This window comes from Lepidothrix coronata, unplaced genomic scaffold, assembly GCF_001604755.1.
Source record: "Lepidothrix coronata isolate B3197 unplaced genomic scaffold, Lepidothrix_coronata-1.0 Scaffold37, whole genome shotgun sequence".
Lineage (NCBI taxonomy): Eukaryota > Metazoa > Chordata > Aves > Passeriformes > Pipridae > Lepidothrix > Lepidothrix coronata.
Genome location: NW_016690217.1, coordinates 8391184 through 8463272, shown reverse-complemented (window position 1 = coordinate 8463272; position 72089 = coordinate 8391184). Strand labels below are relative to the sequence as shown.

The 72089-nt window shown below is 38.3% G+C and overlaps 1 long non-coding RNA gene across 2 annotated transcripts; it reads left to right on the top strand.

Moving 5' to 3' along the window:
* Positions 1 to 19682: 19682 nt before the first annotated feature.
* LOC108496131 lies at positions 19683 to 47579 on the top strand. 2 transcript variants are annotated; one of them, XR_001874326.1, is made up of 4 exons: positions 19683 to 19810; positions 31193 to 31303; positions 42101 to 42225; positions 47329 to 47579. It is a non-coding gene; the product is annotated as an uncharacterized LOC108496131 (long non-coding RNA). The 2 variants fall into 2 exon arrangements; XR_001874327.1 differs by having other exon boundaries at positions 19683 to 19860.
* Positions 47580 to 72089: the final 24510 nt, after the last annotated feature.

Here is a 72089-nt window from a genome sequence, read left to right as displayed (position 1 = left end):
ACAATCTTGTGTCTGTAGTTTGACTCCTACAGTTAGTAAATCGATGTTAAATTTTTTGAAACTTACATTGATTTTATAAAGCTAAAACCTATCCAATAAAACTAGTGGAAACTCAAAATCACACAGAGGTATTATCTTCCTCAGTTACAGATGAGAGTTTAGGCCATGTTTAAAAGAACGTTGTTTTTCCTCTCATCACAAACACAAGTGGCAGCAGGAACATCCTGCAAGAGCTGAAGCCTTTTCACCCTGCATTCACATACATGAGTATGGGGGGCGAAACAGTTTTCCCCCTGAAGTTATAAAATAGTAAAACCCCAGGGGGTGATAACCCTTGAAGTTTTACCCAATGAGCACTTCTGCAAAATATAAACATATCACAAGCAGAACGGAAGAGAAGGTAGTTGCAGTTGTTATTGTTGAAGAGGTAGCCATGCTGTGAAAGCCACGAGGAAGGGGCTCGGAGCCCCTTGGGGCCTCTGGGCCCCGCTCCAGCCCCCAGCAGGGGGGCTACAGAGATTTGGAACAGTGTAAGACTGGGGTAAGTATCTGTAGCTAAGAGCTGGGGGATGTTTCTTCACTGTGAGCAGCAGCAGCAGCAGCAGTGGCAGAACTGCACTGACCGAAGAAACGGTGGCAGAGAGCCAGAAGGGATAAGACCAAACAACAACGACAGGCAGGCAGCAACACAGAGAGAACTCCTGGAAGGAGAGCCGAGAGAGAGCCAGCAGCAGAGAGAGAATTAGGCTCTACAGAGAGAGATAGGAAGTTGGGGTAAGAACTGAAATAAAACCCCATACCCCTCTGAGACCTCCGAGAGAGAGGAGGATGATGGACTCTTACTTGAAAGAGTCGTGGAGTGCTACAGCACTGCAGAAAGGAGCTGTAAAGCTCAGAAGGAATGTGGAGGGGATGACCTTGGCCCCCCACCCCGCTGCCTGAGACAGAGTACATAGATCTCTGCAAAGGGGACTTGAATCCCCTGAAGATAGGGACCATCATGAAGACCCCCGTGCTTCGTGGTATGACCATGGTGACGCGACCGTTGTCTGGGTGAACGCAGCCCACGGAAGAGAAGACCCTCGCTTGAAGACGAGTGGCCGAGGGGCTTGGATACCCCCTTGTGTGTACTGGCAGAGATCCAGCTACAGCTGCTGCATGAGAAGAGGATAGATGCCTGCTGCCTTAGAGACATTGCTGCTCTGAGAGTAGAAAGGGATCTTTTCCTTCTTCCCTCCTGGACTTTTATTTGGAGGGGAGAAGAGATTTGATCCATTGTAAATACTTATGTCATGGTAGAGATAATTAAAATTGTATATAATGTATTGTAGTATTTATTTGTACAATCATTGTAATATATTCCCTTTTCCCCATTTGAGTCTCATGTGGTGTCTGGAAAACCATCTCACACTGGGATGAGATGTGGGAGGGGGTTTGGACTAGGGAATTGGATTTTGAGGCTCTCAAACCATGACATTGAGAGACCTTTGAAACAAATAGTGCCTACCAGCAAAGGCCAACTAAAATAAGGCGTTTCCCAGGCATTGGACCAAAGAGAAGAAAAATATACAAAATCCTCTTTAAAAGTCTATCCGGAAATGAAATGAAACAAACTTTAATGTGGATAAATATCTACTGGACCCAAAGAAAGGTTCTGTGAATAGAAGAAAAACAGTAGATCAGTTAAAAATTGGTGAAAGAGAAAGAAAGAAAGAAAGAAAGAAAGAAAGAAGAAAGAAAGAAAAAGAGAGAAGGAAAGAAAGAAAGAAGGAAAGAAAGAAAGAAAGAAAGGAAGGAAGGAAGGAAGGAAGGAAGAAAATAATGCTAAAATGTCTTTCAAAACCCAGCTGAGTCCCTGACAAAGAGAACAAAATTAGTTAAAAGGGATAATATGATAAAAATACGATTATGGTACCCCAAGGTTATCTGTGTATCAGATTTCTGCTGAAAACTTCCCATGTGTTCTTCTCCTTATACCTTAACAGATCCTTCCCAATGTTTTAAATGATTTCTCGGAACTCAAAAGTGACTTTCTTGTTTTTTTCTATGGACCAGTATTTCCTCATAGTTCTGCCATAGCTTTTTAGTGCAACAGTCTGCAGTTAGAGAGAGATATAGAAGTTACTTTTCCTTTGGAAATGTATTGGTTCCTTTCTCATTTTTAGAACTTTTTTTAACACAAAATTTCTATGATTTCAGGTCAGCAACAGTGAGCTTTTGAATGGCAAATTCAACAGCCAGACCTGCAAAAATGATGCATTTGCAAGGAAATTTCTATATTGTTATTTGAAGTGTATATATATGTAATAATTGTATTAAGAGTAACAATATATAATAATAATATGAATTACTAAGTATTGTGACATGTATGTATCTGCATGTTTGTTAATTCCTAGATGCTATCATGCCATTTGCAGGCTGGCTTTATCCACACTGGAAAACCAGTCAGGAGTTATAAAGAGGTTGATGGTTCCAGCCCTGTCTGCCTGGTGGTTTGTACAGATGATGATGTGAACACACCCTGCCAGAGAATCAAATGTTTTGTTTTTCTTCTCCTTGGGGTGACCATTGCCTCCAGCTGGTTCTGTACAGAATGAGTCATTAATTAAACCCGGATTCTTTGCAGGTGGCCTGTTGCAGGGCTGTGGTTTATTCTTGCTTGTTCTGCTCCCACGAACAATATTTTGGGGGATTTCAGGCGATGTTATTTTTGTGATTTCACATTTTCTTCACTTTTCTTTCTGCTGCAAGTATTCCTCTAAGAGACAGAAAGTGAAAGGCTCAGTTAAGAAAAACACAGCCACCTCCAAAGTGCTAAAACTGCAATAAACCCATCATCTCTAACAACAGCAGAATGAAAAGATAAAAACCAGCCTGCCAAGAATGTAGTAACCACCCATTCACTTTTAAATGCTCTCCACACTTCAATGCACAGACCTAATTACTTTTCTGCATTCCCAAATCCACTTTGCAGTGCTGCAATCAGAAACCTGGTGTTAAAATATTTTACACTCTAAGGATCAAGACTAATTATGGGCCTAAGCCTCACCTTTTGGTTTCCTTACAAACTAGCCTCCCCCCTCCCCCATCCACTGCACCCCCTTCCCTTCTTTGGGGATGCTTTACAGCACACTCTGCTAGACGAAAGGCTGTCCAGTCTCAGCTGGGGGTGAAGTAAAGACAGAATAAAACAAAAAGCTACTCAGTCCAATTCAGTAAGCTTCAATGGACCTGGTATATTTAATGTGAGCCCAGGGTTTGCCTACAGAATTGTGATAGAATGCAATATTCTCAACAAAAAAAGATGTGTTTAAAGTCAGGCAAGGCCCCATAAGGCTGTTGTTGGTGTTTAAGCAGTACACTGAGGTATTTAGCTCTGAGGGTTTCTAAACATTCCAGCTGAGAATAAAACAACAGCTTTACAGTAGCTTCTTAAAGGTTTGGGGGGCTGGGAATGTTCCCTCCCCGTTGCATTGAAAAGTCAATAAACAGTAGGAAAGATCATGTCATAACAAAGATGAAGTCACCTATTACAGGGTATAGTGATGGCTAATGGTTCTATCAGGAGGACTAATCCCATACATTAAATGATGTAATTGTTATAATAATATTATGGTTATTATAACGCCCAGGCATAGGGCATTTTCCATTTTGTGTAGTGTGAAGCTGATGCTGACCATCTACCCTTTCTATGGCTGGTGCTTGATAAAATATGAAAATATTAGGTAATGACTATTTAGTTAAATCTTAGCAACATGGCAGGCGGCAGCCAGCAATCCAAGCACATTTTCTGTTACACTTATCTTATTTTTCATGGCATTTACCAAACTTCTTTAGACCATTTTGTCTGGAGTTACAGTCCTAAAAAGATTTCATTCATAAATGAATAACCATTATCTGCAAAAGCTGGCACAAGTGTTTTTCCTCTGTGAAACACTTTTAGTTCCACTTATTAATGTAGAGTATGAAATAAGAGTAATAACAACAACATCAATACCACCACTTTTTGCTTATTGCAACATAGGTGGTGAGACACTTTTAAGGACCTTAATGAGAAAAAAACTCAAAGAAAATATTTAGTTCTCTGATGTCTCACTCTCTTACCTTTACATGCTTTGGGATAGGCTCAGATTATTGCAAATCACACAGTTTTGCGCACATAAAGGTTTTAAATCCCGGTCCATTTTAGGACAATCAAAATTAAGTACTCACCCTCAGCTAGTGGTACAAGGGAACGGGTTAAAACAACAAGATGGTGTGAGAAGCGATAGTTCAGATGAAGGTTTAAGAAAAATAATATGGGAATTAGCAGAGAGCATGCACTTTGGCTTACAACTATCAATTAACTCTCCTTGTTAGATAGGTGATTTATTCCACTCAGTAGCATCAAATATAAGAGAAAAAGGTGACCAAACCAATAATTATCTTCATGGAATTCAAAGGTTTGAAAGCCACAATTCCTAAGAAATAAAAACAGAGTTCTTTTCATAGTATATGTTTCCTCTAAAGATTGCAATAAGAACCAGGCCCTAGCTCTGACCCTTTACACTTCAAGGTGAAAAAGTAGGTTAAAGAAAGTAATGGCAATAATCACAGGGCTTTTCTACATAAAACAGTCTCTGAGTTGAGGTCAAAGATCAAACACTCAGGGCACTACCTGCGTCACACAAAGACCTTTTCCACAATAGAAATGAAGAGCAAGGTTGGCAGAAAAGAGCAAGAAGACTAATCAATTCTAAAATTATTAGGAAAAGAAAGAGAAAAAAGGAAAAAAAAGTGGACTCTGAAAAGTCTGGATGAAAATAAAAAGAAGTGTGACCATTGTCTCCTGAATTTTTTGAAAAAATAAGTCTGAGGATTTCTTGCACTTTGCAGAGAGGTTCTAACAGGAATGAATGTTAAATATTTCCATTTCATTTTCATCCCCACCTACCAGCTCTATTCTTTTGCACCATCTGAAATGGTCTTTACATTCTTTTTTTGTACTAGTTTGGGCCCTTTTACAGAGAACTGAAGATGTCCATGCTCTGAGGATTGTATTCTTATTTTTTTGATTGTTGTTAAATCTTTGGATGATTTTTACACCGTAGCAAGTAAATCCCTATTCTGAGCTTGTGTGAATTATAGGAACAGATTTCATATTAAGAATCACTAAGCGAAAAACACTTCTCCTGCCCTCCATCGCTTCTACTGTTTGAGAGTTCAAAGACAGATCCCCACAATTGCATGCAAGAACTCTCTGGACTTGCTGCATATCTTGAGGGCATTTAGTCAAGAATTTAATAATAAAGATACTCCTTATTTTTCAATGGAGAAGTTTAAGGCATGCATTCGGTTGCCCAATTTAAAGAATTTTTTGTTTTAAAATGAGTTTAATGTCTTACAGGCTACATTTTAACATGTGGACACTGCTCTGTTGACTTTACCAGGTAAGGCTTTCTTCCCTTCTCAAGGCTGGGCAGACATAAAGATTTTGCTGAAATCAGAACAAACTACTCAGCAGTGAGCAGGATCCAGTGCCAGCAAAGCAGAGGGAACTGCTGCATGTACGCACACACAAAGAGGTTACTTGCGCAGTTCATTTTTTGCCTTTGGTCTTCCTCGAGTTACAGTTGTCTAGGTATCTACTCATTGCCCCTGACAAAACCTTTCTTATAGTTGAAACAAAATAGAGATGTTTATCTGCTCTACAAGTTGGTTGAGGGAACCCCACCCCATCTTGAAGTTTTGGTGTGAGATATAGAGCTGATATGTAAAGAAATCCAGAATAGCATGCTCAGATACAGAGAACTGGCCATGAGCATGACACTGGGTGTTCTTGCTGAAAAGGTTAAAAAGGTTAAAGTAAAAATTGGTCATTATGTTTCTGTCATCAGAGTGGGGAGCTATTTTATGGGGCACTTTAAAAGACATGTATAACTAATGCTTCCTATTCTTTAAAAGAAACAAAATAATAAGTGCATACTGTATGATTCCCCTTTTTTTTCTTTCTTTTTTTTTTTTTCTTTCAATGACAAAAGCCTTCGCTCATTCTTTCATTCTTTGCTGCTACCATGTAGTAGTCAAAAACTCCTTGGATGTCTGAACATTTTATGTCATATAATCTAATAATTCACTATAGCATCAGGTCACAGAAGGCTGATTCATCTATCTGACACATTCAGCTATATATTAGATACACGCTAACCCTTATGCCCATACTGTACAGAGCACATTCTGTATAAACTGAAGCAAAATATGACTTGACTTTATTTTTTCTAATGGATCAGAGAGGTCGCAGGGGTGGAAGGCAGAAACATAGGTGCGCTGTTCATCTCATGTTCATCTAAGTGCTGAACTGCCTCCCCAAGATTTTAAGATAGACTAAGAGGATCTGAGATATGAAAATGTGTTCATTTATTTTGTAGCCTTGGAAAATTGCTGTCTGAATTTTCTTCACATACAGGTCTTAGAGCATCCCCTAATGAATGTCATCACAGATATATTCCTGATTTTTAAATTGCCTTTAATGTGTTTAAGTCAAATATTTGCATTCGTTGTCAGATATCATAATTCACTTCCTTGTGATATAACTTCAATTAGCAATTATTGTCTGATGGCTCCTTAGAAAAAAAAAAGAGGCCTTAATAGTCACCGTGCTAGAAGGTATAATAATGGCTACGTTGGCCTATTGTTTGAGATCTTGCCCAACTAGCAGAAGGTCACTGAGCCTCATCCTACTGATGTGATCTGACTGAGCATGAAGTTAAAATTATAGTCACACAATGACTGTGATGTTTTAGGTTGCAATATTTGCAATTAGCCACAATGTGACCTTCATGTTTCATCCCTTAAAAGCGGAGTTACATTATTGATTATTATTCCTAGCATTGCTGTAGTTTATTAGTTTTGTCAGATTTATTTTATATTCAGTTATTTGTCACATGAGGATTATGTGGCAAGTCATGGAGTATGTGACACACATTTTTTATTACAGCAGATGTTCCTAAAATAGATGTAAGCATCTCTGCAAAAAGCAGCCCCTCTGTGCCAAATTCCAGCTTGTGCTAGTGTGAGAACCCAGTAGGATGAGAGAAAGAGTATAAAGAACCTTTATCCATTGCTACTGCAATGACAGTTTCTGGTTTTTGAAAATGCACTACAGATTGCTGTGAGTTGCAAAGAGAAGAAGGATGGTGGAGGGCAAATCTTGAGTTTGTTCCTCTCTCTGCGTTGGTATACTCCAGACCACAACTGGTGTCACTTATAAGTGCAATGTATTCTCTTCCTGACTATAACACAGGAATGGTTTGTTTAAAGTAAAAAACATATCCTATAAAATACTGTAGTCTAGTATACAAAAACTTCAACAACTGATCACATTTTTTCCCCAAACTTACAATTTTAGGATGTGTCAAAAGTAGCCAACACTGTGAGTTCATCTCCTCCTACCCTGTTATTTCACCCTGTTATTCTACTGCAACCTGCAAGGTTATGCAAATCTTTCAAACTTATTGTTTATTTTCCCATTGTATTGAAGATGTACCTGTAATCAGCACATACTATTTATTTTTTCTCTAAACTTAAATGAGAGATTAAAGTAAGTTTTTCCTAAAAAAGAACCTTGAGAAACTTCAGTAACCACTTTTCCCAAAATTAATAATTCACTTTAAACTGTTTTAGTATTTGAATTCAACAGACATCAGTTTTTCTAATATCAACCCCTGCCCCTCAAGCTTCACCAATGATTTTTTACATGTCACACTATCAGGTACTTTGTTGAAGCCTAGTTAGTTGTGATTTGTCTCATTTCTTTAGTCCAAATGAGTCAGTTATCTTTTCCAAAAGATCTGTCTGTTATGATCTTCCTTTGCTTAGGACTCAGGCCTGTTTTTCATGTGGTATATCATGAATCATGGTAACTGGCCTCTAAAATCTGTTCTGATGTTTATGTCAGAATAAAAACAGGTTATTATAAGGTTACTTGATGAAGTAGAACTTTAGGACTGAGCAGGGATAACCTAGTTTGCTAGTAGGACTGCTACAACTAGTAGAATTGATAGAACTAGTAGACTGGTAGGCTTTGCTATGATAGTTTCTGATTAGAGAGGTGGAAAATCTAATTTGAACTTCAAGGGAAGTTTTAGAGATAAAGCTAAACACATGACCCTGAGCATATAATTTATTTGTCCCCCATGTCCTGTACGTGTGAGCAGAAACACAAACTTTTCTAATTTTACATTCAGGTATGCTCCCCTGTTTTTCAAAGCATGTACTGGGTTTCTGGTTAGTTTTCAACATTTTCTGGGAACTGCCGCCTTTTCCCTCATTGATGTGAAAGTACTGTGAAAGATTTTTAGGATACTTTTAGCCACAGAACAGTTGGGAAATTCAGACCAACCCTGTAATTTCCAGACCCTGTCTAGAAATAAGGATCATCCCAAACCAAGCCACCCACTGTCACTAACTCAAGTGGGATACGGAAAAGTCAGAGAACTATGCACAGTATACCAAAAGCAGGTTTAAACTCCCAAGCATCACCCACATTTAAGCTTTTGTAAGAGTCAAGCTGATGATGGACAAGTTTTGATTTCATGGAGATCCAGTCAGGCATGGCAGGATGCAAAGGGAATGCAAGTGATTTTAAAATATGAAGTAAGAGGGGGAAACAGAGCAGGACACTATACTGGATAAGTGTGGAATGAGGTGTTTTACCAAGACCTGGGGAATGGGTCAGGAGAGTTTTGTGTAATCCATTACTTCAGTAGAGCATCTGTGAGTTTTAACAATTTTAAAATAGGCAAATTAGAGCTGGATAAGAAATGACAACCCATGTTTACGCACAGTAGACTCCCTGAGAGCCAACAATAAACATTCTTCAAAAAGAGACTATGTCTACAAGAGATCTCCCAAGTTGCATTTGCAGCATTACTAATCACAGCAACTGAGGAGGGTATCTTTAAGGTAGAAATTCTGCCAGTGAGGCCCATGAGGTAATGAGGTAATAGGCCATGTGTTGTGTGATAAACCAGCTCAGGTTGGAAGGCAGCAGTGATACAACCCTCTTTGGAAGCATGGGGAGGCAAGAGATTACATCTCAACTGCTATCACTTGAGCTTTTATATCACTTTACTTGTGTTTGCCAGGATATACACAAGCCCATGCCAGTTAAGATGTATATGTGTTTTCTTAACTGAATTGTAGCATTTTATAATGAATTTATTAAGGTTTAGTCCAAGTTCTTCAGTTACTTCTAAAGAGTACAGTCCATTTCATTATGCTAACAGCTGAATTATTCATGTTAAGCAGCATGTCCCCAATCATTCTCTGGCTCATGATATTTTTCTTTCACCTTTGCAGCAACAAGTTCCAGGCAGATGCTCCAGGTACATGTGCATATCATTCTGTCCTTTTGTTTCCCTTCATCTACCTCTAGGCTCCTTCTTCACTGTGTTTAGTCTGTAGATATGTGAATAAATAGCCTTCCAAGCAGGGATGTGGTTCTTGAACTCTTTTCTGGGGGTGTTTGGCCTTCTCACATTGATGACAACCTCTTCAGGATGCGCAGATTTGGTACTGACACACACAAACCATCCCCCTTTCAAATGCCTTTCCACAGCAATCTCTGTGAGAGACACTTTTAAACTACATTCAGACAAATAATGAAATTCACCTTTTTATATCACTTTGATACTTTTGTATGTTTGGATTCAATGTCAGTTGCAGTTACTTGGTAGATCTGGAAAAACAGGTAAATTATGAACATTGAATTATTTGAATTATAAAAGTGCCAAAAAGATGCTTGTAGATAGTTTGTAAAGCAGTTTATTATAAATGTAATATATGTTATAATGAAACCTTAAATAAAATGGGCTATTGTGTTAAACACAACAGAGAAAGCTTATGGTATGCAATGCTCTATGAAAGTTACAACATCTGGGCCTGATGGCTATTCACTTTGAGAGCTGAGAAGAACTTTCTGCAAAGTGCCATCACTGTGTCACTTAAATTGTTTACAAAAACAATGTTGTCACTTGTTCCAGTGATTTGCTGTAAGGAAAAATAAAACTCTTCCCAAGTCCGTGCCACCATTCTAACTCCTTTGGGAATACCATGTAGCCAGATCTTTCCAAATATTTCCTGAAGCAGGTCTGCCCATCTAGACAGAAGAAAAAAAATCCACCACCACAGACCACACTGTTTTCTAATTTCAAAACACATGGAGTCCTCTATTTTGCTATTATTTTGCTGCCTAAGTTAGGCTGCCATGTCAGGCTGCAGCACCAAACAGCCCCACAGAAATACAGGAATCCCATGCTATCATCAGGACATTCAAAGTCAGCCCTGCAATAAACAGGTCTCATGGGAGCTGACTTGGAAAGATGCCTGCCTTGATCTGCTGCTTGTCAACAGAATGGATCTCATGAATGGAGATGAGCGATGTCTCGGCACAATGACCATGAAGTTATTGCATTTAGAGTCTCTGTTGACAGGACAAAAAGTACCAGCAGAACTTCAAATCTGGACAAGAGGAGAACAGGCTTCAAGCTTCTCAGGGAATTAGTAAGCAAGGTCTCAAGGGAAAATGTTTTTGCAGGTGCTGGGGTCCATCAGTGATGGTCACTTTTCAAACACCTCCTCCCAGGCAGTTCCCAAATGTTGGAAGTCAAACACATGAGCCAGAAGGATGACTTAGCTGAACACCAATCTTCTCTTGGTGATAAAGCAAAAAAGGAAGGAGTATGCCCAGTGGAATCAAGGTCAAGTGACATGAGAAGACTTCAGAGATACTGCTGCCACTATAGGGAGAAAATCTGTGTGGCCAAAGCTCAATTGAAGCTGAAGCTGGCCAGAAATGTTATGACAATAAAAAGAGTAATTTCAAATATATTAATGGCAATAGGCAGTATAGAAATATCATCGGTCTGTTACAGGATGAGGCTGGTCACCTCTCAAACAGGGACAGAGATAAGGCAGAGGTGTTTAACAATTTCTTTTCCTCTGTCTTTAACATGGATGATGGACCAAGGGGATCCCAGTGCCCTGAGCTGGAGGACAATGGCTGTGAGAATGATCAACTCCCATTCAACCCTGAAATTTTATGGGATCTACTGCTCCAGCTGGATCCCTACAAATCTATGGAGCCTGATGGTATTCATTCCTGAATCCTCAAAGAGCTGGCTGAAGTCATAGCAAAACCTCTCTCAATGATTTTTGAGCAATCTCGAGAATCTGAAGAGGTCTCAGTTGATTGGAAGCTGGTGAGCCTTGTCCCAGTTTTCAAGAAGACCAAGAAGCAGGACCCTTGAAACTGCAGGCCTGTCAATCTCACTTCAGTGCCTGATAAAGTTATGGAGAAGATTATTTGAGGAAGTGTTGAAAGACACCTGAAAGACAACACTGTCATTGTTCACAGACAGCAGGGCTTCACGATCTGATTTCCTTCTATTTCCACCTAGTTATCAAGAGAAGTCAGTTGATGTAATCTTTTTGGATTTCAGTAAAGATTTTGATACTGTCTCTCACATGTTCCTTCTGGGCAAAATGTCCAGCACACAGCTGGATAAATACATCACAGTGTGGGTGAGCAATTGGCTAATGGGTGGGGCACAGAGGATTATAGTGAATGGGGTAACATCACTAGTGGGTTCCACAGGACTCCATCTTAGGCCCTGTACTCTTCAACATCTTCATAAATGACTTGAATGCAGGACTGGAAGAGATACTAAGCAAGATTGCAGACAATGCAAAACTGTGAGGAGCTGTTGACTCTCTCAAAGCAGGGAGGGCCTGCAGAGAGACTGTGACAAATTAAAGGACTGGACAATCACCAGCTATATGAAGTTCAACAAGGGAAAGCACCAGATTCTGCACCTGGAATGGAGCAACCCTCGATGTATGAACAGACTGGGGAATGAGATGCTGGAAGGCAGCTCTGCGGAAAAGGACCTGAGGGTCCTGGTCAGTGGCCATTTGAATATGAGTCAGCAGTGCCCTGGCAGTCAGGAGGGCCAACCCTGTCCTGAGGGGCATCAGGCACAGCATTGCCAGCCAAGTGAGGGAGGGAATTATCCTGCTCTGCTCTGCACTGGGGCGGCCTCACCTTGAATATTGTGGCAGTTTTGGGCACCACAATATAAGAAAGTTATTAAGCTGTTAGAGAGTGTCCAAAGATGGTGAAGGGCCTTGAGGGGAAGCCTTATGAAGAGTGGCTGAGATCACTTTGTGTGTTCAGTCTGGAGAAGGGGAAACTGAGGAGAGGCCTCATTGCAGTCCACAGCTTCCTTGTGAGGGGAAGAGAAGGGGCATGCACTGATGTCTTCTCTGTGGTGACCAGGGACAGAACTCGAGGAAAGGCCTGAAGTTGTGTCAGGGGAGGCTTAGGCTGGATCTTATAAGAAGGTTCTTCCCCCAGAAGGTGGTTGGGTGCTGGAACAGGCTCCCCAGGTAAGCAGTCACAGCACCAAGCCTGTCAGAGTTCAAGAAGCATTTGGATGATACTCTCAGGCACATGGTGTGACTGTTGGGAATGGTCGTGTGCAGGGCTAAGGGTGGGACTTGGTGATCCTTGTGGGTTTCTTTCAACTCAGTGTATTCTGTGAGTCTGTTCTCACATGGCTTCCACAAGCTCTGAATGTTGCAGTCCTAGAAGAGCTCTGCCAAAATCTAACCTCTCCTCTGCTGACACCAGAATGCTCAAGAGTCAATGTCTGCGATGAATATTTTTGTGTCATCTGTGTTGATATTGTGCACTCTAAAGACACACCTAGGTGGGCTGAAGACACCCTTTACTGACATGGAGTGGGAGCAGCAGCAGCACATCCATACTCTGCGAGTAACCTTCACCCATCCACAGTCACTCAAGAAAGATGAGCTGAATTCCTTGGAAGCTGCTGAAAGATCTGGGTGCTCATGCATGTGGTTGGAATGGGTGGTGGAGTTCTGTGTTCCACATCAATTTTTTTTTCTTCGTTTGTTTGTGTTTGTTGTTTTCCTGATTAATTATTCATGTCTCACAGGGACAGGAGAAAGAGCACTGGTCTTTAATGGTATTCAGTTTTTGTCTGATGGTTTGTAAAGAAAAGGATGGCACGAGAGGGGTACCCTTGCTTTGGGACAATGAGTTCCAGCATAAGAGGGCAGCCACATGCATGGAGACCTCGGCAGCCTTTTCAGTTGCAGGCAAGTGTTCGGCTGTTTTTTAAGAAGGGAAAATATCACACCCATTGTTTCATAGTCTCCTTTTTTGGGTATTTAAAATAAACCCACTTACCTGTACAGAGGGGCCATTTGCAGAACAAGCACCCGTCTCATATATTTCACGTGCAACCTCGAGGGCTTCTAGCAAGGTAATTCTCATGCTGGGATGAGCTAATGTAGCACAGAATGCTATGCCTACTTCATTTTGCTAACAAATCAGCCTCTGCCTGCTGAAGACTGCCTGATCAGACTTATAATATGTTCCCCATCAGCAGAAAGACTCATACCATCAGTGGGCCAAAGGTGAATTGTCTGGACACAAAGTTGGAATGAATTTTTTGCAGTCCCGTTTCACCAGGAGTTCAAACCACTTCATACTGAGGAGAGAACTCCTCTAACTGTCATCTGTATATATGCTTATAAGGACAGAGCAGATTCTCCTTGCAAATCTGCTCCAGATGAATGTATCAAAACTGGTAAGCAAGAGAAAAGTGTTTTGGTCAAACCTTTTGTTCTACAACATTATCACCCAGATGAAGAAGAGGTATGGAAGACCATTCTGCTGCTGATGCTCCCCATGTCTATTAGCATTTATGGAGTTAAATATATGTAGCACATGCTAAAGCACAGAGATATTCAAAGTCACACGCAGTCATGAGTTATTTGGGGAGAGCAAGGAGGGGAATTAGGAATTATATGCTTGTATGTGGCTTCTGGTCCAGAAAAACATCAAGATGTTTCCAGCTAATGTCAGTTTTCGTTTGAAGAGTTGCTTTGTATTTACAGTTTCCTTAATCCCTAAAGTTAAAGAGTCTAATATTAATTTAAAACCCAATAACAGTTAACATCCCCAATTATGATTAAAATCTACAATGAGCTAGTGTTCTAGCTTTGTTTATTGCACACATAAATAATCATACTTCAATTAACATATTAGTGTCTATGATCTCCTCCCAGATTAAGGTTGCCTTGAGACTGTTTGGTTTGGCTACTGTAAATGTGACATGAATTACACTCAGGAAAATGTGTCTTACGTGCTGGGTTTGAAGTAAATTATTTTCTTCTAATATACTTACACAAGTGTCACAAGGAATTGCACTGCAGATTTAGTAATATTAAGTGTCAATTATAATTCGGTGACAACCACTTTATTGGCTATGCATATTGCTCTGTGAGGACCTAATTCTCAGTATGGAGGCCACCGTATCATTAAAAACCACTGATCCTTCACTGATGACATAATTTGACTGGCAGAGAGAGGAATATTGAGGGGTTTCCTTCTACCTGCATGGAATCTGCTGTGTGTCAGAGATGAATTTGCCTTCAAATTAGAAACAGCATAGCAGACTGGTGGTTGTGATTTCGTGTGATTTCTCTTAAGGAGTTTTACTGGAATGGCTACTGAGCAGCTGATAGGAGTGTGCCTTAATGTGTCAAACATATATACTATGCAATCTGTAAACAATTAAAATATTTTTAGACAGTGTGTTATCAGTGAAATACTTTCAGCTGAACTGTGTCACGTGCTTTTTCTCTCCACCTCCTGCTTTATGCATACTCTTCCATCCATCCTTTGGTCTGCAAGTCTGCCTCTGCAATAGGCTCAGAGTATTAAATTTTTGTGTTAAAAAAGGAAAAAAAAGTGTTGACATAAATCCAGTGTTTCAACAGATAAAATAAGTCATACAAGTTGTGTAAAATTTAGAGTAAGAGGAGAATACATTCTGAAAATTTTATACACTGACAATTCAAGTTATGTGTTTTATGCTAATACACATAGCGGTAACTTATAACAACCTGTGATTCACACATAGGGAGTAAAATAGTTGAAGGTATTATATACATAATATATATTTTTCAGATGTATATACACATTATGTACTTATTCCGAGAAAGAGGAAATAGATTCCAAGACTTTCTTAGCAAATTTAAATCAACCTAGCTGCCTTTCCATTTCCAGTATGTAAATTAATTTTTCCCTTTTTTTATTTTTTTGCTGCAAGGCACTGCAATGAACAAAGCAAAGTACCTTAAAAGAGTTTCCCTAGTAATTTCACCTTATTTCACACCTATTTAGCAGCTTTTCTTAGCCAATTGGTTTCATTGAAAATGCTGACAATGTTCACCTATTAAAATTATCCATATGGCAAGGTGTGCTTTCCCCTTCAGATTCACTCTATTAACTTTAAACATTGAAAACAGATCTTTTTCCTTAAGACAATCAACATTCCTCAATATATATTTTTGTCTATCTCCCATTTTTTCCACACTTACTCTACTTTTTTTTTTTTAAATCTTTACTGAACAATAAACAGCACAAATTATTCAGTCAGTTTCAGTCCAGTGGCATAAATAATACTCTAGCAGACATGCTAGTTTTGACAAATGCTTTGTGTAAGAGAAACATACCACTGAAGGTTTAATCAGAAGCTCTAAACATTTCAGACTTGCTCAATTTTTTTCTTCAGAAGAAGTACCATTTTTTTTCATATCTTCAAAAGCTTTGCAGGAATGTTCATTTTACCCATGAGAATAGGAAGGCCATTTTTACCCACTCCAGGAAAGAGGAAGGCATTAATAAAGAACACTTTCTTCAAGAAAAATTCAAACAGGGTTGGCAAAACTTCTTGCTCTTGAAAGCTCATCTCAGAGGGAGCCTTAAATGTTTTAAATGCTTCCTATATGATGAGGTATCAGGACTTGTATACTGTCCATTTTGAAAGCATAAACAGCATGTATGAAAACATAGCCTTTTATGGGATAAAAGGTTTTTTAAGATTTTATTAACACAATTTAAAAAAAAAAAAACCCACCACGAAAGACACCCCCGACCATGAACCCACCCTTCTGTTTTGCTGTGCTGTTTAAATAAATCCATTAGATGCCTGGCCAAAATTGCCCTTCATCTGATTTAGAATCATGGTTTTTTATGGCTGGGAAAGTTGAATAAGTAGTTTATCCAGAACCAAACCATGCCTTTAAATATTAAATGAAAGATCCTATTGATTCTGAGGAATTTTTTGGCTTTGTTCCTAGCTATTCTGAAATTACTTTTTAAAGAATATCTGCTTTGCTGTTAGGATTGTCTTTTTCATATCACTGCTGTAGAAGCCTTGAGCCTTAAGGAATAGCTGGATTACACCCTCCATGTTCCCAAAATTAGTACCTATACTCTAATACAATGTTTTTCGTTGGGGATTTTATTTCAGTATCATCTAAAATATCATTTAAGGTCCTGAAATAAGGCACTGATTCTTGGATGCCCACCTCTTGCATAGCCAAGAAAAATACTATTGAGTCAAATTTATATGAAACAGCCACCTGAAAAAAATGATATCATAACAGAAAGGTGGGAAAAGAACTGGACATAAACTATGTTCATCAACACAGTGCAGAGCTTATGTGTAGTTGTGAGAACACAATACAAATTATGAATAGTTTTCAAGTAAAGAGCAGAACACTTAAAATATATAGACATCCACCAGATTAACACAATTTGAAAAGTAACTGTATATAGATAAAATTACTAACGTCCTTTTAAAGGAAAGTTGTTTTTGTTATTTTTATGTTCTGGCTGAGATGAAGACACCTGAATAGAGAAAGACCAAACGTAAAATGCCTATGCCAATTTTTGTTATTTTAGATCATTCTAGGCAGCACCAAATAAAAAGGGAACATGAGTATTGACATCCTAAATCAAAGCTGTGGTTCTCTATCTCATAGATACTTTAGCATAAGAAAAAGATGTGCCACTAGACACAGTGAACGAGTCCATTACCTATTAGTGATTCTTCGTGCTTTCTGAGAGTGGTTATTTGTACAAACATTTGAGTCAGAGACAGTATATTCATTCAACAAATATATTTGGATTATATGTATTTGGATTATAGAAGTCTTGTTTGCCTGTGCCCAGCTCGTTCTTCATTAGTCTTGCGAGATGCTTGGTCTGAGACGTATTATGCACTGAAGCTCCACAGTATCATCACAGGCTGAGCAAGTGTTTCTCTTTATTCATTCACCTTACTAACATTGCAAAAGAGAAATTAAAAATTAGTACAAAGCTCCCATTATTAACCTACTGTCAGACACAAAAGAAAAAACATGAGGTTCCCCATCTAAGTGAATCTTATTTAATTAAAAAATCCCCCACAAACAAGGAGCAAATGAAAAATCTAGGAGAGACGTAGGGACATTCTCTGATGCACTTTGGTTCTCAACAAACACTGCAGTAGGGTTAGAGCACACTCCTCTAACATTAAAGGTGTGTAAAGATTGTAAGGAAAACAGAGTGACATTCCCTCTCGCTTGCTTAGTTGATCATGCAAAGCTTTCCAGTCCACGACTTTCTCTGTGAACAGTTTTGACCAGATCCTTGTCCTTTCCTAGTCCTGCAAAATTCACTACTGGAGCAAAGTGCTGCATGAGTGTTTAAACATGGATGCAGCTGAGTGAAGAGTCAGAAGCCTGGATCATGCAGTCTCCACTTTGCAAAACATCCTTTGTACAAAACCATGTTTAAATTCCATGAATGCGAGCAACAGTGCACATCTCCAGCCGAGCGCTGCTCATTCTTATAAATGTAATTTCCCCTCAGCTAAAGGGCCAGTGCAGTGAGGGAAATACCAAGAGCTGGAAATAATAAGATTTGTAACCTGAACATTTTGGAACATTTTTTGCATTTGGACCTCATAGGAAGGCAGGGAGACATTTATCCTTCTCAGAGTGCTGCAACTTGGTCTTAAGTGTAAAGGATTAAGAGCGGGACTTTTTTTTTTTTCATGTTGGCGATGGATATAAGAATAACGTAGAAGATTATTGAAGTAGTTGATTGGTCTTATACAAAAAACTAAAAAGGGCCAAGTACTAAATGTAAAATAAGAACCAAAGATTTTGGACATGACCTTCAGACTTTTTAATAATGTTTAATTGCATTTTAATTAATGGCGATGTCAGAGGTCATGGGGATCTAAGTTCACAAACAACAGATGTAAAGAGGCTACAAATTGTGTGAAAGGGGTCAATCCTGATTTATTTACTATATTATGTGTAGAATTTTACACATATGTCCGGATTGGTAAACATGAGGTGTTTGAGATGAAGACAACACCACCCAAATCAGACTGAAAGCTTAATGAAGTGACATTTTCTTTTTTTTTTCCTTCCCCCCCTCCTTTGTCCTTTTCAAATTCTTTGGAAATCTCTTCCCAGTAAATGAGTTCATGAAAATCTAAATTGTCAACATTAGGGCAGGCCAGGACATAGAAAGACATGTAGTGTAGCTTCTGTGACACAGGTATCAAACTATCTACAAGGTTAAAGCAAGTTCAAGCAAGGTCACACCTTTCTCCTGAAAAGGCTTTAAAAAAAATCTGTCCCAAACCATGCTACCACAAACCACCATGAAATCCACATCAACCCATTGTGTGTAACAAAAACATCAGTTCACAGTCTAAGATTCTTTGTAGCTTTGATGAAACCTGAAACTAAACCCACAAAACCAACTGCTGAGTTGACAGACAGTGTGAGAAGAGCCAGAAGATCACTATCATGTTTTAGTTGTGCTTTTCAGAAATTTGTTCAAGATATAGAATTTCTTCTGATTGTTGAATTGCTACTTAAAGTCAGAAAATAGATTTTTTTTTTTTTTTTTGCTAGGGTCTAGTCTATGAAGTGAGAAATTCAGGAATTGTTCAGAGCAGTGCAATATGTGAAAAATATTATTTGAATATTTTTCTGCGGTAGCTCATTTTCTGGGATGGTTTAAATCTTAATTCTTTTTTTCTAGGCAGCCTTCACTTTTATTTTCTATGTTATAATTGAGGACAAAGTTCATCACAGTCACTAGAAGGGTGTTTTTGCATCCTAATATCGATTTTGTTCTTGCCTCACCTTCTGTTGATACATCAGCAGGCACAAACCATGACAGTCTCTTCACATTGGCAAGAAAATCATTTCTGTTTTCTATTTTCTTTGAAAATCCCACATTTGCTGCATTTTTCAGTGTCTTCTCAATTACAGCATCTCTCACCCCAGTAGGTCCTAAAACACTGATGTACAAATGACTGCATTTCTCATGATGGTAGCATGGGTTTTTAACTCACTCTCATAAAAACCTTGAAAAGGCAACTTTGTTCTTTAGCTAATGTTTTTAATTGGGCACACACTGGTTCCTAGGATAGGACTAATTGTGAACAACTGAGCTTCTATTTATTTGCTATTTTTTTTCCCTCAAAGAGAATCTGAACTCTGCTATGAGAAAATTCATATAAAGACTTCGCGCATACCTTGAGTTAGTAAAAGCCTAAGAATCCTTTGTGAGATCCTGGATCTGAATCTCACTGAATTATTGATATGGGTCGGAACCACCTCACCGTGAGTGTGTGTGTGTGCCTGTGGGAAAGGGCTGGGCCTGCAGGAACATGGCAAAACCTGCACACAGGGCCTGTGCTTGGGGCACAGGGCAGAGCTGGAGGGCAAGGCCTGCTGCCCACACAGAGCACAGGCAGAGCTGCAGGCCCTGCCGCCAGACTGTCGGTCAAGGCAAACCTGCCTGGCAGCCCGCCCACAGCACACCCCTGCAGCCTGTGACTGCTACAGCACAACTCCCTCTGACCTGGAAAGCACTGCCGAGGTATCCTGCCTGGGAGGGAAAACTGAGCTCCAAAATACGCGAGACTCCATGTGAGCTCCCTCTCTCTCCCTCTTCTCTCTCCTCTCTCCTGCGACTTGAACAGTGTGAACCATCAGACCTTGTACGGTAACCGTTTTTCTTTTCCTCTCTACTTCTTTCTTCTCTCCTTCTTTACTCTTTTAATCTGCTTTCTTCTTTTACTCTTTTCCTTCTCCTGAGGGTAACTTAAAAACAATGAATTGTGTTTTACTAAAGCTAGTATATTGATTTTTTTTTCCCACACTGGGAAGCTTATAAGCTTAAATCTGGAATGTAACATCCTTAAAGTGATGTTCAACAGTGTCTCTTTCAATTTGCGTGAGTTGTGTACATCAGAAAACAGCAGGTTTGTATGATAACTGGACAAATAAGAACTTTTATTCCATTCCAAGTGCATGTAAAAAGAAGGGTGAAAAAAAGGACAAATGTACTATAATAGTCAAGTTCTATGAAAGGGAAGGACAATCTCCTGAAAAGGTTGACTATCCCGAAATTAGCCTTTGCTTATTGAGGAGAGCTGTTTCTCAAAGCTTCTATACTCACTTAAGTGCCACAGGGAAGCTCTGTAGGACAGAAGTTCTCAACCAGCAAGAGGAGCCCACCATGAGACCCCAATGTTTAAGCTGTGATCAGCAAATAAGATACTCAAGTACCTCATTCAGTTCTATTTTGAATATGTATTCTCTGTAGACTCCTATTAGTAGACTAGAGTCGTCTGGGAGGAATCAGTGAACTACAAAGATGCTGGTATCAGTAATAGTGTTGGGTATGAAGAAGTGACCAAGGATAGGAAAATGAGGGAGTTTTTGGTAAGTTTGGTGATCAAGACAACTCATTATCATTAATCAACAGTGTACGCAGAGAAAATAACTGTGAGACAAGGAGGACCTCTGTGTTGCCTTTTGAAGATTGACAGTGATAATTTTAGCGTAAGCCATTTACAATGCAGTTGGAGATTCCCAATCTACAAGTTAGTAGTCCGTCACCGAAAGATGGCCTCCCCTAGAGTACAGATATGGGTGAATGCTGTTGATTTGCTTTAGAATGGAGTTAGTGTTGTCAGCTCAAACTCCTCGAAAAGGTGAGTTAACTTGGGGGCTGCTGTAGAGAATCAGGATCAATTCATCTATCCTAAACTTCTCGCTAACATAGAGGGAACTGCTTCCAGTTCCCAGCCAACAACAACCTAAGTGGGTTGATACCTGTAGCTACACAAATATTTGTCCATGCCTTGGCTCTCACTGCATATAAACCATGAAACATTTCACTCCATATATCCAGTAGCAATAGTCTTAACTACAATGTGTTTTGCAAAGAGTGCTTTAACTATGCTTAGAAGATCCAGTTATGAATAACAGCTAGTCATAACAAAATAACACCACTTTCTAAATAAAGCACTAAAGCATTAATATACATTTTGTAAACTTGCTCATATTAGGCACATCCTCTGGACCAGAGCAGATGATCCTGGGCCAGGAATATAGGCTGTAAAAGGGCAGAAGTCGTGGGATGGAAAACCCTTTAGGAAAAAGCTGTAGCTCCTTCCTTGAATTCCACCTCCAAAGAGAAAGTGGCATGGATTTGTGGGGCAAGCTTCAGAAGCCCTTACCAGCAGGCTAGAAATCCTACTAAATTTTTCAGAAACAAAACTAATTTATTTCAAGAATGAGCTTATTATTGAACATACCGGTGAATCAAGGCTGTTGTGAGTGTCCAGTGCATCTGTTTGCTAATTTTAGGTTGTAACTCAGGGCCAAAGAATGGAGTAACGTAAAGTTACAAGTAAACACCAAAAGGAATTATTTCTATCCGCATGCCATAGACATACATACCTTGGTCTGAAACAATGGGTAAAATTTCCCATTTTTCTCAAATACTGTTTCCCAGTGTATCCCATGTGTATCCATTCCTAAAAGTCAACATTCAACAATTACCTAAAATGGACATCTCCCTTTAAAATCCCTTCGTCCAAATAAAGACTATTTCATCAACTATATGCATTTATGTACATTTATTAAAGTAATTAAAATTGCTTGGGATTAACAGAACAAAATACTTAAGCTTTCAGGAGAACTAAGCTGGTAATTTATATATATTTTTCTAAACAAAATATTTATGTGAAGCTATTTCTCTAAAGGTATTTTTGGATATGTTCCCTGTATTTGAATAGTCATTCACTTTGCATTGGGTGTGATATGCTTTTTTCTGATGAAACTTGGAAGTTTTCTTTAGAAAAATGATGTGTCTTATAGATAGCATGAACTAAGCAATTTTAGCTATGGCAGAGCAATAAAAAACATTCTTACCATGGATTCATTGAAGGTGCAAGGACAAATACTAACCTTGGTGGGTTTATTACAGCACTTACTTAAAGGAAAAGAAAGGAAGAAAGGAAGGAAAGGGATTCATATTTGAATTGTCTCTCTGTCTTCATATGAGGAAGAAAATTTATAAACCTAAGTGGATACAGGTTTAGGAGTTAGATGCTGTCAATGTGTTTAAAAATGTTTTAGAAACAAAATATGAAACTAAATAACAGTTTGCACAAATTCCAGAATGTTCTTGCTCATTTTTACTAATAAAAAGATATATGGTATATGTGTATTTAGGCATAGATTCAGTCTGTTTTCATATGTACAGTGGGAACATAATTGTCTATATCAAATGTAATACAAAAAATCTTTGCCTGCCTATAGAAATAGCATAAATGCAAATCCTGTTGACTTTAAGCAAACAAGAAACCTGTTGAAACTGATGGGACTGCTCCCAGAAGAAATGCAAAAAGGATTTGGCCCAGGCACATAATTTAGAATGAGCTGAGTCCTGCGTATGCAGGTGCAAAAGGCAAATAGGAACACTCAAATATAGACACCCAGTCTATACTTCACACCTCCTCCATGCGATATGGGAATTATTGTTTACTATTTAGGGTTTTTTGGAGATGGGAGAGTGAGAAAAGGATTTAATAAATGTTTTCATGTTGAGCCAGGGAACCTGACCATCCTGTCAGTGAGAGGAAGCTGTAAAGCTCCCATGGGCCCTGCTCACTGGAATTTGTCAAGTGCTAAAAGCCTATGGGCTACGGTTTTAGATTTGTTTTCTTCAGCCCTGACTTCTAGTTGATCCCACTTTTAGAACTGATGCGCGGTATTTAGAACCTGGCACAGAGCCAGCGATATCATTAATCCTCTCTGCTAGCTCTAGCAGAGAGCAGTTCCAGGCTAGGAGCTGTCTTCCTGTCAGCACAACTTCTTAAATACCCACAAGATGGAAAAAAGGAAAATAAATGAATTATTCAGGAATAAGTTTGGTAATCAAAGGCTGAGAGATTTTATTAAAACAAGAACAAAGCTCTTGTCATCAATTAAAGCACTTTTGTCTTTATGTAAGTGCTTAACAAAAGAAATGAAGCTATTTCTAGTCCTTCCTGAAATGCATTGGGGATATCATGATGAGTATGCTGAGCATTCAGCCCCGAGTGTTGCTCTGTGCAGGTGGACACACCTGTCCCAAGTGGAACTGTCCATTCCCATCTCAACATCTGATTGCAGTACTCATTCATTATTTTAGACTCTGTTTTGGCACCAGAACAATCACCTACCCCCAAAATTTGGTCCTGCTTTTCCCTTCACCCAGGGCCAATGAACAGAAGCATCATTCTCGAAAAAGAAGCAGAACTATTTTATCATCAAGACACTAATTCTGATATCTTCTCCTGCTCAGAGCTTATTTTCTTAGTGTAAGTTAAGACCATTATGTAAAGTTGGATGTATTTTACATTTTTAGGGGAAAAATCACAATGTGCTGTTTATTTGCTGCATTTTCTATGTGTATGTGCTTGAGACTATAAGAAATAATGGGCTAGTTTATCACTATGTATATGAAATCCACAGAGTGCGCTGAGTTATTGGTTTCTGAAGGAAATAATATTATCAGGTCACCATAATGCTTAACAGTATTACATTTTAGTAGATAATTTCTGAAAAGTGCTTACTTTTGGGAAAAAAACCAACCAACCAAACAACCAATCCTGAAAGAAAAAAACCCTGGCAACAGCGCTGACTGAAAAAAATGTTTATGTTTATATCAACCCCCTCATCTAAATTATTAGACACATCACTGCTTAAAATGCAGTCACCTGACAAAACCAGTTCTAATTATTACCCCCTTGGGCTAACATTTTTCAGAGTGACTGGCTAAAGTGCACTCCAGCTCATAATTTTTATCTCTGACAGTGGAAGACATAACCTAGTTTCCTCTAATGCAAAAGTCTCTAATCTAGAGGGCAAGACCCTTTTCCATATAACACTGAAGGGAGAAAATGCAATTTGAGCACAAGGAAATTGCCCACATAGTTTGATAGTTCTACTGTTCTCATTTTTTTTTTTTACCCTGGATTAAATGTCTTGTTTTATTTTATGCTAAATTATGACCTAGCTTGGACTTGTATATATTGTTCATAATATTCTGGGAATTTTATACTGTAGAAACAAACAGATCTAGAAATGCCAACAAACAGATCTAGCTTTCTTTTAAGCCATTAAAATTTCCAAATTACCTCATAGAGGTAAGGATATTTTCTTCTTAATGGATAGTCTGTGCTTCAGCAAGTGGAAGTTGCAAACAATAAGCTTTATTCACCTCTGGGTTAATCCAGTTGTGTATCAGTACAATGTGATTGATTTCATATTGGTGTAATGCAGTAGTGAATCAGGCTCCAAGGTTTGAAAACAGAGCACTACATTAACATCTACATTTGTACCCTGACACACTGGGGAGCAGATATTGCAGATGGGCTTCATCCCAACGATGTTTCCTTGCAGCACATTTTTCACCACCGAAAATAAAATAAAAAAAAAGTCCATAACTTTGTGCTCATGAACACCACAGGGAACAAAAATTAGAAAGTCTCTTGGATAGCAAACTCCCTGAATTATACATGCACCTACCTGAATTATACATGCAATTGAGTAGTTAGATGCTTAACTACTAATATTTGCAATAGAGGGTACCTGTCAAAATCTGGGCCTCGATGTGCAAACTAACTGCTAACAGCTTCTCAGCTGAGATGAGCAGATTTACCGGTGTGCACAGAGGGGGCTGCCTCACTCCAATTAGCAGAACCCAAATGGTACAGGCTTCCCTCCCTCCTGACATCAGGGACATTGCTGCATCTGCCCCTGGCTGAGCCTGACCAGAATGATTCATGACAATGTTAGGAGAAATGAATTAACTTTTTTTTCTTTCTTTCTTTCTTTTAAATTTTGTTTTTGTTTTTGTGTTTGTTCAGTTCATATAGGCAGTGGCTGAATAATAAATTGCCCTCAATCTGATAAAGGCAAAAATGCTGAAGAGTTTCAAAGAAGTGAGTCAGGAATGCTGGAAGAGATGCTCTTTGTGCTGAGTTTTTATTAACAATTTTATTTCTCCTAGCCTGAGAACCACCTTTTCCTTTGTAGCTTGACAGCAGCTGCTTAACACCTTTTTTTCCAGCTGACAGGGCAGCAGGGTGAGCATGTTTATGGTTAGTATGCATTGCTTTTGTGAGCAGTGGGTGCGCCACTTCCCTCTTGAAAATGCATGTCACCCTCACGATGTGAACATCTTCCATCATTTTGAGGAGTACCTAGAAATACCAGTGGCAAAAGTGCAGTCCAAATCAAGGGGAACCAAACCTATCTTCTGTTAAAACCCCATTGCTGCAATGTTTATGTTTGTCCACATTCTTCAAGTTGGACTCTATTTTTTTTTTTTAATACCAATCATAGAATCAACCAGGTTGGAAAAGACCTCTGAGATCATCAAATCCAATGTTTGGCAGAGTTTTCAGTGAATTACTGTACTTTGTGCTAGTGAGTCAGTGCTGTATGAATGGTCTCCTTTGCCTTTTTTTTAAGGACAGAGAATGAATGAATGTAAGCAGGGCAAACAGGGGCCCAAGGCCATAATGACCAGAAAGCTTAAATTTGTGAAAATCAATTGGGTTCAGAGTCTTGGGCAGAGAGAATTTTTTTTTTACACTCTTGTCTGTGTACGCACATCTGTTTGCAGGATCTAGTCCTGCACTTCCACAGAACATAACAGTATTTTTTAGCATCCATGCTGCAGGCTGAAATTGCAAAAAGAACAACAGCTCTGGAGGGTGACTTTGGCTGCCTGGCTAGGGTTTCGCAGGACATGGTAAGAGCTCCTGCATGAGACAAAAAAATGTAGGATATTTGGTGGGTAGATTCTTGCCTAAATAAGTTTACCCTTTGCAATAAGAAGAGACAGATGAGATGTTGGATACTGAAGTACAAGCCTGGGTTTAGCTGAGCTGTGCAATCACAGTAAAATGGCATGTCCCCAGATATTACGCATTATTATAAGGTTTCCTTGTATTTGTGTAGTTAGTGAGGCAAGCAGGGAGATATAAAGCAAACTATTTATTTTCTACCATCAAGTATCACACCATTAGCAATTAATCTCTGAATTACCTTGGTTTTTCTTCCTGCCTGTAAGGACTTGAGCTCAAAAAACATCAGGAGAATCATTAATGGATTTCCAAGAAAACTTCTATTCTGAAACAAGCCTGTCAATAATAAACATATCTTATATTACTGCAGTCAGGCATATCAGTGATCCTTATTCCTGGCCATGGTGGACCCCTGCAAAGGTCAAAGAGTTGTTGATGTCACCCTGAACCATCAGTCCTCAGGCATCCTGCTCAGACATCTGCTTGTCAGCCTGCCCAGGGGCAGGAGAAGCTCAGCTCCTCTCAGAGGCTGTAGAAGACACATGATTAACAGCTTTTAGTCAGTCCTGGTGAGTGAAATTATAGTCAATGCGGAAAGCTTAACACCCATTCACTAAGACATCTGTCCTCCGGTTGCTGGGTTTCATAATGGTCCATTGTTTGATATAGACTAACTGATGGTTTGCCCTTCAATGTGGCAATAAATACTGAAAGATCCCTCATAGCACTGGTGTTTAAATTCAGACTGACAAATTAGCACCTGAGGGAATAATCCTACAACAGCTCTTATGCAGCCAATGAATTGGCAAGAGCTTCCAATGGGCAGGTCTCTCAAATAACCTTTGCTGAAACACAAGCTCTAAGTAGCGAAGGGCTGGAACATGCCCAAACTCCTGGGTAGAGCCACCCAACTAGGCTCATCAGGTTGACCACCAGCACTGACAGGTCTGAAGAAGAGCTGGAGGAAACCCCAGAGGCCAAGGAGTAATGCAAATTCTGTAATGCAGAACACCGTATGGGACATATCATGGAATGCACATAAAGAGGAAGAGATCCATAATCAGCAAACTTGATGCTTGGGGGGATTCCTGGTGGTGCTTGGAAAGGGCAGTGAACAGCATTTGAACCTTTTTGAGGCGAACACCACTCCTTTGCAAAGAGTGCCTACAGGCATGCAGTTGCATTGTTTTCGCCTTCCTATTCCCCTCACTTTGGGCACTGTCACACACTTCCATGGTGCCACAGACTCTCCTCACTCCCCAGTCCCACATGAGAGATGCTGCTGGTCTTCCTGCTATTTGAAGCCTAGTGCTTCTGCAGTGTGAGGTGGTCTCCTTCATGGGGGAGGACAGTTGAACAGTCCAGACCTAAAAGCTCCATGTAAATGGTTTGTTAGAAGCAAAAGATTTTGGCAAATATCCAGTATTTTATAAGACAAAAGCACACTTCTCAGGACAGTGAAAAAAACCTAGTCCTTTTTCCTTTTTGTTTTTGTGAGGGCTGTGTAGACCATAAAGGAAGAAATCTTTATAATCATTTGGGCTACAAGTGGTTTGGCAGAGTAGCTGGGAAGACGAAGTGTTTTTGAACTTAGCCTTAATGATATGCTGTTTAATGATTGCAGAAGGGAGAAGTGTGGAAAGGAGAATCTGCTGAAGTCAGTGGGAGATCTGCAGTTCACTGAAGCCAAGATTTAATCCCAAGTCTGCTGCTGACAACAATGTCATTGAACATCTAAAAAATATTATGGTATTATGTCATTGTTTAGTTGGGAACAGAGTATGTCTATGCCTCATTAGTAATTCACTATATCACCTAAACAACTTAATCGTCTGAGTTTTTCGTGTGTACTGGCAAAGAGCAGACTCAGATATTTGAAAAGGAGTAACAGTCTTATTATATTTGAACACTTACTGGAGGACACAAAATCTCTGTACTTTCCTAGGGAGTTTTTAATTTCAGCTGCACTGTTTCTGAACCATAACCCTGGCTTAGTAATTTTCAGCTTGCTACATAATGAATTTCACTGTTACAAATTTTCATACTTAAGAGTAGAAAACTGTAAGGAACTGAGAGAGGAAAGCAGTAACAGTTTATAGGCAAGTACTGTAGAATTATCATAATTCTGCAGTAGAGTTACTGTTTTGATAGCCCTTCTTTTAACCACTTACCTGCTTTCCTTAAATACAAATTACATGCATGTAAAAAGCAACCCCATGTATGTTTCATTTCCCTATTTGCTGTCCACATTCTCCTGAAAGAACTGGAAAGGTTCAGGAAGACAAGGCACAAACAGGTGCATTACATCTGACTCGCTCCAAAAGTAAGCAGAAAAAACAAAGGGAAGGCCTATGCCTTTATGATATAAACTTTTACTGACCTACATAATCCTTATTTAGGAGTGCAATGTAAATGGATTTATAACATCACACTTGCTCACTTGCATACAGACCACAGGAAACACTTCAGAGTGGTTTCTCAGTGCAATCTTGTGCACTGCAACTTTTTTTGAGCAGTCCGAACATGCCCATTAAACAAACCTGAACAGGATTCAGAAAGTGCAGGGTTCTAACACTTACCCCCGAGATCAGAGGACCACTGAGCATTCTTGTTCAATTTAAACAAAGTAAATGGCAGTTAGTATGCCCTCCCCTAATAGGCACCCCCACTGAGGACATTGTTTGAGCACCACTATGGACATGTCCCCAGTGCAGCTGGATATGTAAACAAAGACATAATCCGCCTGAAAGAATGCTCAGAGTTTGGCAGAGCTTGCTGTGTTGTTAATGTATTATGCCAAAGCAATAACAAATACATCATTTTAAAGTTTATTTGCAAGCCCTTATTAATCAAGAAATTTTCCAGAAATCACTTCTGAAGGAAGGATCTTCCAGAAAGTCACCATTTGGAGGGGAAGGTTTCCAGATTACTGTTTTTCCTAATCTGTGTCCTGTTCCTCAGAGTAAATCACAATTTAGTCCAAGTTCACTTGAGACAGAAAACACATTGCTGTTATTCAATGTAAGGGAGCCTTCTGGGTTTTTGTTTTGAATTCTCTCCATTTCCTGCAAGACCAATGAGGCTTTGGGGTGCAGTTCTTCACTAGGCTGGAGATAGTCAATGTGCTGTACCTTGGCTTACTAGCAATGAATTCAAAACATTAACAGTTATAAATTCAATATAATCATCCTGAGCATGCACAAGCCAGTATTTCCAAGCTAGGTGCTCCAAGAAAAGAAAGTAGCTTGGCAGTTTTTTCAGTTTTATTGGTTGATAGTCTAAATTTTTAAAGTTTTCCTAGAATTTTTGGTACAGTCATAAAAATGGCAGAACAAGTGACAGAAGGAGATGACATTTTGAAAATCAGATTTCCATGAGCCTTCAGTCTGACAGAATCAATGGTCTGAGGTAAAACTGTGCCCAGAGGTAGATACTGGCAAGATTTGTTATGGATGTGACTAATCAATAACAAATTCTAAATGTATTTGTTTTTTTTTTAAATAAAGCTCTCATAAATTAAGGAAGAAATTGTATTAGATGTATTTAATAAGAAAGAAGACCAAAACAGAACAGGGAAAATGATGGCTGGTTAACTTTATCATTTCATGTCTTCATTATAAACAATATTCACACTGAAGAAGATATATTTTTTTAATAGTCAATGTTAGAGGAATTATTTTTGTGGGCTTTTTTTTTTTCTTTTTTTTTTTATATTTTTATTTCTTTTTCTTTTACAGTTGGACCATATGTTCAGTATATTTTGGTGGCTCCAAATGGAATGATGTGTACATTGTGTATGCATGTGGAATTACGTATTCATTGTGCTGTGTTCAGCTCCACTTAAAAATCATTGTTAGACTTATTTTTGTGGGTAAATTTTGGCCCTTTGCAATGCTGCTACACTGGACACTGCTACAGCCATTTCACCAGGATATTGGATCCTTGGATATCCTGGATAAATTGTTACCATGCATGAACAGAATAGATGTATATACACTGAAAAACTCAAAATGCTCCTTGTTGCATGTAGGGCATTGGCTTGTCCCATCCTGTGATGAATTTACCACGTAGATTTGGTTCAGCTGACCATGTCTGGCAGGTTCCATGCCTCTGCGTGGCTACAAATCTGCACGTCAGCAGCTGCAACATTTCAGTTTATAATTTTGACACCCATTGAACTCAACAGGTCTGTGTTTAAGCAGTTTTTCAACTAAAGGGTAACGGAACCCCCATATCTACCCCTCTCAACCTAATCAGAACTATGAACTGATTAGAAAAAAAAAAAAAAGTGTAATTTCATCTAGCTTGACCCTGATTCCTTTGGTGGAGCAGTTGAGGTCCTGCTAATAGAGCTGCATATTTACTATTTCACTCTGTTTTCTACAGCTCTATGCTATGGAAAAGATTCCTGCACAAAGTGTCATTTACCTTAAAACCTTTAAGACATCAAACACTGCAGTTGCTGACTGTGCTGATATTTTCAGAGGAAAGTTCAAAATTCACTACAGTCCATGCTTTCAGACCCATTGAGGACGGACTCTCAACCTTACAGCTTGTGGTCAGGTGAAATAAAACCAGGGCAAAGCCTTTGATTTCTCAGATGTGATACCTCTGTGTGCAAAGGTGCACATGTGGTCGGGAATGGTGAGCCTCAAGTTGAGTATATAGACAGGCTTGATTTTTATAACTGTGATTTGACTGGCTGCCAGCTGACCTTGGTTCTGGATCACACCCAAAGAGCCAGGTACAAGAATTCTCTTTTGTCTATGGTGTTTTGTCTTAATTTTTGAAATCTATGGATAAAAGATACCGTTAACACTGACCACAAAATATAGATGTCCTTTTGTCACAGTCGTTCTGTGGTGACTATGAGAGGTTTATTATAGAATATTTGGTATGAGATCTCCATTATGTGATAATCAACCAAGGAGATGGCACTGGCTTAACACCAAATAGCAACATGTCTGTCATTTCAGATGCTACTGGTTTTGAGTCCAATGTTCAATTATAATAAGTTGTTATATTTAAACTTACTTATATTATAATTTTAAACTAAAGAGCTTATTATTTTTCATATCACTGACAGGTTTTTCTCTGGTTTTTTTCAGTGGTCATGGCTCCCCTTCCACCACATAAAGTCACCTTCATAACGTCACTGAGATACGAACTAGTCAAGCTGACTGAAATCTACTGATAGCTTGAAACACTGGGCTTTAATGGTATGAAATACCCCAAATATGTAAACAAACTCCTAATACAATGCTGTAAGTCCAATTTAATTATCTCAGTGCTGAAAATACTTCCATTTTGGTCAAAGAATTGAAAAAAATTGCTCAGCTGACTGTTAAATCTCGTTTTGGATCAACAACTTGAGAGAATTAGAACCACAAGTGAAGCATAAAGAACAAATATTCTTTCCTGCTTACTGCAGTTATCTGCAAGCATAGGCCTACATCTCTGCAAATTGACCCATCTCTATTTTAGAGTTGGCAAACATGATGTCTCAAAGTTAAATAGGGAAGAAAGAAAAAAGAAGTGAGAAAATGCATGTTTAAGATGTCTGTGTTTTAATGCCTTTGACCTGGAAAACCCAAAACTTAAAAAAAACCCCAAGAAGATTTAAAGTAAAAATCTGCCTTTTTTTTTTTTTACCTGAAAAAATACTCAGTGAAGTCTGAATTTATACTTTTCATCACTAAGTAATATAAAGTCAAAGAAAAATGTATATGAACCTGTTCTTTTTTGGTTTTCTTCCTTTTTCCGCCCCCCAAAATTGTATGCCAGAAACAAGGATATAAAATTTCTCTTTCTGTTTTCTGTAAAAAGCAGTGGAAGGGTCACACATGAGCCTTAGAACGATACCAAATTTCTGAAATAACAGATGCCTTTTATTGAAGTTTCCTTTATGTTAGTACCACAGAAGTGAAACAGTTAAATAATTTTGCCTTCTCTTGAAGCAATATATAACCTTTTCATTATTATACATAGCTTTCATGCATATTATTTGAAGATATAGTGATTTATCCATCTGGTTACGTATATAGTCTTGAGGTATAAACTTATATATTAGGAGTTTTAGTATATTTATGATGCATAGTCAAATGCATTTAAAAAGTAACTCATGCAATATATTAGACAGTCTTGCTCAACATATACACAGAAGCTTACGAACTGACCTAGATTTTCTGTTCTGAACTTCAAAAATAAGTGAAAACGTAAGACATTGCCAAAATCCCTAATTTCCTCTACACAGGACTTATGTTGTGAAACATTTTAGTTCTATATGAAGTAAAGACTTTTGGGGGGGGCACACTACACAAAATTAAAACGTCTATGCAATGATTACATGCAACAAAGGGAGTAGTACGGGAGAACAATGTAGTTTCTATGTATGAAAACCAAAGGACTGTTAATCAAGGTGCATATTTATTGCCTGAGTTGACCATTTCAGCAATTCAACTCTTTCTCTCAAATTCCCTGGAAAAGCCCTGTGTGTGTTTTGAAATCTTCTTGTGTAATGATGTCTGATTGCTAGATAACCTACATTTCCATAACACATATTTCCACTACTTTAGAAAATTTTATGGTTTTACAGCAGCTAATTAGTTTAAAAACTTTTTAATGTAGCTTGCATCATACTTTGTATGGTCCTAATCTGAAAAAATCTCTAGAGCACCATTTTACACATAAGTGACATTCCCCAAATCACTAAAGACTTCCAAGTGTATAAGCACTTACATTTGGACCATATGTAATGCTCAAGGATATCTAGCTTCACAGATGCTTGAAGGTTTAGGTCATGATGAAGCCTCAGGTGGGAGCTGTAACTGAGGTATTCCCTTGTTTGCCTTATGAATACAGAGAAAAAAGAAAGTAATATGGATTACCTAAGTGATAAACTAACTACATGCAATCCTGCCTGTAGAGATAATTTTGTCATGCTAATGATTTATTGATAACAGATCACTTAGATACTGCAGAAGCATTGAGACCTGTCATCCACAGGCTCTTGATGAGATGCATGGAATTTCCTAAAGCAGAAAGATTGAAGGTAAGAATTTGACATATTGCTTAGAAGCAGAGAGCCCATACCCTGCTTTTGCAGCACTGATGCTCTTTGAAACTAGCAAAACTTCATGATATAGTCTAGAACACAACATGGTCCACAAAAGAAAACAAAATTCAGCCTTAGATTGTACATGTTTTTTAACTGATGGCATATCTAACAAATTTTGGTAATGGATGTGAGAAAAGAGAAATGAGACATTCACATTTAAATTCAAGATATAAAAATACTGAGGCAGCAAAAATGCTGTTATTAAACTCCTGGCATGTCATACTTGCTGACGAAGAAAACTCGCTGAGAAATTCTTACTTACAGTGGATTAAGGGTTCTGTCACCTTTCACTGAAGCCCAGGTTAGGCATCTGTGACTTTCATCTCAACAGAAATATCTGTGAGGGCATGGAGTGGTACATTTTGCTATATGCTGAAGAGAAAGTGAAAGAGCAGAAGCAGCAGATCCTGAAAGATCTATATAATGGTCTGAAAATCCCATTTACAGTAGTCAGTGTGCAGCTCAAAAGCAGCCTCAGTGAAAGTGGTGGTTGGAGCAGTGCTTGGAAAAGTCTGTGACAAATCATAAATAATCATACTCTGAAGTAACTTGTGCAAACTACATTTGTTTCATTTTGGAAACGGTTAAAAGTAGTCAGTGATTAATGTAGTCAGGCTGGGACTTTGATGTGCCTTAATTTTGGGTGGAATGAGCAGTTGAAGAGACCTGGGCACATGGTTCAAGGTCTTTCCTTGAGTCTTTACAACAGGAACAGGAATAAAAAGTGGGTTGTTTTACATGATGTTTTAGCCTTCCTAGAGCCTCCAGCCCATGCCTTTATTCTGCTATCTCAAACATCAAAAGCTAGGACTCTTTCTGATTAATTACATAAAAAAATCACGGTTCAAAGATCACCCTGCCTAGTCTGAAAAAAACAGTGAGTAAAAGCAAATCCCTCATTTGGCACACAAAGGTCTTCGAAATCACACATATTCTTTATTCTATCTCTTTATAGGCTGTAGAACTATTTTATTTTAAGACTTGCTTGGGAATAATTGGATATACAGAGTCATTGTCTGTTCCAAGGTCCTATTTGTATAAATATATCTTGATCAAAAGGACCAACAAATGAAAAATATACCTATCTTGGTAAAATGATGATTCTTAGAGTCAGAAAATGGATGGTCACATATCAACCCAATACCTTTTTTAAACTACTTTAAAAATTTGTGAAATCAGGAATAAACAATTCAGTCTCTCAATTAATAAGCATGCGAAGTACTGCAACAAGAGGTCTGAAACCATTAAGATAAGTAAGCTATGCTGTCAAATCCCCACAAGAAATAATTTATTGGGAGTCTTTTATTCCTTCTGAATAAATCTGGCTGAGCAATCTTCCTTAAATATAAATAAACAAACAAATACACAAGGAGAACTTCCACCATACCAGCCTCCTGCTGGATTATGGCTCAACTCTATCAGCAGCTGTAGCTGGCCACAAACTGCATTTAATTGCACAGGAACATATTTGCCAGTATTTCCTATAAATAAATACATGCTTTTACTCAGTCTGCACTTTTTGGGAAATTTCTAGAGCTTTCATTTTCAAGGTTTTTTTTGTGTTCAGTGGGGTCAATTACTTTTGTCAATTTTCTCCTTTCCCCCCTCCCAGCCCAGGGCTCACAGTGACTTAGGCAAGTCTTTTACTGCTTTAAAAGAGCTAAATTGTGACAGAAATTTTAAGCTGCCAAACTAGTCTCAAGTAACTTTTCAAATTATGTTTGGATGAAAGGTCATACCTTAAAACACATGATAAACAAAAGATGCATAAATGTTCACAGATTTTAGGAAACCTGGACTTTGTGTCTCTACGACATACTATTTCTTATTTAACAAAACTTGGCATTCTCCCTAAGAATATAATTTTTTCATAGGCTGGAGAGGAGAACAGAAAGGCATGAAAGTTTAATACTTTTCTAATTTCTCATGAGATGCTTCCTATTATGGTTGTAGGGTCAGTTTAAATACCTAGGACAGCATGGCAGAAAGACAAAATGAAGATAAACAGTAGAGATTCAAAAATAGTAATTAAAAAAGCACATGAACTGTTACTGAGACAGAATAAGTCTTGTGAAAGAATGAGGCAAGATCTTGTGATGAAGGCTGGTAGTTCATCTAATAGAATCCCTTTGCATTAACTAATCAAAACTAATATCATGGATGTTGCATTGCTACTGGAATTGGCCCAGTTTGGATGGTTAGAAATCTAATTTCCATCAGTAAGATACTCATGACCTGCTTTGCTTCTCTTGATGTTTCTCTTTTCCTTGTGCTGTGTGAACAGTTTTTCTTCCACTGTACAGCTATGTTTTGGATGGCTCTCCACATAGCAAACACTTTAGTATCAACTCTTATCAGCCTTTTCCTTGCTAAGTGAAGCTAGTAAAACTCTTCTACGTTATCTTAGTCTCTTGCATGTTCATAATAGTCCTCCCATGCATTTTTACTTGCAATTGATCTTTCTTGAACAGTGGGTAACTAAATTCATAAGGGTATTATATAAAAGCTTCAGTGTATTGTTTAAGTAGACTAATTATGATGTGGTCATTAATACTTCTTTCAGCACTCTTAAGTTGGGGTTATCATAGGGAGTTTTCTTCACGGCTGCTTCATCTCAAGACCCATCCTGTGATCAACTAGCTCAGCCCCGGTGATGAATAAGTAGCTGCCTTAATGTATTTGTCTCTCAGCACATGACAGTGCATTCCTATTCTTGCCATTCTTACCACTGACTTTATTCTGGTTCTCATAGCAGAGCTTTAAGAGGGACAGTGAAAGCTAGTTGATTTAGGAAGAGAGGAAGAGAAGATAGGGACCAAGACACCTGAAACCTACTGTCTTTTTTTACTTTTTATTTTCTTTTTTCCATTTTCTCCTTTCTTCCTTTCATTTCTTCCTTTTCTTTCTCTTTCTTTCTTTCTTTTTCCTTGTATCCTACCAAGTCATATTTAATGCATTTTGCAAAATTACTACCCTAGTTTACCTTCTGAATATGGTCCAATGCTTTTACAGCTGGCATTATCCATTCTTCCTCTTTTCTTTAACTTTATACTGTTGTGAGGTCAAAAAATTCCTGCAAACATTTGAGTTAAGCTGGTGCAAGTCTGGCAGTTGTCACCAAACATGGGAGCTCGGTTGCATGCTTTCAGATTGTGCAGACTTGGCAAAGAGATTCTGCAAATCCTAGTTAAGAGACAGAAAACATCACACACTAAGAAAGCATTAACGCTTCATCCTCTTGAAAGTCTTATAGAGGATGCTTTAGTTTTGGTTCCTCTACATCAACAAAGCACTACTAATTGACAAAAGTGCAGTCTAGAGACTTAGTTGTCTTTAGAATAGAAATTTTATACTTGTAATCTCATAACTAAAATAGTTCACTAACTTTTCTAAATCTAAATATGTGCAAGTTGTGATAAAATTTTTAAAGAGAGAACTAAGGAACAGCTTATTAGTGCACAATTAATACCTACAGCAAAAAAGAATGGATAATCCAAAGAAGATATTTATTAATAAAATACTGGTATTTATATGAAAATACAAGCCAAACTAAATTCTAAAATAAAAAGTCTGTTCTGAATCCCCTTTTCCTTTAGGCTACAGTCATGGCATGTGATGGGTTACAGTTTAGAGAAAACAAAGTTGACAGTTTTTAGGGACATACCCAGTTTCTTGCTCCTTGCCTGTGCAGTGCTTGGCATGTGAGGACTCTGATGTTGCAATGCTCTTCTGGAAATAGTGGAGGATGACACCCAATTCAACTGGCTGTATTACTCACGTATTCTATGTGTGCACTAAGGTGAAACGACAGAAAACCAAGCAGATAGGAATAAGGAAAGTTCATAATTTGCACTTTTTATGTTAGAGGTTTCCATGCTGAAGGTATATGGGCACAAACAAACTTGACATTTTAAGTAAGCATTTTTCTGGCTTTTTAGCCCAGAACAATAGGCCATAGCCTTAACCTTTGATATCCGATACATAAATAATCTGGGAGTTCTTTCCTTCTAAAAGATGCACTAATTTAAATTTCTTCCACAAGCCCATCATTCATGTTTCCCCATCAAAGGGTCTGGTCTTAGAGCTGCTATCTTGTTATATTGCTCAATGAAAAAAATTAAAACTTTTTATAATAAATATCAAGTAGGTAGCAAAATTGTCTTTGACTTTTCTTAAGAGTCATAATATTGACTTCACAAATTAAATAGAGCCATTAATGCACACCCTGGAATAGATTTTCAATACTTGAACAGAATCATCATATAGAGAAATGTTTTATGACACCCAGGATATTTCCTAGTGAAGAGAAGAAAGAATAATATATAGAGAAAAAAAAGGAAGCAATTATGTATGGAGATTTAAATAAATTGTTGGGGTTTTATTTTGTCTAAGTAATCCACAGTACTGTGGTTTGTTTCATTCTTTCCTTCAAACTTTTTTATCTGAAAATATGTATCTGAATTAAAACAAAATTATGAACTCATTTCTACTAAACCCACAATCAGCATCCAGCCTAAACTCCTCCCTTTCTTCTCTGCTAACTCCTCCCTCTCCTCTCTCCTTCCCTATGAAGGTTATTGTAAGATTTCCACATGAAGTCATAGCTAGGAAGCAAGAATTTTATGTGAGCTTGTGACAAATTGAAATAAAATGTGCAACGTAGCTGCCTCATGTTGCAACAGTTGAAACAGTGTTAGCTAAGGTAGGAAATTTTACAGAGCCTCTCTATAATATATATACCTTTATTTCTGCTGTTTCTATGTCCCATTGAGACTACACTGTTTATTGTGCTTCTGTATACATTGATTCTACCTGAGTACGTAGGTGTCAAGGGAATGAAAACGCTGCAAGGCCAAAGTCTGTTCCTTGATAATACGTTTCACAGTTGCTCAAGTGCAATTTTGTTGAATTAATTATGGTAAATGAGACCATAGCACTAACGCTTTTTTTTCCCTCAACCTGCTGTATTTTAATGTCACTGCATTGCTGCACATCCAAGTCTACCATTCAGGCATTCAGACATTAGCATTGTTTCCATGTGGGAGGTAACACTGAGGCAGAGGCCTCCTCTTGCTTTTACATGTGTTATAGATGAAGAATGAGTCAAAGCTTCTCAGTCTCCATTGTCTCTGATCTGTATTTGAGAGACAGCACAACACATAAGAGAGTATACAACAACTTCTCCAAGGACTTTTCCATCCTCCTTGATAGAGTAACTAACACCTCTTCAGAAAAAAAACAAAAGAAAATGAAGAAAAATCCCCAATTCTGCCTGGCAAAGGCTATGATGGCTAACAGGTGGCAATTAAACACTAGTAGAGTGTGTCCACTTCCCATCTTCCTTAAGACTCACTAAGCAGAGTTTCAAATAGCAATACTCAATCTGTGAACTGACATATCTTGAAATTATACTGATTGGTACTTCCACCTGTATCTGAAAACATTAACTCAGAGAATTTTCAGCCTCTGCATCATATAATCAACACCTTGTTCAACGAATTTAAAAGAAATCTTCAATAGATTTTTCTATTTAAGTTATTTATTAATTTAATTCCTGTTAAAAAGTGACTCAGATCTATTCCAGTTGCACTCAATGTCTCCTCTACTTATGATAAATCCCATCTGTATAAACACACCTGTGTGAGAGAAACAGCACACAGAGGTCTACAGATGTTAGATAAAGTGTAAAAGAAAATATTTCAGGTGGGTTTTATCTTGATGGTCTTAACAGCTATATTGCTCTCTCAAGATAGATGCTTTGTTGCCATTGTTTCTGTAAGAGAGGCCTGTTTCTAGTCAGCTTTTGTTATACATACATACCCTCACATTATTTATTTGACCTTTTGGTAAATTCTTGACACTGTGCAGGATCAAGCTGTGTTGTTTTTTTTTTTTTTTTTTTTTTTTTTTTTTTTTTTTTTTTTTTTTTTTTTTTTTTTTTTTTTTTTTTTTTTTTTTTAAACAAGGCTTTTCCTTTTTTTTTGGAAAAAAAAAAAAAGATGTATCTGATCTTGCTTCCTATCTCAGAGCAGGGAGAAAAAGAAAGTCTCAAATTCCCAGTCTTTGCAGCAAATAAGATCCAGAAATGTAAAACACCTGATCGGCATAGAATAATATTTAGTAAAGACTCTTGTTCGCCATAACCTAAATACATCCTGATAAGATTGAGGTGCATGGCTCTCAGATAAGCCAGGCATGCAAATATATGAGATACAGATGCTTGTTATGGCTACACACCAGGGAAGGGAGTTACAGCTATGAATATTCATACCGTTATGTCATCTGAAGATGGCCACCCTGCCCTCCTGCTGCAGGGAGTTCTGGGGGGGCAGAGTTTGCCATGGGTTAAAGTTGTTCTGGGGTCTCAGCTGCCACCAGAAACAGTCCCTGCCTGGCTGAGACAGCAAAAAAAGCTGCACTGCCCTAGTCACCATGCTGACACAGTTGCCCACTGCTGGAGTGCTGCTTCAGGCATCACCGCTGCTGTCAGTGCCACTGCTGCTGCTGCCTGCCCGGGGTTCCTGCACCAGACTGCTGCTGGAGCAGCACCACAGCACAGCTGCCATTTGCCTGCCACTCACCCACCACTCACTTGCCATATGAAACCACTGCCTGTGCTGGGATCACCGAATGGAAGAGACTGAAAGTGAAACGAATTGCTACCGCCCACAGCCCAGCCAAGCCAGGTGGGACAACAGGTGGCAGGGAACAAAGAGAGTGTAAAGTGGTACATCACTGCAGTTGAGACCTGAACCTATCTGAGTGGCATGGAGGGGCCATTTTGGTAGTGTGGCTCCTTGTGATCTGCACACTTTTCCTGGGTTTTTGCTTTTGCCCCTTTCTCCCCTTGTTTTCTTTTGTTTCGGTGGATGGGAGTAGTTGTCAGGGATGACCTTCTGCCATTCTTTTTCCCCTTTTTTCCTGTGGGACCATGTGATGTGGTGAACTCCCTTTTTTGTGGGTAAGCCATTTCCCTTTTACCTTTGTAGTGATGCTATTTTCTTTTATCTTGTTAGTAAACCATTATTTTTTCACCTATAACTTTCTTGCATTTTTTGTCTCTCTATATTTTGGGTGGGTGGGGGGGTGTAATAGGGAATAAAAAGGCGAGGGAGTTCATTTTATTGGCAATATTTGTCTTTAAACCACAACAATGGGCAGTTGTCTGTGGAGACAAATAGGTGAATTTAACACTCAGGGTATGAGAGTTGGGAAGGACTTAGTTTAATAAAAGAGGTTTCTGATGTAGAAGATAATTTGAATTTTGTGTCAAAAAACACTTTGCATTTTATCTCTATACTCACATTGCTTTGTTACTTCCTTTCAGGATCACTTTTGGATAGCCTCTATTCAAGATTTTATCCAATAATTTGCAAGATAGCAGAGGTTTCTCTTTCTAGTAAAGTTCAAGTAGCGATTGCTGCATCTTTCTGCTAGTGAACAGCATAGTAAACAGCTTAAAAATCTCACAGCTATGGAAAGACTGCAGTTCTCCCATGGCCATTGTAGGTCCTTGAGAACCTTAATTTGTATTATGAATGGTATATAATACATGGAATATAATTATTGCATCATGGCAACTTCTATTGAAACAGTTCACTGGCACTGGTAAGGCAAAAAAATTGTTTTTAAGAAGCTCTGTTCCTGCTTAAGGCTAGGCAGATGCTCATAGGAAATAACAAACTTTTTTAAAGGACAGAAGAAGAAGTCAACAAAAGTCAGGAAACCAAGGTAATACTTTTCTGTTTCCTAGTGTAATTCTTAGACAGAACTGCATATTTAACGTAGCAAAACCCAAAAAAATTAGTCTAAAATCTATTTTGTAGAAATTATTTTTCATATTAGGCATTTATGGACCATGAGGAGAGGCTGAGGGAGCTAGGGCTGTTCAGCCTGGAGAAGAGGAGGCTCAGGGGAGACCTCATCACTCTCTACAACTCCCTGAAAGGAGGTTGTAGCCAGCTGGGGGTTGGTCTCTTTTCCCAGGCAACCATCAGCAAGACAAGAGGGCATGGTCTTAAGCTGTGCCAGGGGAGGTTTAGGTTAGATGTTAGAAAGAATTTCTTTACAAAGAGGGTGATCAGACATTGGAATGGGCTGCCCAGGGAAGTAGTGGATTCTCTGTCCCTGGAGATTTTTAAAAAGAGACTGGATGTGGCACTCAGTGCCATGGTCCAGTAACCGCAGCGGTAGTGGATCAAGGGTTGGATTTGATGATCTCGGAGGTCCCTTCCAACCCAGCTGATTCTGTGATTCTATTTTGCATCTAGGATTAAGACCTGGAACTAGATTTATTGTGGAAAATTTGTTTTGAGCAAACTCATATAATTTGAGGATTTGAGTTTTCATAAATTTTTATTAACTTATTGGTCTCAGACTTCAAGTAAAAATGAATAATTCACTTGTATTCAGCCTTTCTCTGAGGAGTTTCATATCCAGAAATGCAAGATGATCCAGTGAATATTGACGAAAATTAACTATAAGATTGAACTTTCAACACATCTATCGAACTGTGTAATTAGAAGTTTTGGACATATTGAGTTCATTTTTGCAATTAACTATGCAAATCTTCTCTACAAACTTTCCTGTAATGTGCTTTGTGCCAAAAGAAAATAAAAGGTCATTCTGAGCAAGAACAGGCTAAGGTGTTGAAACACATCAGACAGCTGATATTTCTTGAAAAAGCTGAGAAATGGAGGTTTATTACTCATCTCCAGTTCCCATGCTTACCATCAATGTGCAACTTACGTGAAAAAGCTAATATTACAAAGCTTAACCTTAGTTTTCTACTGTGACCTTCTTGTATCTCTTTTTCCTATCTATCTGTCTTATAAATACTGAAGTGTATGGGTGGACATAGAGGTTAAGTGAATGTTAACCATTAACTCTCTTATTTTAGAAAAGTATTCTGAATTCCTGTTACCACATAAAGAATCACCAAACCAGGACAAAGCCAGATTTCCTTCCCCACATTTTCATATGGGGAAAATATAGGAAAAGAGTCGGAAGAGAAAATTCCTGAAGGTAATGTGGGAGACCATGATTTGAGTGCTTTTGTGATTATGAAAATGGCTCTTCATCTTCAGTAAAAACATTTGCTTTTTTAGAGTTGTTGAACACCTAGATTTTTCACTAACCTTAGTAGGAGCTGAAAGAATCCAGGCCCTTTCAAAGTCAATACCATAAGAGTACAATACCCTCTAGAGGAATGGAAAGCAACATGCATACATGTTATACATGTTATACACTATTATTGAGTATTTCATGTCTGGCATTAGCTTTGTTCTGAATAAATATTTTTTTTATTCATTTCTGAACTCAATAGTAACTAATAGTGATTGAAATTATTATATTACCCTAAATACCTTCCTCCCACCCCCACCCTTTTCTTTTTAATTTGCTAAAAGTGGCAGAGATTCTTTTGCACTGGAAATACCAGACAGTGATTTTCTAAACTACCCATGATTGCTTCTTTTTTTCTTCACAGCATTTAATTCATTCCTTTTTGATGGGCTTAACTGTCTTGTTACCACTCATTCTCTATATGATCAGCTTGGACTTCTAAGATTGGTATCCTGCTCTCCTGTGAAAAAAATAACCTACAGTTTCAAAATTGTAGCTCTTTTACCTCCAAACTCCATTATCTTTCCCACTGATATTTTTCTTAACCTCAAGAGTGATTTCTCTTGAGATATGTGAAACTGCACAATCACAGCCAACATAAAGCCAGAGGCATACTCCCTTCTAAGAAAATACTATCTCATTTTTTTCAATCTTCTCCATCTTTCCATATTGCCCATTTTTCCTGCCATGTAATTATTGTGCTTTACCTGTTCTGCAGAGCATTTAAATATCTTGTACACAGCTGGGTCTGAATTCTTCTTGTCCAGCAAGTTCAAGAGATAAGATTTTCGCACAGACCTGTGCTTCTGCACAGATACTAACAGGAATTTCATTGAGGCTCTAAGTCCTTGGTGCTTGACAAAGGTTGGGGCCGTGGCAGCAGCAGAATTATCTGGCTAAGGATTAACTCTTCAAGAATGATTTTAAATTTACAAACCTATAAAACACCTGTGAAAACACACATGGAATTCAAGCCTGGCACTCTGGAGATGCAGCTCTTCTGCACAACTTCTATATTTCCCTCCACGAGCTTATTAGCTCCTCAGACAGAGCCCACTGTGGTCTCTGAATTCACACCTGTTGTTTAGTGCACCCAGATAAAATATGGTCTAATGTTCTCTGATTAAGGAAAAAATTTACTAGCTATATCCTTGCAATGTTTAGCAATACCCTTGACACTAAAGGGAAAAAAAGGATTATGTGAATCCACATTTGATGGGACTAGGCCAGATCATTTAAAAAGCAGAAAAGAGAAAGTCAAATGATCTGGTAAGGTAGAACACTAACATTAATATTATTTATGTAGGGTTGAATATATTCTAGATGAAGAATGTTATGCTACTATGACAGTAGTCATCCACCTCTATTTTTAAAAAAAGAGAGAAAGGAAGGAGTTCCTGAAAGACCAGTGCACAGATTCAGAACTAGTTTATTTTTCATAAGGAAACATCACATTTTCTACCTTTATGTTATTTGTCAAATTCCTTTTAACTTAATTGCTAAATGTTGAGGAGGATCAGGAGAACATTTATTGAATCTGTGACTATGAGTACCACTGACACTGTAATATAGGTGTTTGCCTTTTGTTCATTACAATAAGCATCAGCAAAGGAAGTATTGCATGCAATGTTTTGGAAAGAAAACAGGGTGTCAGCGTGATAGGTTACACACAAACCAATGATTGTTTGCTTGGAATGGTCTGTCTAATTTCTGATTATGCTGATGTTGTATATTTGATTATAGCACAACTCTTGAGCTATTCTTAAGGTTTCTTTACAGTTCCAAGTAATGGAGACACCAGCATTTTCCTCAGAAGTGCAGAACTGTGCCTGTAGTATAGTAGTGCATGAAAATACTGTTTTTGATTTTAACTCCTACATCCCAAGTTCCAAAAAATGGCATTAATGAAAGAACTATTTCAGTTTGTAGAGTTTTTTATACTTCAGTAGAATTGAATGTGCAAGAAAAACATCATTCAGCTCTCTTTTTGCTTGAGAGCAAACTAATGATTTTCAGGAATGCATCCTGAAATCTCAAGACAGTACCAAAAGCCTGATAAGTTTTGGGCAAACATTTGTTGTTGAAGCCTGCCCAGCTTCAGCAAGAGTAAATGGCTGACTAATAATGTACTGAAGATGTCTTTCCAGACCAGCTGAGATACAATTAAGGTCAGTCTCATTTTCCTTCCTCCTCTTCTCAAGAGAAAGGAAAGAAGGGACAACAACCTGATTCATGATTCTGTCCTGCCACTACTGGCACCACAGCATGGCAATTGTGTTGGAAAAAGTTCAGCTCATATTTAATTGCAGTTATGACAACAAAATTAAACTGCTATTTCTAGCATAGGTTTCCCTCTTCACCCCAGTGGCTCAGTTGATACACCTCTGATGGAATAGGAGTGTCACTGGCTGCCCACTTGTTTCCTGATATGTGGTTTTTCTCATCTCTTTTTCTGTCTCTAGAAGTGTTTCTGGATTTCAGGATTGTGATAGGCTAAATGGATCGGATGCCTTTATAGCAGATAGCTGGCATTTAATCTCAGGCATGTTGGTACATACCAGAGGCTGCTAAAAATCTACATCACCTCTCCCATCCCAGTGTGACAGAGCAAAGCTGGTCAAGACAGTGAATTCCATCTGGAGTTTTAATGTGGCGGGTGTGGAAAAAGCAGGCGTTTCTGATGGTCTGACCTTCTTCTATGAAAGCGGAAGGGCCATGTTGACCACTGGGAAATGCATGGAAACAAAATTTCTACTTAGTTCAATCTGTTTCATGTGTGTTTTCTGTAAAGTTTAACTTCAAAATGTAGTCTTGCTGTGGTGCCTGTGTTGCAGATGTCTGCATGTGCATCCATGGTAATTTAAAATAGAAGTCATGGTTTCCTAATAAAGATCTGGATAACATTAAACCAGAAGATAAATATTGATTCGTATTTTATCATATAATATTCTTCCATATGCTAGAAATTTGAAGTTTTCATCTCAAATCCATATAGGAGTTAAATTTGACCCCTAAGTTTCAGCTTAGTGCAAAGAGCAAGTAAATGCTGGAAATCAGGATTTGTAATGGCTAACCCAAACCATCCTTAACTACCTACACCTCTATAATGTCCTATACTGGCTATGCAACTGTAGAAACAGACTTAAAGAAGTAATCTGTCCTTTTAGCTAATAATATCAAAATGAGACCTTTTTCTTCACTTTGCCTGGACCTCTAACCTTTAAAGGTGAGTTAGACAGCTGCAGAAAACCTGATCTCATTTTCTGCCCCTGGCAAGATTTTTTCAAGTTCATCTTCTTTTTTTTCCCTTCTCTCAAAATCTGATGAAAAAATGAAATGTCATGAAAACAGGCTCTGAGGCTAAAAAACCCTCTGTCTGTCTCTGTGACAGATGTCAGTTTGAAAGGTTTCAGGTCACCTGTCAGAACTATGTCAGTATGATCCATACAAACATCTACTCAACCTCTAACACTGAGTTCTGCTTTTTAAAATACCCCTTGAAAAAGAATCAAATGATTTCAAGTCACTGCCTTTTCCCCTTTCTTTTAACTCTGATTAATGAGCCAAACTCTTAGGAAAAAAAAAGGTGGGGGGAAAGGAAGAAAGAGCCTTTAAGAAAGGACAGTTTGACCTTTTTGCGCCCCTGGCTGTGAACCAATCAGGATTCTCGTAATCCAAACACAGATGCCTGGAGCTAAACAAATACTATACTTGTGAACAAGAATTCAGTTTGCTGTCAAAATACAATGATGAGCACCAAAGTGCTGCTCTTAATAAAAATACCCTGAATTAAATGAAAATGTTTTTAATTAATAAAGGGAGTATAATGAGTAATGTCATACATCACTAATCATTTGGAAACAAACACATTGAGATATTTATGCATATATGTTACTTATGTACATTTAAACTGCAGTACCTCATCTCTACATGAGACATAATCCCATAATATTTTATGCCACCAGAAACACTGCTCATCTAATGCTGCAATTCAGTATTTTGTAATGATTAATTAAGAGGCTTGAATGTTATTTTGTTCCTAGCTTAGTGTCATAATGTTTGCATTATTTCTCACATGTGTGATCTGCCCTTTTAAAGACTAAGCCTCTGTTTTGTTAAAAAATTTAATTGCAGTATTAAAGGGAAGATCCCAGCTGCATGACAGTTTTCATCAGCATGTTAATAGTCTACCAAATAGATATGATTAGAGCTTTCTCCCAATTTCTATTTCATATGTCCCACATACTTCTTATCAAGTATTTTCTTGATGTCAGTGGGCATATTTTTGCATGTTTCTTAAAAATCTGTAATGTCAGGTTTAAGGTCCAATATCACAGTTGCAAAAAAAGATCCGGACATCAGATTGATACATCACAGATTCACCAGATACAAATTTAAATGTAATCACAAAGTAATTCAGTACTATTGTGGTTTTTTTTTTTTTCAGAGCTAAATATGTCATTTAATTCATGTATGAAACTGGTGAGAAAACATAGGTGGTGTTTTTATGGTATCTTTCTGCAGAACACTCTCATCAGGTGTAGAATTTTATTTTTTAACATTTTTCCAGTAAATATTTATGTGCCATTGCTCACTAAATGTCCATAATGTTTCCTTTTTCTCATATGTGCCTACAGAAAATGTGGAAACAAATTACAACATATTTGAGTTCCTCTTTTTTTTTTTTTTTTAATAATTAATGATGGCACTGTGCCACTCACCAGGGTATAATTTCATTAAGATTAAAACTGAGTCATATGACAAGAAAACAGTCAGTTTGGTATCAAAGCTCTTACAAAACAAGTATCAGCTTCATTTTGGGCAGTCCTAAAGAGACTTGAGAACAGTTGGAGACAAAACCATCCACAGAAAACTATTGTATTTTTTAGATGAATATAACCACAAGCATCCTGAAATACTTAACTGTGGCTAATCTCTTAGTGAGTCGTGTTTACACTGGTTTTCTCACTTTAATGTCAAATTCTTCCTTTTTTATTTTTCCAGTTGAACATTATTGTTTAATATAATCACAGAGTGGAAATGAAGAAATTTACATGTCATATTAAACTGCGAGGTGAACAGTATGATTATTTCAAAGCTCTGATGGGAATGGACAGTTTCACTGAAAACCTGCCAGCTGCGCAATTTTTCTGGTCACAGTGGACATGATGAAGACTGGACCATGACCGAACACCTTCTTTAATACTTACTGATGTAACTCCAAGTCCACCTTGCAAATGAGGGTTAACCACTTCAAAAAGCAATATTCCTTGTGTCTGCAGAATTGTAAGCAGTAATCAGAGAGATTTCCTTTCCGGTGTTCTCATAACTTCAAGGTTTACAAATAAATCTGCAAGATATAATTTTTTTCGTGTGCCAAAAGGCTTATTAATACTATGAGTTAAATGCTAAGAATGTTGAAAAATATGATAAATGATTTAACGTAACTTTGTTGCCCCCAGTTATTTTCAGCACTTAGTCTGTGACACACTGTTCCTCAAAATAAAGCAGTGAACTGAAAAATATACACAGTCCTTATCACACAGTAAGCCCTTTTAGAACCTAATAAATTAATTACATCTCTAAAGAAAGTCTTTCACTTGCTTCCCTCCTTTAGCATTGACAACTACATCTGGCCAGTCAGCCAGATACTCAAAGGGCATTATTGCATGTAAGAATCGGAAATGTTGAATCAGTTATTGGCATCACACTGGAATAACATGTTAATATTGCCACAAACAGTGGCCTTGTAAGAATAACACTTTGATGTTTCAAGAGTATTTAACAAGGGTATTAGGAAACAAACCAAACCAAACCAACAAAACCCCCAAACAAACCAAAACCCCACAAAACAACAAAAATAACAACAATAAACAGAAGGGAGAGTGAAAACAGCAATGATTGTGAAGATAGATGTCCCAGCTGAAACTAATAATTCTGAACAGCACTAAAATTAATTACTCTGTAGTTGTAAGCAGGCAGTGGATTTATGTTAAATGACAGAGTGTTTGCAAATTTTCCTGACCACTCAATTAGAAAATGTACCAAGTACAGGCATCAGCTGAGCATGCATTATTTAAGCAGTTGGTGTCTGGTAACAATCTGGAAGCGGCAATCGTTGTGGTTGCCTGTAGGAAAATTCACACTTTCTGGGAGAAATTCTTTCACCTTTGTGTGCCCACAGCACAGATCTCTCCTCATGGCAGCTGTAGGATACACTGGAACTTTGTGACCTGGAAAATGTGGGACAACTGACACAAGGTGACCCCCTGAATGCTGGGGTAGGCCCAATTAATTTAAAATTTTGCTTGGCCTTGTCTCTTCCAATTTTCTAAATCCTCTGGAAAAATGATTAATGCGTACACTGCCAAAGCGAAAATATTTTTGACCCTATTAAAGTCGACCAAGGGTAAACCAAGTGTAGGCTGGCATTGTATCAAACTAGCTTTATTAAATTTGATTGGAGGTTTGTATGAGGAAGGGACAGACAAGGACATTATTTTGCACAGCAACTCCCTTTTAAATGAAAATACTGGGAGGAATACAAAGTACTGGTATACATTGGTATGAAGCTGTATTTAACCTAGCAGAATTCTACAAAAAAAGAGATTATTTTTGAGAAGGCTTCGTATTTTCTCACTGTGAAAGCATATTGTCAGTGAAGTTGACTCATTATACAATGAGCATAATTTCCCTTGAAGGGGAAAGAAATTCAAACTTTACCTTACTTCTTGCCTTTTCAGATTTTTATTCCCCAAATTGTTCTTGTCTTGCCAACTCCAGTAGCTGGGGACACATTCAGAGAACGGTTCGAGGAGTTGGGTCTTCAGCAGATGTAGGCCTCTCAGCCATTGAAAGTGCTATTTTCAACATTTTCCCCACTTTCTACAGCACTCCTTTTTGTTGCTGCTATTGTTGCTGTTGTTAGAGAAGTGTTCCTGTTATGCCCTGGCTTAGCAGGTTTAGGGGAAGGTTCAGTAAGAAACTTTTGCTTGCAAACTTTAAAACACTAAAGTAGAAGTACTCGGCAAATTTTAAAACAACATCCGCACAAAGTAAGGCACTTCACAAACTTAAACTTAATAAACTTAAACTTAGCCAACTTCAATTTATTCAGATACAACAAGGCACTTATTAAGGCATTGACTGGAATTTTTTAGTCTGACTTACAATATATTTTGAGAAGAAGTTAGGAGAAGAAAGAGAGTAAGAAAAAAAAAGGATTCGAGTAGAAAGGTGTATAGTCACTGCCTGTGGATCCAGCGATGAGACTTGATTGTTGCAATTTCAGTGTCCATTGGTCAGAGTAATGGTTACAGTCTTGATCTGCTGGGTGTAGAGGAAGCCCATGAAATACAAAATTCAATGGGTTACTATATGCTCAGTCTTGGTGGGAAATGCCCAGGTAGCTCCCCTGGCCAGGGAGTTTTACACTATCTGATGTAACACTGTGGATCATGGGGCACTTTGGAGGCTTTGAGAAAGGGTCTTTATGACACCTTCTAAGACATGACAGCTGCCTCTTATGCAGTTGAGCCAATTACGCCCCATTAGAAGTGATGAATACCTTCAGGCCTACGTGTGAATGTCCTAATATCTTCCCTGCCTAAGGCATGATGAAAGCACTATCCCACTTTGCAAGATCTGCTTCTTATTGGCCTCTTCCCTATCTGGCTCAAACCCCTACTTGTAGCCTTGGTGGTGGGTGTGCACCCCCTCTGCACCTGGGTGGTTATTTTGTACATTGTCAGCAAAGCATCCACTGCTTTTATAAATGGCTGATTGTTTTGAGTCATTAACCGTTAACATTCCAGTCTCCCACAGCTCCAAAGTTCTGCATAAACTGAAAATCACTAGTTTCTCAACATTTATCCTGGTGCATTAGTGATCTTTAAATACAAGACCATATTCTTAGCTTGCAGGAACATTTTAAGGCTGCAAAAGGAATAATGTCCAGATCTGATTCCTCACTGCAATTATTGCAGCTAAAAAAAAAAAAAAAAAGAACCAGAATTAACATGAGTTTGCAATTTTCTGAATAGAAAAGAGTGATGCTGCTCTGTTTTCCAACCCCCTAAAACCTGACGAATTCAGGTGTCATCCTGTTCTTACTGATTCTTCTTGGTCTTTTTATGTATTCTGTTGTCAAGTTTAGCTAATTTCAGGTAAATTTACACAAAGAGGGCAATTGGTCACAGGTTTGTCAGCTGCCAGTGCACTCTTGCCTAACTCCAGCTTGGAAAGTGCAACTCCATTAATTTAATTTGATATTATTTGTTTGCAGGGAGGGCCTGCTAACTATGATGCAGGACCTCCAAACTGACTCTTCCTTGCTTAGCGGCTTAACTGGGATATGTGCAGGAGCCACTAGACACCTTGAGGTGATGGTTATGGAGTGAAGATCTGAGGATAAAATAACTCATTTAACAGTATTTTACTGCTTTGTATCAGTTGACATTAAATCACAACCCCCGGTTAAATGTAGTGGTACAGTGCAGAGGAAAACATTCACATATTTTAGTACTTTTGAGTGATATAAGGATTATAGCTACAAAATGTTCTGTACTGACAACATGAAATAATCTTTCAGCCACTCAAGAAAGAGCTAAAACAGAAACTGCACAGCCCAGACAGCCTGACTTAGAGGTGCAACTACAGTGAAAAAATAACCAGGCTACCATCTTTGAGGAGATGGACATAATGAGGCACATGAATGACAGCCTTATTTTGGTAAGATGTGAGCTCACTGGAGACCACCACCAAGCTGTCAGCAGATAAACATTAAATGATTTTGATGAAATGACTGAAATTCTGGTTGAATTAAGCCTGAACTAAAATAAAGAGGCCCCTGAACATCCTTATTGAACTTCCCCCAAAGACAAATTTGGCAACTTCAGAAAACCTTATATGACATCTAGATGTAGTGTAAATATAAATATACACATATACAGATATATATGCATGAAACTTTTAAATTGGACAAATTGTATTTGCCTACAGTAGTTTTAATGTACTTATCTGGAGTCAGAGTGAAGTTCTGACTTCTATTCCTCCAGGTGATATATCAGTAAAAGATAGCTAAAAATTAGACATGATATAAAAAGTTTGGAGCTGACTATCAAACACGATTTTTTTAAAAAATCATGCCTCATCCATTTATATCTAAGCAATCACTAATATAAAGAGATCTTTGAATGTCTACTTACTGATATAAATTTGAATTAGCTGAAATTAAGGACAGTGCAAGCGTGATGTGAAGGAACTTAGATTTAGGCATGTGAAAGAGAAACATGATGGTAGCGCATCCCAATCTAAAATACAAAATGGTTACAAGGATTGTTGAAATGGAAAACAGGAGTGTACCACTGCTGTACTTCAACTATTTCATAGTTTGCCCATGAGTAGACTTGGTAACCTCTTCATTAAGTTAGTCTTTCTAGCACATAGTGGACTGCCTACGGCATTTCTGAGAATAGCATCAGATCCAAGAGTTAAAACAAAAATATTTACATAATTCTGATCAACTTTTAATACTGAAACTTCAAAGGTGAGTTCACCAAGGGGTGAGAGGACTTTCAGAGAATGCAAGTCTAATTTGCTGAAGAGATGCAGACAGTTTTTAAAATGACTAAACAAATTGCAATTAATTTTTTCCAGTTCTACGTTATCTCCATACTTGATGTATTTATAAGATATCCATAATTTGTACTTAACTGAAGTATTTTGAGTTAAATTTTCATTAAAATTTTCCCTTGATAACTAGAAAGAGAAACACAGAGAAACCTGTAAACGGGTTCAACCAAATATTTTACTCATCTGTAATACAAACTTCTAATTAGAGGGCAACATCTGCAGTTGATGTTTTGCAAATGCGATTTTGGAGATACTTCAAAAGCATCTTATGTTAGGTTCTGTATTTGGTTTGCTTCTAGGGCTTCCACTTCTGTGGCCTTTACCACCACCTTGCTATTTTGCTTTTCCTTTCTGCCTTTCTGGAGAAGTCAGTAATTTTGTTGACAACTGTCCATAAAAAGACAAATTATGCTTTCCTGCCAAGCTGTTTGGGTGTTGTTGAACTACATGCTTGGTGATTACCTGTCCACTCTTGGAGACTAGGGGATAAATCAATTGGGGGGATAGTGAATGTTTCTTATATCTTGCAAAGGGAATACGAACAATATCTGCATATTAAGCAGGACACCTATTTTCATTTCGAAGCTACGCAGTGGTGAACATCAGAGAAGGAGGCTTTGTGTTTGACTGGAAAAACACTGTAGGAACTGCAAACACAATAAGCTAACAATTTTGTAGTGTAAGTGGAAAATGAAGGGTCAGGCCTGAGAGTAGTTATGGTACTGAAAGTGCCCAAACATGCTCATTCCCAGTCCTACTGATAACTACAGCCACCGCATCATTATCTTGAGGGAGAAAATGTGAGATATGCTCTGTCAAAGTCACTTTGGTGTCCAGTTTGCAGTAAGACTGCTTAGGATTTATGTGAATTCAAGGGTCACAAAGTAATAAGGTCACATGTTGCCCTTAGCTTAGATAGCATTTTGCTGATATACTTCAACAAAAGAGGGAGATGGTCAGGTATGAACAAGATGAATGCATCCAAAATTTGCAGCATCATGAGTTCTTCGGCTCTAAATTTCTCCAATAACTTCACTGGAGCTGGTACTCAGCATGTTTTGATTTCAAGGCTTCTTAAAGACTCAGACTAGTTGTTTTCTATTTTTAATCTCTTTTCATAGTTCTCTGTTTTCTTCACTTGGCACTTCTGATTCTTGAGTGCATAAAACTTTTTTTGTTTAAACCAAAATCCATGAGATTCCTATTTCCCTCAGGATGAGAGAACCAGGATTATCTCACTCTCCAAGGTAAGTGTTATCTTTAGATGTAGCTTTGTGGTGATTGTGTCTATCAAAATACCTCTATCAGACCAGATCTGTACTAGTAATATTTCTCTGTTCCTGAATGTACCATAACTTCTGGGAGAATTTGGGCTGGCTCTACTTTGTGGTGTGCTAAACAGAAGCACTAGACTGTCATTTTTTGGTAGACTACAGATAGAAGTGGGGGAGAGCAGTTGAATATAAGTTTACAGAGAGAACAGAGTAATTTTGTTGGAAAAATGTAGCAATTTGAGCGCCTGGCTGGATGCAAAGGGTTGATTTGCTGGATGAGATACTAGAGATGTGTTTGTTCAGGGATAGGTGACCATACTCATTGCCTAAATGGGAACGCATTCACTATTCATGCTGACAGCTGCTGTGGGGCGAGGTGAGACCTACAGAAGAGATGATGAGGAGTGGATTGATAGTGCCTCAGTGTTGAAAGGCCTGACCAAGGCTAGTACAATCTTGAGTTCAGTCCAGATTAGCTCTTCAATGAGGATCAGACATGGAGTTTTCCAGGAAAATTGTGTCTATAGGGTAGATGGCTGGAATAACTGAAGATAATTTTCTCTTTTATGAGTAAAGACACTTATACATTCTATATTAACTAACACAGCAATACTGCAGCTAGAATGCTAAATTTTGTGTTTTGTCCTGTGGTATGTTGAAGTTTTCCAGCTGATGATTCTGCAGAGGCAAAGCCTGCAGAAACTGGTGCCCAATTAGTACTGTAATTCCCGTATTTCCAAAATGAAGTATAAAGGTTGAAGTAATTAGTTGTTATTTCCTGTCTTAGGCACAGTAGAAATTAAGTCTTTCATAACACCACAGTTCCTAAGTGATTGATGATTACCTTTTATGCAACATTTCCTCCCAGGTCTTACTGTGTTACTGAAGCTGCATGGTTCAATCAAGACAGGAATTAGATTCTCTGCATCCCAGAGATCCAATTGCAATTACAGCTTCTTTGCAAATCTCACCATGGAAATGTAGCTGATTGTTTGGTTCTGGCTCAGTACAATTTGCTGAGGGCGACACTATCTGGGATAGGAAGTTATTTAAGACAGAGATCTACTCCACAGCTTAACTCTGATGGAAGCAATATGTTTGGAGTCCTCTCCCTTTGTATATTTCTCTATTTAAGTGTCATGACTCCCCCAATTTAGTATTTTGTGTATTGTGTGGGCAAGAAGGTATTGTGATCATTATTAAAGTGTACATTTTTCTTGGTGTTTTCAGTTCACTGCAGAGTTGTGACAATTTCAGGGTCAACAGCTGACTCCCTTCCAGCCTCAGCTATTGCTGAAGATCTTTTCCAGCAAAATAGTAACTACTCATTTTAATAATTCAAAAATAACTTGAAATATCAGTAGAATTTAATATTCTGAAACTTTGTATTTAATTTTGAGGTACTGCACAATATCAGCACACTTCTATCACATAATTTTGTGTTACACAAACTTACAGTGAGAAGAAATTTAACAGGAAGTGACATCATGTAAGTGATCCACTGACATGTATAATTTAAAGACTATACTCTTGTTGGAAGCAGACACCTGCAATTAATTCAGATATCGAGAAGTCAAAATGAAACTGATTAAAGCCAGAAGGAACTTAGAATGCACATTAAGCTCACAAACTGGTGAATTTATCTGTTTATCTAGAAGAGAAGCATCATTACAGTTACTAAATTTCTTCCAAGAACTCATCTGTGGAGTACCATTGTTGTTCCTTTGATGAGGTATTATCAGTCTACAAAATACACAGAAATTAACGTTTCTCCAGGTCTTATCTTATCCATGAAGACTGATTTTGATTTGAAAGCAGTTTAAAAGGGAGATATCTTTGTTTTCCATTCTCTTAATATTTTTTACTAAATCAATGTCCAAATTGGTGACTAAATTAATGTAGGAAATTAAAGTTATTGTGGTGCTATGTTGGTGGGTTTATTGGATATAAAGAAGAGATACAGCTTCATGGATGCATCCCAAAGTCATAAATCTGTATGAGCAATTTTGCAAACCTAATATGTTACATCTTACCTCTTCACAAAAAAATTCAATGCAACAAAGCATGCAGACCTTGATGTATGCCCACTAAGCCTGTAAATTTTTTTTCTGTAGTTATATAATTGTTACCTGAAATTCAGTATTTTGATCATCTCTGATAGTGGGAAAATGCTATGTTGTTTAGCTGTGCCCCACTAAGAAAGCTCTAAATGAACCAACAGCTTTTAATCCTGCATACTAGTAGTAATGTACATAGTAGGAGTAAGATTGAAGAAGTGTTTACTTTCTGTCTATTAAAATCATTCAAGACATGAAGAATATAGATATCTTTGTATCTATTTACTAAAAAGGACACTTAAGAAAGATATTGGAACAGCTTTGAGATACACATAATGTGAAAAACATAAAAGAAGAGCAGCAGTAGAATTCATCCTACTAACACAACAGTAGTTTCCACTGTGTCCTGGTTTAAAGGTAAATTGGGAGGGCAAATGAACCCAACTCAAAAAAGATTATAAGTCAGAATAACAATTTAATAAAAATAATACAATAAATACAATTACACAGACAAACAATTGGTTTAACCCACAAAAACCAGATGTATAACCCAGCACCCTGGGGCATGAACAGAGTGGTGTTCGTTGGGCCCCCCTCCCCGTGCTGCACCCCACGTGGTCCCCCTGTGTCCAAAAGTAAAAGGAGAGGGAAAACCTGTTGATGAGAGTGCTGGCTGTAGTCCTGTCAAGGGTGGTGATCACAGTCCTGTTGGGAGTGCTGGTGCAGTCTGATCGAGAGTGGTGATTGCTGTCTGGCTGAGAGTGGTAGTCGCAGTCCGGTCGAGAGTGGTGGTCTCAGCCTGGTTGAGAGTGGTGGTCGCAGTCCAGTCCAAGTTCTGGTCCTTCTCTGGATCCCACAAGAGGTACCAGAAGTCCCAAGACTTCAAGATTATATATCCTCAGGTCCAGGCAGGAATGCCCAGCACCTCCCTCAGGGCGGGGAGTGAGGACAGGAGCATCCTCCTATCTCACAGGCCTCTTAACACCCAGCTTATAGCCTGAGGGGTCAGGCGTGCTCTGGGCAGCTGCTGCAAATGGTCTATTGATAACAGTTTCTGGGAAATGGTATGGAAGGGTATAGAATACACAGTTTGGGTTACACCCACACAGTGATGAGCTGGTCCCAGCTGTTCTAATTATGACACACTGTAAGTTTATATTTATGAATTTTATAGATAGTTTATCCCTGATTAAATGCTAGCCTGTTTTTATTTATAGTTTGTGTATTATTTCCCACTGGACTACAGACAATTGATCAAAAAGAGCCTGTTAACAGACACCTAAATAAGTAAACTAGAGATCAAGATCTTTGTTTAAAACTAATCATCCTGTGGATGTTAATGCTTGGGGCTCTGTAAACAGTTTTGACTTTTTCTTTTAAGTGTAAAACTTTGTTTTTCTAAGACCGTGAATGTTGACAGGAAAAAAGTAAGAAAATTAAAACTTGGAGTGTGCCCTGGCAATACGAGATTACTCTGGCATCAAGTCCTCACACATATTAAGAAAGCCAAACAATTAAATGATAATGTAGGTATACAAAATACATAGCAAACTCTGGAATATCCCAGGTGGATTTAACGGGTCAAGAACACAAATCCAGGTAATCACTGTATTGCAAAGTGGAAGCAGCATTGCAAAGATCTACTCTTCCGAGTTGAGGCAGCCTCACTTACAAAACTGCTGGAAAATGCATTTTCCTGGCATTGGAAATATACATATTTATATTTCTAAGAAAGCATTTAAGCAAAGGCAGTCCATGGATGCCCCCTGTGTTGACAATTATTCACTTTTCTGCATACTGTAATTTCTGGGAAAGTTGGACAAGGCAAGATTTTTTTTTTTCTTTTTTTTTCTCTTCTCTTTTTTTTCTTTTTTTTTTTTTTTTCCTTGTTCAACTACTGTCAGCCAATAACGGCGTTTGAATTGTGAGGCTGGCCAACCTACTACAACATACTTGCTTAATTTTCCCTGAAGAGTTTGGCAGTCCTGAAAGACATGCTTGGCGTAAACGAACAACTGAGAATGTAATTAAGAGGCATGTTAAACTATAAAAAAAAGGTAGTAACCACAGTATGCTTTCATCAATTAAAGCACTTTCTAATATCAGCCAATTACATCAACCTCCTCTGGCCCTTATATTTCTCAGGCTTTGTGTAACCTGTTCCTTTATCTCTAATGGGATCCTTATAATGCTGACCATGTGGCTTTAGAACAACACCAAAATGCTAATCTAATCCCCAGTGTTGCCCAGAGGCATTACATGGGCCCTGACATGGATCCAAGAATGGTGGCACCCTAATCAAATAAAAGCAAGAATTAGGGTTGATCAGGTGTCTCGATGACAACAGTACAATGAGTGACTCAAGGAAGGTGGGGGCAGGTTGGGGAGGAGGAGATGGCAGCAGCAAACGATCAGGCGCATTTCAAAAGTAATTGGTCTCCAGGGAGGGTGTGGGTTGCTTCCTAGACCACTTCTACAGAGCCCTTTGCACCTTGCCAGCTGGAGGGAAAGTGCAGCCACTTCCAGAGAATAGCAGCAGGGCTAATGGAGTTGCACATACGTGTGCAAATGAAGAGCAAGCGGCCTGAAACCAAAGCAGTCGATTAAAATGGGAGTTCCCTCCAGACTTTCCCTTTTCTTCTTCTTCTTTTTTTTAATTTAAATTTGGTCTCATCATTATGCTGACTTCACAGAGAGCTAGATTAAATGCAGAAATTTAGGATCCCTGAAACAACTAGTTTAAAATCGCAGGGCTACACTCCCATCCCTGTCATGCTGCATATGTGGCATGAAATGAGTACAAATCACAATAAATCTTTTCAGTATTGAGTGTGTGTGTGTTTTGTTTTTTTTTTTCTATAACACTGACACTTGTGAAGAACTTTTGTCCTGTAGGTTTTGAGGCATTCTCCAGTTGTATGACTGAACCATCAACCCCACTTTGTGCGAAGGGGAAAGGTGCCAAGAGCTGGAGTTTTGTGCTCAAAGGCACTGAATGCAACCTCCAGAAATGACTTCTTCTTATGTGCTCACCCCACTAGATTACAGACATCTTTAAAAACATAACAAATAAATAAATAAATAAATATCTCTGCTGCAGTTCTAAATGGAGCAAATGAACATGCTGTGGAATAAGAAACCAAATAATCCAGAATACATTTCAGCTCATTTTAGCTGTTAGAAACTCCGTAGGAATTCTCTTTATCAGACCTGGCTTTTTGCTCTGCCAAGTCAGGTATCAGCAAGTCTCTTTGGTTACAGTTACTTAGCCTGTAACCACTATCAGACATGACTAAGCTTTTCCAATGCAACTAAAACACAGTATTTAGCCAGTGGAATTTAATACCCTCTTTCAAGATCTGTGTCTCTGTTGCTGTGTCCTGGGCAGCTCATCCAAACCAAGCTGTGCTTTTGGACATTAGAGTAGAAAATTTCAACTGTTGTTGGTAAGATTTTCCTTCAGAAAACTGCAAGAGAACTCCAAATTTTTATTACTTTCTACTGTAACTTTTTAAATGACTTTGCAAGTGACATAAATGTGCAACAGGTGATTAAGCACTGATTTTTTGTTTTCATCTGCTGGAAAAGTGTAGAAAGGTATTAGAGTACATTAGAAGACAGGGCTTGCTCATAGACTATATCAACTTTTACAAAATCGTTTCTGAATGGGTAGCAGAAATACATTTACATACATAATATTTGTCATTAGGCTTCTTTTTTTTCTTTGACAATAAAAATCTTCACTTATTTCACTCCAACTTTACCACATAAGAAAACACAACTCTGAACTGTGTTAGTTCACCTGGAAAGCTATAGCTTAATGCAGAAAGATTCTAGAAACTGACAGACTGTGGGTTTTTTGTGTTCTCACTCAAGATCATCCTCTGCAAAAACAACCTACCAGTTGTTAGAGCAACCTGCTTTGTAGCCTGGGAACACCATCTGACTCATAAAAATATTTCAGCCTTACAGTCCAGTGTACTGAATACTCTTCTTTGAGTTCCCAAGCTATTCTGATGAAGATTTAAATAAAAAATTGACTATACTTTTTTATCTACTTACTGAAAGAAAGCTGGACTATGAATGCCACCAGGCTATACCTTTTTTAATCCTAATGATAAAGCAGGTTAAATCCAAGTACATTATCACTATCTTATGCTGGCAGGAACAATGGAGCCAGAGAGACTTCGGATGAAAGGAACAAGTGAGAGATCAACTCACAGTATCTTGCTCTTACAGAAACCAATGGCGTGTCCCTTTGTGCAGAGCAGAACCTCAGGCTACCACATTGTTTTTTTTTCCAGCCAGAGGCATACTAGAAAATTAGACAACTCCTCCCCTTGCAAAGAACACCTCTCCCTTTGCATGAACAATTAAATGCAATATTACTGTGCACATACTGCCATTTTGCTTTTGTCTTCAGTTGAACATATTTACCAGTTATTACTGGAAATATATTCTCTTAATTCTGGAGAGTGTAACAACTCTGATTATATTTTCAGCTGGTTTATGGACAACACAACAGACCTATAGCGTATTCTCAAAAAGACAACTAATTTTCATTTTCAATCAGCTTCTCCACAAGATTTTTCACACAGCCTACCTTCATACCACTAATTTCATTTTAGACATGCTATCATATTACACATCTCTTTGCCTGCTGTGCAAAGACATGTTTTCACACGCTTATCCTTTATTACCACAGGAGAGACAAGAGTCCTAACAGCTCTCATCCCTGCATTTTGCAAAAGTTCTGGGGTAGGACACTGGTTCCACTGGAATAAAAAAAATGTAGAGAAAAAAAGGTTTTGAGGAAAAATGACCAGAGAAGAAAACAATTCAATTAAGAGTTAACAGAACCTCTAGGCTAAGCACACTTGAGGTGACTTCAGCAGGACTTGGCTACCAAGGAGAGGAACTTGCACTGCAAGTCTTCAAAGTACCCTGTGTAAAGGTATAGGCTTTCAGATGGAAATTTTTTTGTTCATATTCAAGAAATTTGAGTTCAGCGCAGGTAAGGTTCCCTTGTTACAGTCTGGCAAGGAAACTTGAATTTGAGTTGCTCTACATAAATGTATGGAGGCAGCTTTCCATATTCCAGATGCAGTGGATGGTGCTTGCCCTAGTTTGGTGGCCACTTTGCTTGTGCAGTGAAAATGGCTGATGGAGAGGAAGGCAGCAGTCAGGCAGCTTCTTTCCACACATGTAAGCTGCAATGATCACCAGCAATAAGGAATCTGTCCTTCAATTTCTTCCCCAAATGGCAAAGCTGAGGCTTTTGTATTTTATGGGAATTGATAGTGCTGTTGGAATCTCCTAAGTCATCTCCTTTCTGTCAGCAGAGACACCATGCCCCTGGCTTCCCACTTGTGGAAGTGGAGGAAGCAAAGAGAGCGCTTGCAGATCAAAGGACCATTGCACAGAGCATGTGGTTTGCACACCAACATAGTGCTCCTGCTTCCACCCTGAGTGCATCATCAGCTCTTGTTCTGTCACTCTTACAAGCTACTCTTTCACAGAGGCCATCCACTCTAATTATCTCTGTGCCAGAAGCAGTGACATCTCTGTTGATGGCCACCTTGTCTGTCATGTACCTCACCAAAATGTCTTGTTGCTTTGCATGGGAAGTGTCTCAGAGCAATTGAAAACAGAGTACAGTATTGAACTACCAGAGTAAGATAAAGATATAAAACATATTAGTGTTTCCCATAACAAGGATAGAAAATTGAAAAAATTGATCAACTGTTTTAGCAGATTCATTGATATTAGTTCAAATGAAGATCCTTTTCTGCTCATTACCTTAAACTGGAAAAATCTCTTGTGTGTCACCTCTTTTCTCAGCTTGTAGGAAATAAATAAGATGGTTTTATTACAAGCAGGGGTTTCCATGGTTGCCTCATGCCGAGATACCTGCAGGCTATTTTATTTGGGGAGCTGGGGAGCCGTTTTGTGGCCGTGGACTGGTGGGCTGCTTACTATTCTGCTTACAGTCACCTATTGCTGCTTATTGTTCTGCCTACAATGTTGCTTACAGTTACTTACCGTTCTTACAGTTTGAAGGCCCCCGGAAAGTATGTAAGGCAGTAAGACCAGTCTGGGCTCATTGCCAAGGGACCATGCGGCCGGGGGCAGGGAAACAACCTGATAGGTTGGTTAAAACAACCAATGGACCGCAAGAAGAAGATATTTTAAGGAAGAAAAGAGCGAGATTGGCATGGGAGGAGTGAGGGAGTGGTTATGTAAATGAAAAGGTCTTGAAAGGGCTCGTCCCTGCCATTTGGGTGTGCTTGGACCTGGTCACGAGTCTGGTGTACCCAGCGCGCTGTTAATAAAGTTCTTTGTTAATAAAGTTCTTTGTTTCACTTCATTTGGCCGTCTCTGAAATTTTAATTAGAGATATTTCTCACAAGCTGAAACAAAATTAATCCAGAAGAGAAGAGGGAACGAGAAAGATTTCTTTTTCTACAAGTTTTATTGTTAATTAAAAAAACAATTACAAGGAATTTCTAATTACTTTATAAGTACACTTTAGTCTGTACCTGTTACTCAGCAAATTAGAGAGAAAATACTTGAAACATCTTACTAAACAGAATTACTCTTCCTCCACATCCATTCACACTTCTGCTTAATAGTCTTTTTGAGTAACACCTCTGTGAAATCTTAAGTCCTTTAAGGTATCTTACTGCAATCAATATTGTTCAGCAGTTTCCATGTTTTTCTGTCAAAGATGCAATAAACTGTGAGTTTTATTAGGACTGAGGGGCAGAGTTGGAAAGACCTTTAAATATGCTCATTATGACAGATGGCCCAAGAAAAGTGGTTGCATAACATGTGGAGCACCCCAGTAAGAAGGTGATAATCATTTCAGAAATTCAATAGACAGCCTTGAGAGAAAAAGACCAAACAGCATGGATACAGTGAGGGGAGGATGGGCAAAAACTTTACCCAGCCATCGAAGGAAATTAACAAAGTTAGAGTAAGTCTATCATCTCTGCTACAGTGAACAGAAAATCATCCAAGAATTAACCAGGTGAAAAAACTGCAAAAGACTGGTGATTTGGGGCAACAAATACATAAGCACCAGGGTTTTGCTTCCCACTGGTGCTGCGTTTTTTCCAAAATACTTGGAATTAATTCCAAGCAATCAGAAACAAACAGAAAAACAGTGGCCTTATTAGAGGAATTCAGCATAAAATACTGAAACAATAGAGAGATTAATGATGATGGCAGTTCAGAAAAAAAAAAAAATTATTTGATAACTCTTCTGAAATATTTCAAAGATATGAACAGAGAACATGTGCTACAAAAGGATCTTTATTGTGACCTTAAGAATCCATGCTGTTATTTAGACGTGATTTAAAATAAAAAAAAAAGGAAAAAAAACCCCAAACAAACAGACAAAGGTGTTTTAGAGTTTGGAGTGCTTTTCAAAGAGAAGCAGTAGAGTCCCATTGATTTAGGTACTAGACTTTTGCTAAAGGGCAAAGCAATATCTAGTAAAGCATATAGGCCACCCTGCTCAGGACTTCTAATGATCTTATATTCTTTCCCAAATGTCAATGGTGTAATTCTTTGTTTCATAGTCTGAAAGCCTTGGACTACTCTCAATTATACTGAAGGCAACTGAAGTGAAATAGAAAATAAGAAAGAAAATTTCATGATGGGATTGGGGGAAGGGAGGGTTTTTACCATTTTCAACTCGGCTTAATGCATTTTAAGGTCCACTTGCTTTTTTTCAGTCTAATTAATTGGTCACTTCCTAATATATACAGAACCTATAAACATTAATTGATTGAGGTAATACTTTAACTTCTTCCCCTCTTCCTAGGAACAAGTGTGGAACAAAGATTTCTCTGGACTTGGAACAGCCAGGGGCTTTAGATTTTGCTTTTAAAGAAAACTTTCACATTTGAAATACAATTTTTAAAATTTAAATTCTACCTTTTCTTTTTAAGCATTGGGTCAGTTACTATGTGATGTCAAAATCCTGACTGAACCTTACTTTGAATAATCAATTATTATTTAGCAATTACTTACTGTCACTATGTATATTTTATATTGTAGATAAAGCATGGAGGTGCCAAGAGGTAAGATGCATTTTACAGCTTTTATTAGCAAAAGACCGGGGGGGGAAAAAAAAAGCTCACTTTTTTTTGAATATATAGAATTGAAATTTTCTTACCCTAATTCTTAGTTACCATACTGTTCAAGACTTTAAAACATGTGCTATGAATGCTTTTTTTCTGAGTGTCTAAAACCTCAGTGCATATTTCTCTGTCCCCCCTCCTCATAGAGATTTCCATATATTTGAAAGCAGAAAGAGTCTTTGAAAAATGAAAGATCAACTTTGGCTTGTAAAGCAAAAAAAAACTTCAATAGTTTAACTAGCCCAGTCTGCTGTTTGCTTATGAATTTCGTTTAACCATTTGTGTTGTACATTGCTTTGTATTTACATTCAGAACATGGAAACAGTTACACTACTTATGTAAAATACAAAGACAGAACTTTTCCTGAAACAACCAGTTAGTCTTAGAGTTTCTATACAATCTCCCTCTTGAGTAAGTAATAAGAACAAAATCACATATTGAATGATATTCTCAGAAATGTATGTTTTAATTGGTTCCTGTGCACCATCATGTTTTCCAAGATGGCAGTACCACGAAGCAACATTAATATCTATTCAGAGCAAAGCAGATCATAGCTGGCAGGTAGATTTTATTAGAGACTTATGAGGAAGAAATAAATTAAGCCACAAGGGATAAAACTGAATAGGTTGAGGGCTGACTGAACCCAGAATGTTATTCACCCTCCTATGTTAAACTTGTCTGGCTTGCAACTTCAACTAGATTGTCCTTGAAAACAGTAAAATGAGGCACTGTGTTCATTGTGGAGGACCTCTCTTCCAGAAAGCGTAAACGGCACCAGCATTCATCTGAGCTGTCTGTTTCTGCAATGATCCCACTTCACTGATTCACCTTTCTGTGTTGCAAGGAAAGTAGTGAGTTTTCATCTGAGTAACATTGCCATAAATAGAAATTAACTCCTTAAAACTGACAGCTCTACCTTGACTGTATGTGTGCCTTAAAACTTTTCTTTCTTCCACTCTATCAGCTGGCTTACTAAAACCATGGCTTTTCTCTAAAAATCTTTCTCCAGCTTGCAGCAAGTGGAGGTGCTAAGCTGGGTTATACAAATTTAGTTTAAATAATTACTGACAAGAAAGTGTTATCCTCTGATAAATAGTGGTCTCTGGGTTTAGTTAAAAAAGGATGATTTATAGCCTATCAGATGCAACGAAGTGCTGATGATACGTATGTTTTCAGAAGGATCCAACACCCTTTCTTGCCAGTATTGCAGTATGATGCTCCTGGTCATGTCCTCTGCTAGTCAGAAACCAGACAAAGGAGCTGGGTGAGAAGACGTCTTCATCTCCTATTGATTCTGATTAATTTGCTCATATTAGACTTCCGCACACATCTCCCTTCTGAGGCTACAGGCCCCAGCAAGCCTGAGCAGAAACAGCTGAAAATCTGGTGATGCAACAGTGGCTGATTTGATGAAAATGAAACATTTTTGTGAAAGTATATGGATTTAATTGATGTTTTTCAAGGTGACATAAATCCTTCTAGCAAGATAAGGTTTCTTTGTTTAATCTTAAATTATGTTAGAATAAAAAAAACTAAGAAGTTGATTTAACACATACTCAGATAACAAATATAAAACTCTGTAACCTCTGCAAGTGACACTACAGTTATTTTTATCTTTTTCTCTGCACTGCTGAGTGTACTTACCTAAAAGTAATGTGACACTTCAAAAGTTTAAAAGCTTGATTTAATTTCAATTCCTATAGGTGAGCATTGGAAGCTGCTCCTGTACTGCTGAAAGAAAAAGAACAATGTTGTTGAAATAAAGATTTTTTGGACATCTTTTTTTTGTTCTTTTTCAAACATTTTTACAAATCCAACTTGAATACAAATAGATTTATGGGATGCAAATCTTTCCTCTTCTTTGTTGTAGTTTTTCTGTGGTGTAATATCAGTCAATTGTAAAACGCAGAGAAAAGTGGTGAGATACTTGCATCTAAAAAGAAGTATTATTAAGATATGTAATAATTTATTTTTGAAATAAATTCTTGAGGTCTTCAAAATGAGGATTATTAAATGATGTCTATTTAAACTTTCATTTTCTTAAATCAGAAAGTACTTTGTGTGCATTTCATTACTTCCCTGCAGACAGGAAGCTCATTTGAAAGATTCATCTTCTAGTTGTGCAGGTCTTCCACAATGCACAATTGGAGAAAGAAACATTTATCAAAAAAAAAGGTAATATATATAAAGGAGTGAAAATTGGAGGGCAGCTTAAGGGACAGGTCTGATTTCTTTTACATTTAAATTAATCTTTGCAATTGACTGCATTTAAAATTTTCAATGTCCTCTTAACTTTCAGGTCTTTGTGAGGACAGAAGTGTTTTGTGCACAAGCTGACCTATTTTATTTCTTTTTCATCTATATTTTAGCATAGGAAAGTTAGTAGCATCCTAAGATATTATATACTGTAATTATGACATGGTTGTATTTATATAGTTTCAATGCTGATAAACTTTTTTTTCATGTTCTGCGTGAACCAGTTGCCTTCAATAAGAACTGAAGTGACCTCTTTCTTTCAAAAACTATTTATTGCAGTTGCAAGACCTACATATTCTATTTCCATACACACTGCTGCTAGTTATTGAAATATGCCTGTAGCAGGCTGTTTTTCTTTAGCTGTGATAACAGCCAAATACAAAAAGTAGCACTGCTATAAATTCATTACATCAGCAAATAAGCTTTAATAAAGCTGGACATTAAGGGTGTACAAAGACTTTTAAAGTTATGGAAGAAACCTTTGAAGCTTCAAAGTGTTCTAGGTGTAGTGGTATAAGGATACAAAGAAATCAAGTGAGAAGCATAAGGAGAAGTGATATTTCTGTTATCCAACTGATAAAAGTTGGAATGAGCATTTCTGAAGGGTTTGTGGTTTCCAAGACTTGTCCATTCTCCCCAGCTTGTCTAGCTTTTCATGTCTGAAAGTTTCCTTATGTTTTTGAAGTGTATGATTGGTTCTGAGAAGAAATATTTTGCCTCTTTCCAAACTTTTCCTTTCTTGGACTCTTAAAAAAGTTGAAAAGAGGAAATGTAAAATTATGTAAATGAAGGTGATATTGTAATATAAGCCTGAAAAATAGTCTGTGCACTTCTTACCTGTCTCAGGTAAGAAGGCTTTTATCTCCCACACATCTAGCACACCAATGCCTGCCCAAACTCAGTCTTGGTTGCAGGCATCATTCCGGAGATGATGATCTAATCTATTTAGATTAGAAATTAGGAAGAAATTCTTCACTGTGAGGGTAGTGAGGCTCTGGTACAGGCTACCCACAGCAGCTGTGGATGCCCCATCCCTGGGAGTGTTCAAGGTCAGACCAGATGAGGTTCTGAGCAACCTGGTCCAGTGAAGGGTGTCCCTGCACATGGCAGGGGAGCTGGAACTAGATTATCTTTAAGGTCCCTTGCAACTCAAGTCATTCTATGATTCTATGTCAAGTCCTTCCCAGTCTGCTTGTCTCTAAAGCACTAGAAGCTGAGAAGTCATTCAACTCCTCTAAATTAAAAATGTCTGCTATTGAGCTAACTCTTTTCTTGATCCTCTGTTCCTTCTGCTATACCATTTCCACGTGGCACTAAACAGATACTGAGAGGTTCTAGGAAAGCAGTCAGGATAGTAAAGATGGCTTGATTTGATTAAAAGAAAATTCTCTAAGAACATTTGCCTTGTAATAGAGGTTTTTCCAATAGCATTTTTCTTTGCTATAGGTTTTACTCTGCAATCTCATGACTCATATGCAACAGTTTGCTAGGGTTTAAGATTGATTTGGCCAATCTAATCTCCGTTTCATTGATGTGAAACTGCAAACAAATCATTAGGTTATCAGAGCTGTCTCCTTCACAAAATTAGAATCACTGAATATTCTTATTTGGAAGGGACCCACAAGGATCATCAAGTCCAGCTCTTAAGTGAATGCCCAGGTGGGTGCTGTTAGCACCAGTGTTCTAACCAACTGAGCTATTCAGCGCTACTCTTCTGTTACAGTTACAAAAGCTAGTGGGTGGAGCTTTAGCAAGGAACATTCACATCGTCATGGGGAGTGAGCGGTGTCGGCCTAATACAAAAAAAAAGAGCCAAAGACCAGAAGAAGACAAGACCACTTTTTCTCCCAGTGCTGAGGGAGGGGCAGGTTTTCTCAAGCCTAGGCGCAGGTAGCTGTTGCTGCCAGGGCTGCTACTGCCCAGGCTGCACCTACAGACCTTGCCAGCAGCAGCCCTGCTGTTTTTTTACCCTCTTGCCAAAACTGTAGGGAGGGGGGAAAGTCTCTCAGCCATTTTATTTTTGCCTGAAGAAACCACATGTCAGACGCCATCTTGTCTCTTTTTTTTTTTTTTTTTTTTTGTCCTAGGAGTGTGGGGACTAGAAAATGATTTCTGCCTTTGTTGGCTTAAAATGCTTTCCTTTGTATCTTTGTAGTTACTGCTATTTCCTTTAGTAAATTGTTAATTTTTTCTTATATGTATTTGTATTGTCCCTTCATTATTGGAGGGAGCAGGGAGAGGTTAAAACAAAAGGGGAATGGCTTACTTGGAGTTCTATTTCTCTAGTTGTTTTGTTCAAAACCAACACATCTTCTAAGTATTTGACTGTTTAGAGGATTGAATAGGATTCAATGGGTTTTTAGTCTATTTGGTCTGCAGTGTCTTACTCTAGAGATTATGTTCATATTATGTCACTAGGAGAATCATAGAATCATAGAATCAGCTGGGTTGGAAGGGACCTCCGAGATCATCAAGTCCAACCCTTGATCCACTACCGCTGCGTTACTAGGCCACTAAGTGCCACATCCAGTCTCTTTTTAAAAATCTCCAGGGATGGAGAATCCACCACTTCCCTGGGCAGCCCATTCCAATGTCTGATCACCCTCTTTGTAAAGAAATTCTTTCTAATATCTAACCTAAACCTCCCCTAGCACAACTTGAAACCATGCCCTCTTGTCTTGCTGATAGTTGCCTGGGAAACGTCCATGGCACAGTGCTGGACTTGACAGGAGCTCTTCTGTGTCTCACAAGCTTGGGCCAAATCTCTCCTGACCAAACTGGAGAGATTTTTCTTCTAAACTGGTCTGGAAAAGTTACAAAGCCAAGTTTGTAATGTATAGAGGTGCTAAAAATCTTAAAAGGAACTGCCTTTTTTTTTTTTCCCCTTGCAAATTTTTCCCATTGTTACTGGAACATTACAGCTTGAAGGCAAATTTTGGTTTGAGCTCGGAGAAAAGCTGAGCGAAAAGAGTTACATGTTGGATTGCTCCTGGCCTGGGAAACTGTGAAGGATATACAACTATTTGCAGCTATTATTTTGCATTTTCTTTGTCTGCAATTTGCAATATTCTCCACATTTGTATTTGAGCAGTGGCTACACATGGCTGATCTTTCAATATCTCTTGTCCATAACTTTCTCCTTGCAGTTCCCCAAGCTTTATATCTGTGTCAGCAGCTTCCTGGTCTGGCAAGGAAGCTGGTTAGATGAAGGAAAATGTCTTGTGCCAGGAGCAGAACTGGACCAGGTGTCCAGTGGAAGAGGAACCACACACAGAAGTGACATTCTTCTTCCAGACTGACAAATAAACTATATGGTAGATTTATAAGACTGGTAAGGATAGCTAATCAGATACTGTAAATTCTTTTCCATGAAGTTTAAGCTATGAGGGCTTTTGCTTCAGTTAGAAGAATGGGAAGACACCACTCTTATTGCCTTGTTAAGAAATCCTGGGAGACACTATGGTATGTAGATATATATACCTAACGCAGGTAACTCTTCTGTCTGCACCAATTTTGAACAATTTTCAAACATCCTGTTCTTCTAGTCTTTGCAAGTGTTTCTACCATGTATTGAATGGCCAAACCTTTATTGCCTGTACAAATCATACTTATGCAATAAAATTATTTAGTATATTCTCAGAAACTCAATAAAATGGAAAGCAAAATACTTCCATAACATTACTCCATAAAATACTGGATGCACCACCCTTTCAAAAATTCACATAATTTAAAAACTTTTTTAAATAGAAATTTTGTTCTAAACATAGAAGTGAGAAACTGGAAAGTTATATGAGGCTGCTAATATTTGGTACGAAACCAAGGTTTATAGAAGAATCAACTACACCAAGACATGGCTTTTGTAACTGATTAAATAATTTTATTATCTGGAAGTTAGAGTACAAGAATTCTTTTCCCAGTGGGTCTGTCTCCTCAGACTGTGGCTTTTGCAACATAAGAATAAAGCACCTTTGGAAATGTTTTTTGACATAAAGTATAATACCTCTTTTCTTAGTTTAACAAGATTACAACTTCGAAATTAAGAGACTTCAGGTGGAAGTGTGGAAAAGGAAAAGAAACAGCTTTTTATTAACAAAATCTGAATAAACAACAAATGGTGCAATCAAAAACTTTCAGAAGAAAAAAAAAACAAAGTCCGAATTCCCCGTGTGTGTGTGGGAGAAACCCGCGGCAACCCGCGGAGCGGGTGGGAGAAAGGCAGGACTGTCCCGGCAGTTCAGAAGCTGCTCGCAGGCACGTATGCTCGTGTGCTCGCAGCCAGCAATGAAGAAGTCCCTTTTCCCCCACAGGCAGTCTTGAAAGCAGAATACCTCGCTCTGAGATGGGTCTGTCTCTCTCTCTCGGTCGTTCTCCGCGAGGTGTCCGGTGGGGGAAAAAAACCTTCCTCTCAGTAAAAGAGGAGGCCAAAAACCGGGCCCCTGCTCTGTTCGGTACCGGACCAAACCCAAAAGCCCTCGAACAAAGCACTCCTAGCCCTCCTGGCGGCCACCGTGGTTTCCCCTAGAGCCTGCCCTCCCCCCCACTCCGGCGCTGCCCAGCAAGCGCGGCTTCACCTCGCCCCACACCCCCATCCCGGAGAAACAGACGGGGGGAGTGGAGGAGGGGGATGACATTGGGAAAAAAATTCCAACATCTCTTTTCAAACCTATGACACTTCTATAGAATGAACTGTACTATTTGCCAGGTCTGCTTTTGGTTGTATATGAACTTTGAAATTATATGGGTCTTGTGTTGCTCTAATAATTGTGGTATGCTAGTAGGAGGGAAAGCTTCCCCAAAAAACTCTGCTTTCTCATCTTAATTTGTTCAAATGACATACTCAGTAGAGCAAAAATGATTGTGAAGGACAATCAATACTGGACAGGTGGTGATTATTTCATGCACGTGTAATGGAATTTGCTGCCATATGTGAGGATTTTTAGTGTTTCTTATTAAATTAAATATTATAAAAGTAGAAAAAATCAATTAAAAAAAAGGAGAGATTGAAAGATTGAAAATTACAAACCCCATGAATCTAATGTCCAAAATAAATCAGGATCAGCTGAAGTAAAAACATTTAATGTCTATACTGTATTATTAGTTTCTTTCCTAGTTCTTTCTGGAGCACGTGTACCTATAAGAAAAGCAATAGGAACAGATAATTATCATGCTGCCAGTAAGCTGAGATATCGTGCCTAGGATTAGCTGGGGCTTAGCAGGAGGACAAGGTCATTGCCAGGGCTCTCCAATTACTACTAATATCACCACCTTTTCTAATGTGTCAAACGACAACAAGCTTTTGGAGGCTAAATAGGACATCAGCAGCTTCTAGATGGCTAGTGGTAAATGACTGACACTGCGTCTGAGAGTTTTACATTGTTTGTCAAGATAAATTCACAATGAAGATGACTTTCATTTCCAATATAAGCTGTTTATTATTAGAATTGTGCCTATAAACTGTGCTGCAAAATGCCTGACCCTGACAAGAGAGAGAGGCTTTAAATAAAGTTAATGACAAATTCCCAGTGGTATTTGGGATAATTAATAATTTTTATTATGTTACATTTTCAGTGGCTTTTGTTTCACTTTTTAGACTCATAGTTAAATTTATAGTGTTCCTTTAATTAACAGGGTTTTGGTATGCTAACCTGTCAAAGGGCTTTAGGATTTGGTTCCTAGCAATGTTTTTCAACATTTATGCAATAAGATTCAGTGGATGGAGAGAAACCCCTTAACCAGAAGGCTCACAGGCTGAATGTTATTTGTTTACTCTTTGGCATAATTTGATTCCTGCTTCCCTGATAAACAGAAAAACAACTTGATAATTCTCTCCTTTTTGAGGGCAGGAAGGGTGCAAGGGGAGGAAAAGGAGAGTTTGCATGCAATATGGCTGTTTCACAAGTGAAATTCACTGGATTCCCTAGAATTCAGCTCAAAATGCTTAAGGAGACTTCAGAGTATTCTACCAGTAAACAATTAGTTTCTTCTGGAAATTGTGTTTATTTCCTGTTGTTCATTAAGCTGGTGGGCTACTTGTTCTTACCTACCCTTAATTGACAGGACCTGAAAAGAAGTTGATGAAATTCTGCTCTTTCTTAGTGTCATTGCTTTAACCTGGCTGCGAAATCTGTAGCAGGGCATGAGTGCCCCATGCTCCTGGCTGGGTACCCTCCTGGGGAACACCCTCCTGGGGAACAAGTGAGATGCCCCTGTCAGTGTGGGATGCTACCAGGCAGCAGTGATGACTGTGAAGTGGAGGCTCAGAAACTAGGTTCACTTTCTGAATGGTATGGTCTGAAAATTCTGGGGTTTTCTGACAGAAATACGAGACCGCAACCCTGGGGATTCAGCAGTGTTGTGGTTTAAGAATGGTATTTCTCAATTTAGTGTTCCCACTGAAA